This window comes from Salmo salar, chromosome 14 (assembly GCF_965601325.2).
Source record: "Salmo salar chromosome 14, fSalSal1, whole genome shotgun sequence".
Taxonomy (NCBI): domain Eukaryota; kingdom Metazoa; phylum Chordata; class Actinopteri; order Salmoniformes; family Salmonidae; genus Salmo; species Salmo salar.
In genome coordinates, this window is record NC_138304.1 from 100,184,681 (window position 1) to 100,256,769 (window position 72,089).

Here is a 72,089-nt window from a genome sequence, read left to right on the forward strand (position 1 = left end):
GTAAGAGCTTTCATTGTCTGCTCATATGCCCCCCATTATTTATCCTACGGTTCCGACTTGGTGTACAGGGAGAATACTGTAAGAACGCCAAATGTTCTGAATTCTGGCGCTGTACATTTCAAAAGTGCTGAACAAATAGTTATATTGACAACGTCCGTCCTAGCTCGCTCATGATTGGTTTAATCGAAATTACGGATTGCCTCTGATCCGCTCGTCGTTCCCTTGTGCCATAGTTTGTACATCTCAATTGTCAGTAGAAACCACATTTGTTAAAGCAAGTCAGCCATATCAGCTATGTTTTTTTTAAAAGGCAGTAAATGAGGCTGAATTAACTGTTTCGCTGCCAGACGAGGCTCCATTGATAGCCAGGTGTAGCAGTGGTAAGGTGTTGGGACTGCTGTTGGGACTCTGCTGTTGGTACAGCTTTATGTAGGCCCTAACAATTTGTGGGCACTGTTTGTTACCGTTATAGTGCAATTAAATTATTGTTTAGTGTTTTGTTGTGTAGTGGCTTTGCTGGCATGGAGATTATTTATAGTTTTTTTTTGTTTGCCCCACCAAGAATTACATGCTAAAATCACCACTGTTTACCGGTATTCACAGATGTCATCAGTAGGAGTCAGTATAATTATCATTTATCAGAAGGTATAACTGTAATGGTTTTTGGTAACCTGCAAAAAACGTGCCGACTTTTCATGCTGCTAAACATTTCGTGGAGGTAATTCATGAAGCGGATAAAAAATGAAAAAAAGTTTGGGTTTCGATGTCTTGCCAAGGCTGCACTGCAGCATCTACTCACAGGCACTATCCCACTACTGGACAGTACGGGGGATTTGACCTGCTTCGTTTCCGACCTGGGCCGGTACACCCCTCCTTAGACAACCTGGTGGTCTCGGGCTCCCCCAAGAACACCATATCGATACCGAACTTAGCACAGACACCCGTTCGACATAGCATGCTGCAGCTCAGAGCTCCTCAGCTCACTCGATCCACCAACCTCAGCCTCCCAGTGACTTGGATTACAGGCACGCGCCACCGCACACGGCAAGAAACTCAGCTGCAGGTAGAGGTGATAAATGTAGGAGTCTGTGATGTAAATTGGAATCACAAAGAAGTGCTGCTCACTAGGTTGTAACAAATATGCTTCACCATACATTGAATACAGTAAAAAAAAAAACACATACCTGTGACTGACAATCAGTCTGACATATTATTTTTTAGAAAATGTATTCAAAAACAGTTTCAGAAAAAACGGTTTTCTAATGAAGGTGTTTAACGACTAGCTGATTGATTTTGCAAATACGGGCACTTTTTGGATGTTAAATGTTTTTGAAAAATCTTGAAAGTTCTTTTTATCTATCTGAATATATTATTCACTCTGTCTGGAAACATGATCTAATAGTGGCTGAGAGCACACTATTTAAGAATATAAAGATTTTTATTGGTTTCCCCAAATACCTGAGGGGAAATGTCATTACCACCATGTCATAAAATTTGCTATTTTAGTTGAAAAGCTTTGATTGGACTGATCATGTCAACATCATACTTTCGAAATCTTAGCTAGCAGTCATCATCATGAATCAAGTCGAAAATCTACTGGCAAATCCTTTTCAATCCTTGTCATATGAAGAGAAATTAAGAAGAGAAATTACAGATTAAACATATCGGTGCTCATCGGCCATTGGACATAAACATTACACAACAAGATAGAAATGGCAAACTCAACAATGAGTGGTTTGGAAGGAAGTGAGCACAGCAGAACAACGTGAGTCTACAAATGTATTGTATGCTGCTGCATAAATGATGGAATATTACAGGGAGATATGTATACTGTAGCTTAGAAAGTAATAACGTTACTAAGTGTATGTTGTGTAGTAAGCTGTTAGTAGCCCATGTGCATCACGCTAATAATTTGGTCCCTTTTCCCCTCTTAATCAGCCTATAGCCTGTTTTAGAGATATGTAGTCATTGAATATTGTAAGAGCTTTCATTGTCTGCTCATATGCCCCCCATTATTTATCCTACGGTTCCGACTTGGTGTACAGGGAGAATACTGTAAGAACGCCAAATGTTCTGAATTCTGGCGCTGTACATTTCAAAAGTGCTGAACAAATAGTTATATTGACAACGTCCGTCCTAGCTCGCTCATGATTGGTTTAATCGAAATTACGGATTGCCTCTGATCCGCTCGTCGTTCCCTTGTGCCATAGTTTGTACATCTCAATTGTCAGTAGAAACCACATTTGTTAAAGCAAGTCAGCCATATCAGCTATGTTTTTTTTAAAAGGCAGTAAATGAGGCTGAATAAACTGTTTCGCTGCCAGACGAGGCTCCATTGATAGCCAGGTGTAGCAGTGGTAAGGTGTTGGGACTGCTGTTGGGACTCTGCTGTTGGTACAGCTTTATGTAGGCCCTAACAGTTTGTGGGCACTGTTTGTTACCGTTATAGTGCAATTAATGTATTGTTTAGTGTTTTGTTGTGTAGTGGCTTTGCTGGCATGGATATTATTTATATATTTTTTTGTTTGCCCCACCAAGATTTACATGCTAAAATCACCACTGTTTACCGGTATTCACAGATGTCATCAGTAGGAGTCAGTATAATTATCATTTATCAGAAGGTATAACTGTAATGGTTTTTGGTAACCTGCAAAAAACGTGCCGACTTTTCATGCTGCTAAACATTTCGTGGAGGTAATTCATGAAGCGGATAAAAAATGAAAAAAAGTTTGGGTTTCGATGTCTTGCCAAGGCTGCACTGCAGCATCTACTCACAGGCACTATCCCACTACTGGACAGTACGGGGGATTTGACCTGCTTCGTTTCCGACCTGGGCCGGTACACCCCTCCTTAGACAACCTGGTGGTCTCTGGCTCCCCCAAGAACACCATATCGATACCGAACTTAGCACGGACACCCGTTCGACATAGCATGCTGCAGCTCAGAGCTCCTCAGCTTACTCGATCCACCAACCTCAGCCTCCCAGTGACTTGGATTACAGGCACGCGCCACCGCACACGGCAAGAAACTCAGCTGCAGGTAGAGGTGATAAATGTAGGAGTCTGTGATGTAAATTGGAATCACAAAGAAGTGCTGCTCACTAGGTTGTAACAAATATGCTTCACCATACATTGAATACAGTAAAAAAAAAACACATACCTGTGACTGACAATCAGTCTGACATATTATTTTTTAGAAAATGTATTCAAAAACAGTTTCAGAAAAAACGGTTTTCTAATGAAGGTGTTTAACGACTAGCTGATTGATTTTGCAAATACGGGCACTTTTTGGATGTTAAATGTTTTTGAAAAATCTTGAAAGTGCTTTTTATCTATCTGAATATATTATTCACTCTGTCTGGAAACATGATCTAATAGTGGCTGAGAGCACACTATTTACATTTTACATTTTTTTTTTTTTTTTTTTACATTTTTAGTCATTTAGCAGACGCTCTTATCCAGAGCGACTTACAGTAGTGAATGCATACATTTCATTTCATAATTTTTTTTTCTGTGCTGGCCCCCCGTGGGAATCGAACCCACAACCCTGGCGTTGCAAACACCATGCTCTACCAACTGAGCTACAGGGAAGGCTATTTAAGAATATAAAGATTTTTATTGGTTTCCCCAAATACCTGAGGGGAAATGTCATTACCACCATGTCATAAAATTTGCTCTTTTAGTTGAAAAGCTTTGATTGGACTGATCATGTCAACATCATACTTTCGAAATCTTAGCTAGCAGTCATCATCATGAATCAAGTTGAAAATCTACTGGCAAATCCTTTTCCATCCTTGTCATATGAAGAGAAATTAAGAAGAGAAATGACAGATTAAACATATCGGTGCTCATCGGCCATTGGACATAAACATTACACAACAAGATAGAAATGGCAAACTCAACAATGAGTGGTTTGGAAGGAAGTGAGCACAGCAGAACAACGTGAGTCTACAAATGTATTGTATGCTGCTGCATAAATGATGGAATATTACAGGGAGATATGTATACTGTAGCTTAGAAAGTAATAACGTTACTAAGTGTATGTTGTGTAGTAAGCTGTTAGTAGCCCATGTGCATCACGCTAATAATTTGGTCCCTTTTCCCCTCTTAATTAGCCTATAGCCTGTTTTAGAGATATGTAGTCATTGAATATTGTAAGAGCTTTCATTGTCTGCTCATATGCCCCCCATTATTTATCCTACGGTTCCGACTTGGTGTACAGGGAGAATACTGTAAGAACGCCAAATGTTCTGAATTCTGGCGCTGTACATTTCAAAAGTGCTGAACAAATAGTTATATTGACAACGTCCGTCCTAGCTCGCTCATGATTTGTTTAATCGAAATTACGGATTGCCTCTGATCCGCTCGTCGTTCCCTTGTGCCATAGTTTGTACATCTCAATTGTCAGTAGAAACCACATTTGTTAAAGCAAGTCAGCCATATCAGCTATGTTTTTTTAAAAAGGCAGTAAATGAGGCTGAATTAACTGTTTCGCTGCCAGACGAGGCTCCATTGATAGCCAGGTGTAGCAGTGGTAAGGTGTTGGGACTGCTGTTGGGACTCTGCTGTTGGTACAGCTTTATGTAGGCCCTAACAGTTTGTGGGCACTGTTTGTTACCGTTATAGTGCAATTAAAGTATTGTTTAGTGTTTTGTTGTGTAGTGGCTTTGCTGGCATGGATATTATTTATAGTTTTTTTTGTTTGCCCCACCAAGATTTACATGCTAAAATCACCACTGTTTACCGGTATTCACAGATGTCATCAGTAGGAGTCAGTATAATTCTCATTTATCAGAAGGTATAACTGTCATGGTTTTTGGTAACCTGCAAAAAACGTGCCGACTTTCCATGCTGCTAAACATTTCGTGGAGGCAATTCATGAAGCGGATAAAAAATTTAAAAAAGATTGGGTTTCGATGTCTTGCCAAGGCTGCACTGCAGCATCTACTCACAGGCACTATCCCACTACTGGACAGTACGGGGGATTTGACCTGCTTCGTTTCCGACCTGGGCCGGTACACCCCTCCTTAGACAACCTGGTGGTCTCGGGCTCCCCCAAGAACACCATATCGATACCGAACTTAGCACGGACACCCGTTCGACATAGCATGCTGCAGCTCAGAGCTCCTCAGCTCACTCGATCCACCAACCTCAGCCTCCCAGTGACTTGGATTACAGGCACGCGCCACCGCACACGGCAAGAAATTCAGCTGCAGGTAGAGGTGATAAATGTAGGAGTCTGTGATGTAAATTGGAATCATAAAGAAGTGCTGCTCACTAGGTTGTAACAAATATGCTTCACCATACATTGAATACAGTAAAAAAAAAACACACATACCTGTGACTGACAATCAGTCTGACATATTATTTTTTTGAAAATGTATTCAAAAACAGTTTCAGAAAAAACGGTTTTCTAATGAAGGTGTTTAACGACTAGCTGATTGATTTTGCAAATACTGGCACTTTTTGGATGTTAAATGTTTTTGAAAAATCTTGAAAGTGCTTTTTATCTATCTGAATATATTATTCACTCTGTCTGGAAACATGATCTAATAGTGGCTGAGAGCACACTATTTAAGAATATAAAGATTTTTATTGGTTTCCCCAAATACCTGAGGGGAAATGTCACTAAAACCATGTCATAAAATTTGCTCTTTTAGTTGAAAAGCTTTGATTGGACTGATCATGTCAACATCATACTTTCGAAATCTTAGCTAGCAGTCATCATCATGAATCAAGTTGAAAATCTACTGGCAAATCCTTTTCCATCCTTGTCATATGAAGAGAAATTAAGAAGAGAAATTACAGATTAAACATATCGGTGCTCATCGGCCATTGGACATAAACATTACACAACAAGATAGAAATGGCAAACTCAACAATGAGTGGTTTGGAAGGAAGTGAGCACAGCAGAACAACGTGAGTCTACAAATGTATTGTATGCTGCTGCATAAATGATGGAATATTACAGGGAGATATGTATACTGTAGCTTAGAAAGTAATAACGTTACTAAGTGTATGTTGTGTAGTAAGCTGTTAGTAGCCCATGTGCATCACGCTAATAATTTGGTCCCTTTTCCCCTCTTAATTAGCCTATAGCCTGTTTTAGAGATATGTAGTCATTGAATATTGTAAGAGCTTTCATTGTCTGCTCATATGCCCCCCATTATTTATCCTACGGTTCCGACTTGGTGTACAGGGAGAATACTGTAAGAACGCCAAATGTTCTGAATTCTGGCGCTGTACATTTCAAAAGTGCTGAACAAATATTTATATTGACAACGTCCGTCCTAGCTCGCTCATGATTTGTTTAATCGAAATTACGGATTGCCTCTGATCCGCTCGTCGTTCCCTTGTGCCATAGTTTGTACATCTCAATTGTCAGTAGAAACCACATTTGTTAAAGCAAGTCAGCCATATCAGCTATGTTTTTTTAAAAAGGCAGTAAATGAGGCTGAATTAACTGTTTCGCTGCCAGACGAGGCTCCATTGATAGCCAGGTGTAGCAGTGGTAAGGTGTTGGGACTGCTGTTGGGACTCTGCTGTTGGTACAGCTTTATGTAGGCCCTAACAGTTTGTGGGCACTGTTTGTTACCGTTATAGTGCAATTAAAGTATTGTTTAGTGTTTTGTTGTGTAGTGGCTTTGCTGGCATGGATATTATTTATAGTTTTTTTTGTTTGCCCCACCAAGATTTACATGCTAAAATCACCACTGTTTACCGGTATTCACAGATGTCATCAGTAGGAGTCAGTATAATTCTCATTTATCAGAAGGTATAACTGTCATGGTTTTTGGTAACCTGCAAAAAACGTGCCGACTTTTCATGCTGCTAAACATTTCGTGGAGGCAATTCATGAAGCGGATAAAAAATTTAAAAAAGATTGGGTTTCGATGTCTTGCCAAGGCTGCACTGCAGCATCTACTCACAGGCACTATCCCACTACTGGACAGTACGGGGGATTTGACCTGCTTCGTTTCCGACCTGGGCCGGTACACCCCTCCTTAGACAACCTGGTGGTCTCGGGCTCCCCCAAGAACACCATATCGATACCGAACTTAGCACGGACACCCGTTCGACATAGCATGCTGCAGCTCAGAGCTCCTCAGCTCACTCGATCCACCAACCTCAGCCTCCCAGTGACTTGGATTACAGGCACGCGCCACCGCACACGGCAAGAAATTCAGCTGCAGGTAGAGGTGATAAATGTAGGAGTCTGTGATGTAAATTGGAATCATAAAGAAGTGCTGCTCACTAGGTTGTAACAAATATGCTTCACCATACATTGAATACAGTAAAAAAAAAAACACACATACCTGTGACTGACAATCAGTCTGACATATTATTTTTTTGAAAATGTATTCAAAAACAGTTTCAGAAAAAACGGTTTTCTAATGAAGGTGTTTAACGACTAGCTGATTGATTTTGCAAATACTGGCACTTTTTGGATGTTAAATGTTTTTGAAAAATCTTGAAAGTGCTTTTTATCTATCTGAATATATTATTCACTCTGTCTGGAAACATGATCTAATAGTGGCTGAGAGCACACTATTTAAGAATATAAAGATTTTTATTGGTTTCCCCAAATACCTGAGGGGAAATGTCACTAAAACCATGTCATAAAATTTGCTCTTTTAGTTGAAAAGCTTTGATTGGACTGATCATGTCAACATCATACTTTCGAAATCTTAGCTAGCAGTCATCATCATGAATCAAGTTGAAAATCTACTGGCAAATCCTTTTCCATCCTTGTCATATGAAGAGAAATTAAGAAGAGAAATTACAGATTAAACATATCGGTGCTCATCGGCCATTGGACATAAACATTACACAACAAGATAGAAATGGCAAACTCAACAATGAGTGGTTTGGAAGGAAGTGAGCACAGCAGAACAACGTGAGTCTACAAATGTATTGTATGCTGCTGCATAAATGATGGAATATTACAGGGAGATATGTATACTGTAGCTTAGAAAGTAATAACGTTACTAAGTGTATGTTGTGTAGTAAGCTGTTAGTAGCCCATGTGCATCACGCTAATAATTTGGTCCCTTTTCCCCTCTTAATTAGCCTATAGCCTGTTTTAGAGATATGTAGTCATTGAATATTGTAAGAGCTTTCATTGTCTGCTCATATGCCCCCCATTATTTATCCTACGGTTCCGACTTGGTGTACAGGGAGAATACTGTAAGAACGCCAAATGTTCTGAATTCTGGCGCTGTACATTTCAAAAGTGCTGAACAAATAGTTATATTGACAACGTCCGTCCTAGCTCGCTCATGATTGGTTTAATCGAAATTACGGATTGCCTCTGATCCGCTCGTCGTTCCCTTGTGCCATAGTTTGTACATCTCAATTGTCAGTAGAAACCACATTTGTTAAAGCAAGTCAGCCATATCAGCTATGTTTTTTTAAAAAAGGCAGTAAATGAGGCTGAATTAACTGTTTCGCTGCCAGACGAGGCTCCATTGATAAGGTAAGGTGTTGGGACTGCTGTTGGGACTCTGCTGTTGGTACAGCTTTATGTAGGCCCTAACAGTTTGTGGGCACTGTTTGTTACCGTTATAGTGCAATTAAAGTATTGTTTAGTGTTTTGTTGTGTAGTGGCTTTGCTGGCATGGATATTATTTATAGTTTTTTTTGTTTGCCCCACCAAGATTTACATGCTAAAATCACCACTGTTTACCGGTATTCACAGATGTCATCAGTAGGAGTCAGTATAATTCTCATTTATCAGAAGGTATAACTGTCATGGTTTTTGGTAACCTGCAAAAAACGTGCCGACTTTTCATGCTGCTAAACATTTCGTGGAGGCAATTCATGAAGCGGATAAAAAATTTAAAAAAGATTGGGTTTCGATGTCTTGCCAAGGCTGCACTGCAGCATCTACTCACAGGCACTATCCCACTACTGGACAGTACGGGGGATTTGACCTGCTTCGTTTCCGACCTGGGCCGGTACACCCCTCCTTAGACAACCTGGTGGTCTCGGGCTCCCCCAAGAACACCATATCGATACCGAACTTAGCACGGACACCCGTTCGACATAGCATGCTGCAGCTCAGAGCTCCTCAGCTCACTCGATCCACCAACCTCAGCCTCCCAGTGACTTGGATTACAGGCACGCGCCACCGCACACGGCAAGAAATTCAGCTGCAGGTAGAGGTGATAAATGTAGGAGTCTGTGATGTAAATTGGAATCATAAAGAAGTGCTGCTCACTAGGTTGTAACAAATATGCTTCACCATACATTGAATACAGTAAAAAAAAAAACACACATACCTGTGACTGACAATCAGTCTGACATATTATTTTTTTGAAAATGTATTCAAAAACAGTTTCAGAAAAAACGGTTTTCTAATGAAGGTGTTTAACGACTAGCTGATTGATTTTGCAAATACTGGCACTTTTTGGATGTTAAATGTTTTTGAAAAATCTTGAAAGTGCTTTTTATCTATCTGAATATATTATTCACTCTGTCTGGAAACATGATCTAATAGTGGCTGAGAGCACACTATTTAAGAATATAAAGATTTTTATTGGTTTCCCCAAATACCTGAGGGGAAATGTCACTAAAACCATGTCATAAAATTTGCTCTTTTAGTTGAAAAGCTTTGATTGGACTGATCATGTCAACATCATACTTTCGAAATCTTAGCTAGCAGTCATCATCATGAATCAAGTTGAAAATCTACTGGCAAATCCTTTTCCATCCTTGTCATATGAAGAGAAATTAAGAAGAGAAATTACAGATTAAACATATCGGTGCTCATCGGCCATTGGACATAAACATTACACAACAAGATAGAAATGGCAAACTCAACAATGAGTGGTTTGGAAGGAAGTGAGCACAGCAGAACAACGTGAGTCTACAAATGTATTGTATGCTGCTGCATAAATGATGGAATATTACAGGGAGATATGTATACTGTAGCTTAGAAAGTAATAACGTTACTAAGTGTATGTTGTGTAGTAAGCTGTTAGTAGCCCATGTGCATCACGCTAATAATTTGGTCCCTTTTCCCCTCTTAATTAGCCTATAGCCTGTTTTAGAGATATGTAGTCATTGAATATTGTAAGAGCTTTCATTGTCTGCTCATATGCCCCCCATTATTTATCCTACGGTTCCGACTTGGTGTACAGGGAGAATACTGTAAGAACGCCAAATGTTCTGAATTCTGGCGCTGTACATTTCAAAAGTGCTGAACAAATAGTTATATTGACAACGTCCGTCCTAGCTCGCTCATGATTGGTTTAATCGAAATTACGGATTGCCTCTGATCCGCTCGTCGTTCCCTTGTGCCATAGTTTGTACATCTCAATTGTCAGTAGAAACCACATTTGTTAAAGCAAGTCAGCCATATCAGCTATGTTTTTTTAAAAAAGGCAGTAAATGAGGCTGAATTAACTGTTTCGCTGCCAGACGAGGCTCCATTGATAGCCAGGTGTAGCAGTGGTAAGGTGTTGGGACTGCTGTTGGGACTCTGCTGTTGGTACAGCTTTATGTAGGCCCTAACAGTTTGTGGGCACTGTTTGTTACCGTTATAGTGCAATTAAAGTATTGTTTAGTGTTTTGTTGTGTAGTGGCTTTGCTGGCATGGATATTATTTATAGTTTTTTTTGTTTGCCCCACCAAGATTTACATGCTAAAATCACCACTGTTTACCGGTATTCACAGATGTCATCAGTAGGAGTCAGTATAATTCTCATTTATCAGAAGGTATAACTGTCATGGTTTTTGGTAACCTGCAAAAAACGTGCAGACTTTTCATGCTGCTAAACATTTCGTGGAGGCAATTCATGAAGCGGATAAAAAATTTAAAAAAGATTGGGTTTCGATGTCTTGCCAAGGCTGCACTGCAGCATCTACTCACAGGCACTATCCCACTACTGGACAGTACGGGGGATTTGACCTGCTTCGTTTCCGACCTGGGCCGGTACACCCCTCCTTAGACAACCTGGTGGTCTCGGGCTCCCCCAAGAACACCATATCGATACCGAACTTAGCACGGACACCCGTTCGACATAGCATGCTGCAGCTCAGAGCTCCTCAGCTCACTCGATCCACCAACCTCAGCCTCCCAGTGACTTGGATTACAGGCACGCGCCACCGCACACGGCAAGAAATTCAGCTGCAGGTAGAGGTGATAAATGTAGGAGTCTGTGATGTAAATTGGAATCATAAAGAAGTGCTGCTCACTAGGTTGTAACAAATATGCTTCACCATACATTGAATACAGTAAAAAAAAAACACACATACCTGTGACTGACAATCAGTCTGACATATTATTTTTTTGAAAATGTATTCAAAAACAGTTTCAGAAAAAAACGGTTTTCTAATGAAGGTGTTTAACGACTAGCTGATTGATTTTGCAAATACTGGCACTTTTTGGATGTTAAATGTTTTTGAAAAATCTTGAAAGTGCTTTTTATCTATCTGAATATATTATTCACTCTGTCTGGAAACATGATCTAATAGTGGCTGAGAGCACACTATTTAAGAATATAAAGATTTTTATTGGTTTCCCCAAATACCTGAGGGGAAATGTCACTAAAACCATGTCATAAAATTTGCTCTTTTAGTTGAAAAGCTTTGATTGGACTGATCATGTCAACATCATACTTTCGAAATCTTAGCTAGCAGTCATCATCATGAATCAAGTCGAAAATCTACTGGCAAATCCTTTTCAATCCTTGTCATATGAAGAGAAATTAAGAAGAGAAATTACAGATTAAACATATCGGTGCTCATCGGCCATTGGACATAAACATTACACAACAAGATAGAAATGGCAAACTCAACAATGAGTGGTTTGGAAGGAAGTGAGCACAGCAGAACAACGTGAGTCTACAAATGTATATTATGCTGCTGCATAAATGATGGAATATTACAGGGAGATATGTATACTGTAGCTTAGAAAGTAATAACGTTACTAAGTGTATGTTGTGTAGTAAGCTGTTAGTAGCCCATGTGCATCACGCTAATAATTTGGTCCCTTTTCCCCTCTTAATTAGCCTATAGCCTGTTTTAGAGATATGTAGTCATTGAATATTGTAAGAGCTTTCATTGTCTGCTCATATGCCCCCCATTATTTATCCTACGGTTCCGACTTGGTGTACAGGGAGAATACTGTAAGAACGCCAAATGTTCTGAATTCTGGCACTGTACATTTCAAAAGTGCTGAACAAATAGTTATATTGACAACGTCCGTCCTAGCTCGCTCATGATTGGTTTAATCGAAATTACGGATTGCCTCTGATCCGCTCGTCGTTCCCTTGTGCCACAGTTTGTACATCTCAATTGTCAGTAGAAACCACATTTGTTAAAGCAAGTCAGCCATATCAGCTATGTTTTTTTAAAAAGGCAGTAAATGAGGCTGAATTAACTGTTTCGCTGCCAGACGAGGCTCCATTGATAGCCAGGTGTGGCAGTGGTAAGGTGTTGGGACTGCTGTTGGGACTCTGCTGTTGGTACAGCTTTATGTAGGCCCTAACAGTTTGTGGGCACTGTTTGTTACCGTTATAGTGCAATTAAAGTATTGTTTAGTGTTTTGTTGTGTAGTGGCTTTGCTGGCATGGATATTATTTATAGTTTTTTTTGTTTGCCCCACCAAGATTTACATGCTAAAATCACCACTGTTTACCGGTATTCACAGATGTCATCAGTAGGAGTCAGTATAATTCTCATTTATCAGAAGGTATAACTGTCATGGTTTTTGGTAACCTGCAAAAAACGTGCCGACTTTTCATGCTGCTAAAAATTTCGTGGAGGCAATTCATGAAGCGGATAAAAAATGAAAAAAAGATTGGGTTTCAATGTCTTGCCAAGGCTGCACTGCAGCATCTACTCACAGGCACTATCCCACTACTGGACAGTACGGGGGATTTGACCTGCTTCGTTTCCGACCTGGGCCGGTACACCCCTCCTTAGACAACCTGGTGGTCTCGGGCTCCCCCAAGAACACCATATCGATACCGAACTTAGCACAGACACCCGTTTGACATAGCATGCTGCAGCTCAAAGCTCCTCAGCTCACTCGATCCACCAACCTCAGCCTCCCAGTGAATTGGATTACAGGCACGCGCCACCACACACGGCAAGAAATTCAGCTGCAGGTAGAGGTGATAAATGTAGGAGTCTGTGATATAAATTGGAATCATAAAGAAGTGCTGCTCACTAGGTTGTAACAAATATGCTTCACCATACATTGAATACAGTAAAAAAAAAAAAAACACACATACCTGTGACTGACTATCAGTCTGACATATTCTTTTTTAGAAAATATATTCAAAAACAGTTTCAGAAAAAAAGGTTTTTTAATGAAGGTGTTTAACGACTCGCTGATTGATTTTGCAAATACTGGCACTTTTTGGATGTTAAATGTTTTTGAAAAATCTTGAAAGTGCTTTTTATCTATCTGAATATATTATTCACTCTGTCTGGAAACATGATCTAATAGTGGCTGAGAGCACACTATTTAAGAAAATAAAGATTTTTATTGGTTTCCCAAAATACCTGAGGGGAAATGTCATTACCACCATGTAATAAAATTTGCTCTTTTAGTTGAAAAGCTTTGATTGAACTGATCATGTCAACATCATACTTTTGAAATCTGAGCTAGCAGTCATCATCATGAATCAAGTCGAAAATCTACTGGCAAATCCTTTTCAATCCTTGTCATATGAAGAGAAATTAAGAAGAGAAATTACAGATTAAACATATCGGTGCTCATCGGCAATTGGACATAAACATTACACAACAAGATAGAAATGGCAAACTCAACAATGAGTGGTTTGGAAGGAAGTGAGCACAGCAGAACAACGTGAGTCTACAAATGTATTGTATGCTGCTGCATAAATGATGGAATATTACAGGGAGATATGTATACTGTAGCTTAGAAAGTAATAACGTTACTAAGTGTATGTTGTGTAGTAAGCTGTTAGTAGCCCATGTGCATCATGCTAATAATTTGGTCCCTTTTCCCCTCTTAATTAGCCTATAGCCTGTTTTAGAGATATGTAGTCATTGAATATTGTAAGAGCTTTCATTGTCTGCTCATATGCCCCCCATTATTTATTCTACGGTTCCGACTTGGTGTACAGGGAGAATGCTGTAAGAAGGCCAAATGTTCTGAATTCTGGCGCTGTACATTTCAAAAGTGCTGAACAAATAGTTATATTGACAACGTCCGTCCTAGCTCGCTCATGATTGGTTTAATCGAAATTACGGATTGCCTCTGATCCGCTCGTCGTTCCCTTGTGCCATAGTTTGTACATCTCAATTGTCAGTAGAAACCACATTTGTTAAAGCAAGTCAGCCATATCAGCTATGTTTTTTTAAAAAGGCAGTAAATGAGGCTGAATTAACTGTTTCGCTGCCAGACGAGGCTCCATTGATAAGGTAAGGTGTTGGGACTGCTGTTGGGACTCTGCTGTTGGTACAGCTTTATGTAGGCCCTAACAGTTTGTGGGCACTGTTTGTTACCGTTATAGTGCAATTAAAGTATTGTTTAGTGTTTTGTTGTGTAGTGGCTTTGCTGGCATGGATATTATTTATAGTTTTTTTTGTTTGCCCCACCAAGATTTACATGCTAAAATCACCACTGTTTACCGGTATTCACAGATGTCATCAGTAGGAGTCAGTATAATTCTCATTTATCAGAAGGTATAACTGTAATGGTTTTTGGTAACCTGCAAAAAACGTGCCGACTTTTCATGCTGCTAAACATTTCGTGGAGGCAATTCATGAAGCGGATAAAAAATGAAAAAAATATTGGGTTTCGATGTCTCGCCAAGGCTGCACTGCAGCATCTACTCACCGGCACTATCCCACTACTGGACAGTACGGGGGATTTGACCTGCTTCGTTTCCGACCTGGGCCGGTACACCCCTCCTTAGACAACCCGGTGGTCTCGGGCTCCCCCAAGAACACCATATCGATACCGAACTTAGCACGGACACCCGTTCGACATAGCATGCTGCAGCTCAGAGCTCCTCAGCTCACTCGATCCACCAACCTCAGCCTCCCAGTGACTTGGATTACAGGCACGCGCCACCGCACACGGAAAGAAACTCAGCTGCAGGTAGAGGTGATAAATGTAGGAGTCTGTGATGTAAATTGGAATCACAAAGAAGTGCTGCTCACTAGGTTGTAACAAATATGCTTCACCATACATTGAATACAGTAAAAAAAAAACACACATACCTGTGACTGACAATCAGTCTGACATATTATTTTTTTGAAAATGTATTCAAAAACAGTTTCAGAAAAAACGGTTTTCTAATGAAGGTGTTTAACGACTAGCTGATTGATTATGCAAATACGGCACTTTTTGGATGTTAAATGGGTTTTTTTTTATCTTGAAAGTGCTTTTTATCTATCTGAATATATTATTCACTCTGTCTGGAAACATGATCTAATAGTGGCTGAGAGCAACACTATTTAAGAATATAAAGATTTTTATTGGTTTCCCCAAATACCTGATGGGAAATATCATTACAACCATGTCATAAAATTTGCTCTTTTAGTTGAAAAGCTTTGATTGGACTGATTATGTCAACATCATACTTTCGAAATCTTAGCTAGCAGTCATCATCATGAATCAAGTCGAAAATCTACTGGCAAATCCTTTTCAATCCTTGTCATATGAAGAGAAATTAAGAAGAGAAATGACAGATTAAACATATCGGTGCTCATCGGCCATTGGACATAAACATTACACAACAAGATAGAAATGGCAAACTCAACAATGAGTGGTTTGGAAGGAAGTGAGCACAGCAGAACAACGTGAGTCTACAAATGTATTGTATGCTGCTGCATAAATGATGGAATATTACAGGGAGATATGTATACTGTAGCTTAGAAAGTAATAACGTTACTAAGTGTATGTTGTGTAGTAAGCTGTTAGTAGCCCATGTGCATCACGCTAATAATTTGGTCCCTTTTCCCCTCTTAATTAGCCTATAGCCTGTTTTAGAGATATGTAGTCATTGAATATTGTAAGAGCTTTCATTGTCTGCTCATATGTCCCCCATTATTTATCCTACGGTTCCGACTTGGTGTACAGGGAGAATACTGTAAGAATGCCAAATGTTCTGAATTCTGGCGCTGTACATTTCAAAAGTGCTGAACAAATAGTTATATTGACAACGTCCGTCCTAGCTCGCTCATGATTGGTTTAATCGAAATTACGGATTGCCTCTGATCCGCTCGTCGTTCCCTTGTGCCATAGTTTGTACATCTCAATTGTCAGTAGAAACCACATTTGTTAAAGCAAGTCAGCCATATCAGCTATGTTTTTTTAAAAAGGCAGTAAATGAGGCTGAATTAACTGTTTCGCTGCCAGACGAGGCTCCATTGATAAGGTAAGGTGTTGGGACTGCTGTTGGGACTCTGCTGTTGGTACAGCTTTATGTAGGCCCTAACAGTTTGTGGGCACTGTTTGTTACCGTTATAGTGCAATTAAAGTATTGTTTAGTGTTTTGTTGTGTAGTGGCTTTGCTGGCATGGATATTATTTATATATTTTTTGTTTGCCCCACCAAGATTTACATGCTAAAATCACCACTGTTTACCGGTATTCACAGATGTCATCAGTAGGAGTCAGTATAATTGTCATTTATCAGAAGGTATAACTGTAATGGTTTTTGGTAACCTGCAAAAAACGTTCCGACTTTTCATGCTGCTAAACATTTCGTGGAGGCAATTCATGAAGCGGATAAAAAATGAAAAAAAGTTTGGGTTTCGATGTCTTGCCAAGGCTGCACTGCAGCATCTACTCACAGGCACTATCCCACTACTGGACAGTACGGGGGATTTGACCTGCTTCGTTTCTGACCTGGGCCGGTACACCCCTCCTTAGACAACCTGGTGGTCTCTGGCTCCCCCAAGAACACCATATCGATACCGAACTTAGCACGGACACCCGTTCGACATAGCATGCTGCAGCTCAGAGCTCCTCAGCTCACTCGATCCACCAACCTCAGCCTCCCAGTGACTTGGATTACAGGCACGCGCCACCGCACACAGCAAGAAACTCTGCTGCAGGTAGAGGTGATAAATGTAGGAGTCTGTGATGTAAATTGGAATCACAAAGAAGTGCTGCTCACTAGGTTGTAACAAATATGCTTCACCATACATTGAATACAGTAAAAAAAAAAACACACATACCTGTGACTGACAATCAGTCTGACATATTATTTTTTAGAAAATGTATTCAAAAACAGTTTCAGAAAAAACGGTTTTCTAATGAAGGTGTTTAACGACTAGCTGATTGATTTTGCAAATACTGGCACTTTTTGGATGTTAAATGTTTTTGAAAAATCTTGAAAGTGCTTTTTATCTATCTGAATATATTATTCACTCTGTCTGGTAACATGATCTAATAGTGGCTGAGAGCACACTATTTAAGAATATAAAGAGTTTTATTGGTTTCCCAAAATACCTGAGGGGAAATGTCATTACCACCATGTCATAAAATGTGCTATTTTAGTTGGAAAGCTTTGATTGGACTGATCATGTCAACATCATACTTTCGAAATCTTAGCTAGCAGTCATCATCATGAATCAAGTCGAATATCTACTGCCAAATCCTTTTCAATCCTTGTCATATGAAGAGAAATTAAGAAGAGAAATTACAGATTAAACATATCGGTGCTCATCGGCCATTGGACATAAACATTACACAACAAGATAGAAATGGCAAACTCAACAATGAGTGGTTTGGAAGGAAGTGAGCACAGCAGAACAACGTGAGTCTACAAATGTATTGTATGCTGCTGCATAAATGATGGAATATTACAGGGAGATATGTATACTGTAGCTTAGAAAGTAATAACGTTACTAAGTGTATGTTGTGTAGTAAGCTGTTAGGAGCCCATGTGCATCACGCTAATAATTTGGTCCCTTTTCCCCTCTTAATTAGCCTATAGCCTGTTTTAGAGATATGTAGTCATTGAATATTGTAAGAGCTTTCATTGTCTGCTCATATGCCCCCCATTATTTATCCTACGGTTCCGACTTGGTGTACAGGGAGAATACTGTAAGAACGCCAAATGTTCTGAATTCTGGCGCTGTACATTTCAAAAGTGCTGAACAAATAGTTATATTGACAACGTCCGTCCTAGCTCGCTCATGATTGGTTTAATCGAAATTACGGATTGCCTCTGATCCGCTCGTCGTTCCCTTGTGCCATAGTTTGTACATCTCAATTGTCAGTAGAAACCACATTTGTTAAATCAAGTCAGCCATATCAGCTATGTTTTTAAAAAAAGGCAGTAAATGAGGCTGAATTAACTGTTTCGTTGCCAGACGAGGCTCCATTGATAGCCAGGTGTAGCAGTGGTAAGGTGTTGGGACTGCTGTTGGGACTCTGCTGTTGGTACAGCTTTATGTAGGCCCTAACAGTTTGTGGGCACTGTTTGTTACCGTTATAGTGCAATTAAAGTATTGTTTAGTGTTTTGTTGTGTAGTGGCTTTGCTGGCATGGATATTATTTATATATTTTTTGTTTGCCCCACCAAGATTTACATGCTAAAATCACCACTGTTTACCGGTATTCACAGATGTCATCAGTAGGAGTCAGTATAATTGTCATTTATCAGAAGGTATAACTGTAATGGTTTTTGGTAACCTGCAAAAAACGTTCCGACTTTTCATGCTGCTAAACATTTCGTGGAGGCAATTCATGAAGCGGATAAAAAATGAAAAAAAGTTTGGGTTTCGATGTCTTGCCAAGGCTGCACTGCAGCATCTACTCACAGGCACTATCCCACTACTGGACAGTACGGGGGATTTGACCTGCTTCGTTTCTGACCTGGGCCGGTACACCCCTCCTTAGACAACCTGGTGGTCTCTGGCTCCCCCAAGAACACCATATCGATACCGAACTTAGCACGGACACCCGTTCGACATAGCATGCTGCAGCTCAGAGCTCCTCAGCTCACTCGATCCACCAACCTCAGCCTCCCAGTGACTTGGATTACAGGCACGCGCCACCGCACACGGCAAGAAACTCTGCTGCAGGTAGAGGTGATAAATCTAGGAGTCTGTGATGTAAATTGGAATCACAAAGAAGTGCGGCTCACTAGGTTGTAACAAATATGCTTCACCATACATTGAATACAGTAAAAAAAAAAACACACATACCTGTGACTGACAATCAGTCTGACATATTATTTTTTAGAAAATGTATTCAAAAACAGTTTCAGAAAAAACGGTTTTCTAATGAAGGTGTTTAACGACTAACTGATTGATTTTGCAAATACTGGCACTTTTTGGATGTTAAATGTTTTTGAAAAATCTTGAAAGTGCTTTTTATCTATCTGAATATATTATTCACTCTGTCTGGTAACATGATCTAATAGTGGCTGAGAGCACACTATTTAAGAATATAAAGAGTTTTATTGGTTTCCCAAAATACCTGAGGGGAAATGTCATTACCACCATGTCATAAAATGTGCTATTTTAGTTGGAAAGCTTTGATTGGACTGATCATGTCAACATCATACTTTCGAAATCTTAGCTAGCAGTCATCATGAATCAAGTCGAAAATCTACTGGCAAATCCTTTTCAATCCTTGTCATATGAAGAGAAATTAAGAAGAGAAATTACAGATTAAACATATCGGTGCTCATCGGCCATTGGACATAAACATTACACAACAAGATAGAAATGGCAAACTCAACAATGAGTGGTTTGGAAGGAAGTGAGCACAGCAGAACAACGTGAGTCTACAAATGTATTGTATGCTGCTGCATAAATGATGGAATATTACAGGGAGATATGTATACTATAGCTTAGAAAGTAATAACGTTACTAAGTGTATGTTGTGTAGTAAGCTGTTAGTAGCCCATGTGCATCACGCTAATAATTTGGTCCCTTTTCCCCTCTTAATCAGCCTATAGCCTGTTTTAGAGATATTTAGTCATTGAATATTGTAAGAGCTTTCATTGTCTGCTCATATGCCCCCCATTATTTATCCTACGGTTCCGACTTGGTGTACAGGGAGAATGCTGTAAGAACGCCAAATGTTCTGAATTCTGGCACTGTACATTTCAAAAGTGCTGAACAAATAGTTATATTGACAACGTCCGTCCTAGCTCGCTCATGATTGGTTTTATCGAAATTACGGATTGCCTCTGATCCGCACGTCGTTCCCTTGTGCCATAGTTTGTACATCTCAATTGTCAGTAGAAACCACATTTGTTAAAGCAAGTCAGCCATATCAGCTATGTTCTTTTAAAAAGGCAGTAAATGAGGCTGAATTAACTGTTTCGCTGCCAGACGAGGCTCCATTGATAGCCAGGTGTAGCAGTGGTAAGGTGTTGGGACTGCTGTTGGGACTCTGCTGTTGGTACAGCTTTATGTAGGCCCTAACAGTTTGTGGGCACTGTTTGTTACCGTTATAGTGCAATTAAAGTATTGTTTAGTGTTTTGTTGTGTAGTGGCTTTGCTGGCATGGATATTATTTATAGTTTTTTTTGTTTGCCCCACCAAGATTTACATGCTAAAATCACCACTGTTTACCGGTATTCACAGATGTCATCAGTAGGAGTCAGTATAATTCTCATTTATCAGAAGGTATAACTGTAATGGTTTTTGGTAGCCTGCAAAAAACGTGCCGACTTTTCATGCTGCTAAACATTTCGTGGAGGCAATTCATGAAGCGGATAAAAAATGAAAAAAAGATTGGGTTTCGATGTCTTGCCAAGGCTGCACTGCAGCATCTACTCACAGGCACTATCCCACTACTGGACAGTACGGGGGATTTGACCTGCTTCGTTTCCGACCTGGGCCGGTACACCCCTCCTTAGACAACCTGGTGGTCTCGGGCTCCCCCAAGAACACCATATCGATACCGAACTTAGCACACACACCCGTTCGACATAGCATGCTGCAGCTCAGAGCTCCTCAGCTCACTCGATCCACCAACCTCAGCCTCCCAGTGACTTGGATTACAGGCACGCGCCACCGCACACGGCAAGAAACTCAGCTGCAGGTAGAGGTGATAAATGTAGGAGTCTGTGATGTAAATTGGAATCACAAAGAAGTGCTGCTCACTAGGTTGTAACAAATATGCTTCACCATACATTGAATACAGTAAAAAAAAAAACACACATACCTGTGACTGACAATCAGTCTGACATATTATTTTTTAGGAAATTTATTCAAAAACAGTTTCAGAAAAAACAGTTTTCTAATGAAGGTGTTTAACGACTAGCTGATTGATTTTGCAAATACTGGCACTTTTTGGATGTTAAATGTTTTTGAAAAATCTTGAAAGTGCTTTTTATCTATCTGAATATATTATTCACTCTGTCTGGAAACATGATCTAATAGTGGCTGAGAGCACACTATTTAAGAATATAAAGATTTTTATTGGTTTCCCCAAATACCTGAGGGGAAATGTCATTACCACCATGTCATAAAATTTGCTCTTTTAGTTGAAAAGCTTTGATTGGACTGATCATGTCAACATCATACTTTCGAAATCTTAGCTAGCAGTCATCATGAATCAAGTCGAAAATCTACTGGCAAATCCTTTTCAATCCTTGTCATATGAAGAGAAATTAAGAAGAGAAATTACAGATTAAACATATCGGTGCTCATCGGCCATTGGACATAAACATTACACAACAAGATAGAAATGGCAAACTCAACAATGAGTGGTTTGGAAGGAAGTGAGCACAGCAGAACAACGTGAGTCTACAAATGTATTGTATGCTGCTGCATAAATGATGGAATATTACAGGGAGATATGTATACTGTAGCTTAGAAAGTAATAACGTTACTAAGTGTATGTTGTGTAGTAAGCTGTTTGTAGCCCATGTGCATCACGCTAATAATTTGGTCCCTTTTCCCCTCTTAATTAGCCTATAGCCTGTTTTAGAGATATGTAGTCATTGAATATTGTAAGAGCTTTCATTGTCTGCTCATATGCCCCCCATTATTTATCCTACGGTTCCGACTTGGTGTACAGGGAGAATACTGTAAGAACGCCAAATGTTCTGAATTCTGGCGCTGTACATTTCAAAAGTGCTGAACAAATAGTTATATTGACAACGTCCGTCCTAGCTCGCTCATGATTGGTTTAATCGAAATTACGGATTGCCTCTGATCCGCTCGTCGTTCCCTTGTGCCATAGTTTGTACATCTCAATTGTCAGTAGAAACCACATTTGTTAAATCAAGTCAGCCATATCAGCTATGTTTTTAAAAAAAGGCAGTAAATGAGGCTGAATTAACTGTTTCGTTGCCAGAAGAGGCTCCATTGATAGCCAGGTGTAGCAGTGGTAAGGTGTTGGGACTGCTGTTGGGACTCTGCTGTTGGTACAGCTTTATGTAGGCCCTAACAGTTTGTGGGCACTGTTTGTTACCGTTATAGTGCAATTAAAGTATTGTTTAGTGTTTTGTTGTGTAGTGGCTTTGCTGGCATGGATATTATTTATAGTTTTTTTTGTTTGCCCCACCAAGATTTACATGCTAAAATCACCACTGTTTACCGGTATTCACAGATGTCATCAGTAGGAGTCAGTATAATTCTCATTTATCAGAAGGTATAACTGTAATGGTTTTTGGTAGCCTGCAAAAAACGTGCCGACTTTTCATGCTGCTAAACATTTCGTGGAGGCAATTCATGAAGCGGATAAAAAATGAAAAAAAGATTGGGTTTCGATGTCTTGCCAAGGCTGCACTGCAGCATCTACTCACAGGCACTATCCCACTACTGGACAGTACGGGGGATTTGACCTGCTTCGTTTCCGACCTGGGCCGGTACACCTCTCCTTAGACAACCTGGTGGTCTCGGGCTCCCCCAAGAACACCATATCGATACCGAACTTAGCACACACACCCGTTCGACATAGCATGCTGCAGCTCAGAGCTCCTCAGCTCACTCGATCCACCAACTTCAGCCTCCCAGTGAATTGGATTACAGGCACGCGCCACCGCACACGGCAAGAAACTCAGCTGCAGGTAGAGGTGATAAATGTAGGAGTCTGTGATGTAAATTGGAATCACAAAGAAGTGCTGCTCACTAGGTTGTAACAAATATGCTTCACCATACATTGAATACAGTAAAAAAAAAAACACACATACCTGTGACTGACAATCAGTCTGACATATTATTTTTTAGAAAATTTATTCAAAAACAGTTTCAGAAAAAACAGTTTTCTAATGAAGGTGTTTAACGACTAGCTGATTGATTTTGCAAATACTGGCACTTTTTGGATGTTAAATGTTTTTGAAAAATCTTGAAAGTGCTTTTTATCTATCTGAATATATTATTCACTCTGTCTGGAAACATGATCTAATAGTGGCTGAGAGCACACTATTTAAGAATATAAAGATTTTTATTGGTTTCCCCAAATACCTGAGGGGAAATGTCATTACCACCATGTCATAAAATTTGCTCTTTTAGTTGAAAAGCTTTGATTGGACTGATCATGTCAACATCATACTTTCGAAATCTTAGCTAGCAGTCATCATGAATCAAGTCGAAAATCTACTGGCAAATCCTTTTCAATCCTTGTCATATGAAGAGAAATTAAGAAGAGAAATTACAGATTAAACATATCGGTGCTCATCGGCCATTGGACATAAACATTACACAACAAGATAGAAATGGCAAACTCAACAATGAGTGGTTTGGAAGGAAGTGAGCACAGCAGAACAACGTGAGTCTACAAATGTATTGTATGCTGCTGCATAAATGATGGAATATTACAGGGAGATATGTATACTGTAGCTTAGAAAGTAATAACGTTACTAAGTGTATGTTGTGTAGTAAGCTGTTTGTAGCCCATGTGCATCACGCTAATAATTTGGTCCCTTTTCCCCTCTTAATTAGCCTATAGCCTGTTTTAGAGATATGTAGTCATTGAATATTGTAAGAGCTTTCATTGTCTGCTCATATGCCCCCCATTATTTATCCTACGGTTCCGACTTGGTGTACAGGGAGAATACTGTAAGAACGCCAAATGTTCTGAATTCTGGCGCTGTACATTTCAAAAGTGCTGAACAAATAGTTATATTGACAACGTCCGTCCTAGCTCGCTCATGATTGGTTTAATCGAAATTACGGATTGCCTCTGATCCGCTCGTCGTTCCCTTGTGCCATAGTTTGTACATCTCAATTGTCAGTAGAAACCACATTTGTTAAATCAAGTCAGCCATATCAGCTATGTTTTTAAAAAAAGGCAGTAAATGAGGCTGAATTAACTGTTTCGTTGCCAGACGAGGCTCCATTGATAGCCAGGTGTAGCAGTGGTAAGGTGTTGGGACTGCTGTTGGGACTCTGCTGTTGGTACAGCTTTATGTAGGCCCTAACAATTTGTGGGCACTGTTTGTTACCGTTATAGTGCAATTAAAGTATTGTTTAGTGTTTTGTTGTGTAGTGGCTTTGCTGGCATGGAGATTATTTATAGTTTTTTTTTGTTTGCCCCACCAAGAATTACATGCTAAAATCACCACTGTTTACCGGTATTCAGAGATGTCATCAGTAGGAGTCAGTATAATTATCATTTATCAGAAGGTATAACTGTAATGGTTTTTGGTAGCCTGCAAAAAACGTGCCGACTTTTCATGCTGCTAAACATTTCGTGGAGGCAATTCATGAAGCGGATAAAAAATGAAAAAAAAATTGGGTTTCGATGTCTTGCCAAGGCTGCACTGCAGCATCTACTCACAGGCACTATCCCACTACTGGACAGTACGGGGGATTTGACCTGCTTCGTTTCCGACCTGGGCCGGTACACCCCTCCTTAGACAACCCGGTGGTCTCGGGCTCCCCCAAGAACACCATATCGATACCGAACTTAGCACGGACACCCGTTCGACATAGCATGCTGCAGCTCAGAGCTCCTCAGCTCACTCGATCCACCAACCTCAGCCTCCCAGTGACTTGGATTACAGGCACGCGCCACCGCACACGGCAAGAAACTCAGCTGCAGGTAGAGGTGATAAATGTAGGAGTCTGTGATGTAAATTGGAATCACAAAGAAGTGCTGCTCACTCGGTTGTAACAAATATGCTTCACCATACATTGAATACAGTAAAAAAAAAAACACACATACCTGTGACTGACAATCAGTCTGACATATTATTTTTTAGAAAATTTATTCAAAAACAGTTTCAGAAAAAACAGTTTTCTAATGAAGGTGTTTAACGACTAGCTGATTGATTTTGCAAATACTGGCACTTTTTGGATGTTAAATGTTTTTGAAAAATCTTGAAAGTGCTTTTTATCTATCTGAATATATTATTCACTCTGTCTGGAAACATGATCTAATAGTGGCTGAGAGCACACTATTTAAGAATATAAAGATTTTTATTGGTTTCCCCAAATACCTGAGGGGAAATGTCATTACCACCATGTCATAAAATTTGCTCTTTTAGTTGAAAAGCTTTGATTGGACTGATCATGTCAACATCATACTTTCGAAATCTTAGCTAGCAGTCATCATGAATCAAGTCGAAAATCTACTGGCATATCCTTTTCAATCCGTGTCATATGAAGAGAAATTAAGAAGAGAAATTACAGATTAAACATATCGGTGCTCATCGGCCATTGGACATAAACATTACACAACAAGATAGAAATGGCAAACTCAACAATGAGTGGTTTGGAAGGAAGTGAGCACAGCAGAACAACGTGAGTCTACAAATGTATTGTATGCTGCTGCATAAATGATGGAATATTACAGGGAGATATGTATACTGTAGCTTAGAAAGTAATAACGTTACTAAGTGTATGTTGTGTAGTAAGCTGTTAGTAGCCCATGTGCATCACGCTAATAATTTGGTCCCTTTTCCCCTCTTAATTAGCCTATAGCCTGTTTTAGAGATATGTAGTCATTGAATATTGTAAGAGCTTTCATTGTCTGCTCATATGCCCCCCATTATTTATCCTACGGTTCCGACTTGGTGTACAGGGAGAATACTGTAAGAACGCCAAATGTTCTGAATTCTGGCGCTGTACATTTCAAAAGTGCTGAACAAATAGTTATATTGACAACGTCCGTCCTAGCTCGCTCATGATTGGTTTAATCGAAATTACGGATTGCCTCTGATCCGCTTGTCGTTCCCTTGTGCCATAGTTTGTACATCTCAATTGTCAGTAGAAACCACATTTGTTAAAGCAAGTCAGCCATATCAGCTATGTTTTTTTTTAAAAGGCAGTAAATGAGGCTGAATTAACTGTTTCGCTGCCAGACGAGGCTCCATTGATAGCCAGGTTTAGCAGTGGTAAGGTGTTGGGACTGCTGTTGGGACTCTGCTGTTGGTACAGCTTTATGTAGGCCCTAACAGTTTGTGGGCACTGTTTGTTACCGTTATAGTGCAATTAAAGTATTGTTTAGTGTTTTGTTGTGTAGTGGCTTTGCTGGCATGGATATTATTTATAGTTTTTTTTGTTTGCCCCACCAAGATTTACATGCTAAAATCACCACTGTTTACCGGTATTCACAGATGTCATCAGTAGGAGTCAGTATAATTCTCATTTATCAGAAGGTATAACTGTCATGGTTTTTGGTAACCTGCAAAAAACGTGCCGACTTTTCATGCTGCTAAACATTTCGTGGAGGCAATTCATGAAGCGGATAATTTTTTTTAAAAAAGATTGGGTTTCGATGTCTTGCAAGGCTGCACTGCAGCATCTACTCACAGGCACTATCCCACTACTGGACAGTACGGGGGATTTGACCTGCTTCGTTTCCGACCTGGGCCGGTACACCCCTCCTTAGACAACCTGGTGGTCTCGGGCTCCCCCAAGAACACCATATCGATACCGAACTTAGCACGGACACCCGTTCGACATAGCATGCTGCAGCTCAGAGCTCCTCAGCTCACTCGATCCACCAACCTCAGCCTCCCAGTGACTTGGATTACAGGCACGCGCCACCGCACACGGCAAGAAACTCAGTTGCAGGTAGAGGTGATAAATGTAGGAGTCTGTGATGTAAATTGGAATCACAAAGAAGTGCTGCTCACTAGGTTGTAACAAATATGCTTCACCATACATTGAATACAGTAAAAAAAAAAACACACATACCTGTGACTGACAATCAGTCTGACATATTATTTTTTAGAAAATGTATTCAAAAACAGTTTCAGAAAAAACGGTTTTCTAATGAAGGTGTTTAACGACTAGCTGATTGATTTTGCAAATACGGGCACTTTTTGGATGTTAAATGTTTTTGAAAAATCTTGAAAGTGCTTTTTATCTATCTGAATATAATATTCACTCTGTCTGGAAACATGATCTAATAGTGGCTTAGAGCACACTATTTAAGAATATAAAGATTTTTATTGGTTTCCCCAAATACATGAGGGGAAATGTCATTACCACCATGTCATAAAATTTGCTCTTTTAGTTGGAAAGCTTTGATTGGACTGATCATGTCAACATCATACTTTCGAAATCTTAGCTAGCAGTCATCATCATGAATCAAGTCGAAAATCTACTGGCAAATCCTTTTCAATCCTTGTCATATGAAGAGAAATTAAGAAGAGAAATGACAGATTAAACATATCGGTGCTCATCGGCCATTGGACATAAACATTACACAACAAGATAGAAATGGCAAACTCAACAATGAGTGGTTTGGAAGGAAGTGAGCACAGCAGAACAACGTGAGTCTACAAATGTATTGTAAGCTGCTGCATAAATGATGGAATATTACAGGGAGATGTGTATACTGTAGCTTAGAAAGTAATAACGTTACTAAGTGTATGTTGTGTAGTAAGCTGTTAGTAGCCCATGTGCATCACGCTAATAATTTGGTCCCTTTTCCCCTCTTAATTAGCCTATAGCCTGTTTTAGAGATATGTAGTCATTGAATATTGTAAGAGCTTTCATTGTCTGCTCATATGCCCCCCATTATTTATCCTACGGTTCCGACTTGGTGTACAGGGAGAATGCTGTAAGAACGCCAAATGTTCTGAATTCTGGCGCTGTACATTTCAAAAGTGCTGAACAAATAGTTATATTGAACACGTCCGTCCTAGCTCGCTCATGATTGGTTTAATCGAAATTACGGATTGCCTCTGATCCGCTCGTCGTTCCCTTGTGCCATAGTTTGTACATCTCAATTGTCAGTAGAAACCACATTTGTTAAAGCAAGTCAGCCATATCAGCTATGTTTTTTTAAAAAGGCAGTAAATGAGGCTGAATTAACTGTTTCGCTGCCAGACGAGGCTCCATTGATAGCCAGGTGTAGCAGTGGTAAGGTGTTGGGACTGCTGTTGGGACTCTGCTGTTGGTTCAGGTTTATGTAGGCCCTAACAGTTTGTGGGCACTGTTTGTTACCGTTATAGTGCAATTAAAGTATTGTTTAGTGTTTTGTTGTGTAGTGGCTTTGCTGGCATGGAGATTATTTATAGTTTTTTTTGTTTGCCCCACCAAGATTTACATGCTAAAATCACCACTGTTTACCGGTATTCACAGATGTCATCAGTAGGAGTCAGTATAATTCTCATTTATCAGAAGGTATAACTGTAATGGTTTTTGGTAACCTGCAAAAAACGTGGCAGACTTTTCATGCTGCTAAACATTTCGTGGAGGCAATTCATGAAGCGGATAAAAAAAGAAAAAAAGATTGGGTTTCGATGTCTTGCCAAGGCTGCACTGCAGCATCTACTCACGGCACTATCCCACTACTGGACAGTACGGGGGATTTGACCTGCTTCGTTTCCAACCTGGGCCGGTACACCCCTCCTTAGACAACCATGCGGTCTCGGGCTCCCCCAAGAACACCATATCGATACCGAACTTAGCACGGACACCCGTTCGACATAGCATGCTGCAGCTCAGAGCTCCTCAGCTCACTCGATCCACCAACCTCAGCCTCCCAGTGACTTGGATTACAGGAACGCGCCACCGCACACAGCAAGAAACTCAGCTGCAGGTAGAGGTGATACATGTTGGAGTCTGTGATGTAAATTGGAATCACTAAGAAGTGCTGCTCAATAGGTTGTAACAAATATGCTTCACCATACATTGAATACAGTAAAAAAAAAAACACACATACCTGTGACTGACAATCAGTCTGACATATTATTTTTTAGAAAATGTATTCAAAAACAGTTTCAGAAAAAACGGTTTTCTCATGAAGGTGTTTAACGACTAGCTGATTGATTTTGCAAATACGGGCACTTTTTGGATGTTAAATGTTTTTAAAAAATCTTGAAAGTGCTTTTTATCTATCTGAATATATTATTCACTCTGTCTGGAAACATGATCTAATAGTGGCTGAGAGCACACTATTTAAGAATATAAAGATTTTTATTGGTTTCCCCAAATACCTGAGGGGAAATGTCATTACCACCATGTCATAAAATTTGCTCTTTTAGTTGAAAAGCTTTGATTGGACTGATCATGTCAACATCATTCTTTCAAAATCTTAGCTAGCAGTCATCATCATGAATCAAGTCGAAAATCTACTGGCAAATCCTTTTCAATCCTTGTCATATGAAGAGAAATTAAGAAGAGAAATTACAGATTAAACATATCGGTGCTCATCGGCCATTGGACATAAACATTACACAACAAGATAGAAATGGCAAACTCAACAATGAGTGGTTTGGAAGGAAGTGAGCACAGCAGAACAACGTGAGTCTACAAATGTATTGTATGCTGCTGCATAAATGATGGAATATTACAGGGAGATATGTATACTGTAGCTTAGAATGTAATAATATTACTAAGTGTATGTTGTGTAGTAAGCTGTTAGTAGCCCATGTGCATCATGCTAATAATTTGGTCCCTTTTCCCCTCTTAATTAGCCTATAGCCTGTTTTAGAGATATGTAGTCATTGAATATTGTAAGAGCTTTCATTGTCTGCTCATATGCCCCCCATTATTTATCCTACGGTTCCGACTTGGTGTACAGGGAGAATACTGTAAGAACGCCAAATGTTCTGAATTCTGGCGCTGTACATTTCAAAAGTGCTGAACAAATAGTTATATTGACAACGTGCGTCCTAGCTCGCTCATGATTGGTTTAATCGAAATTACGGATTGCCTCTGATCCGCTCGTCGTTCCCTTGTGCCATAGTTTGTACATCTCAATTGTCAGTAGAAACCACATTTGTTAAAGCAAGTCAGCCATATCAGCTATGTTTTTTTAAAAAGGCAGTAAATGAGGCTGAATTAACTGTTTCGCTGCCAGACGAGGCTCCATTGATAGCCAGGTGTAGCAGTGGTAAGGTGTTGGGACTGCTGTTGGGACTCTGCTGTTGGTTCAGGTTTATGTAGGCCCTAACAGTTTGTGGGCACTGTTTGTTACCGTTATAGTGCAATTAAAGTATTGTTTAGTGTTTTGTTGTGTAGTGGCTTTGCTGACATGGATATTATTTATAGTTTTTTTTGTTTGCCCCACCAAGATTTACATGCTAAAATCACCACTGTTTACCGGTATTCACAGATGTCATCAGTAGGAGTCAGTATAATTCTCATTTATCAGAAGGTATAACTGTCATGGTTTTTGGTAACCTGCAAAAAATGTGCCTACTTTTCATGCTGCTAAACGTTTCGTGGTGGCAATTCATGAAGCGGATAAAAAATGAAAAAAAGATTGGGTTTCGATGTCTTGCCAAGGCTGCACTGCAGCATCTACTCACAGGCACTATCCCACTACTGGACAGTACGGGGGATTTGACCTGCTTCGTTTCCGACCTGGGCCGGTACACCCCTCCTTAGACAACCTGGTGGTCTCAGGCTCCCCCAAGAACACCATATTGATACCGAACTTAGCAAGGACACTCGTTCGACATAGCATGCTGCAGCTCAGAGCTCCTCAGCTCACTCGATCCACCAACCTCAGCCTCCCAGTGACTTGGATTACAGGCACGCGCCACCGCACACGGCAAGAAACTCAGTTGCAGGTAGAGGTGATAAATGTAGGAGTCTGTGATGTAAATTGGAATCACTAAGAAGTGCTGCTCACTAGGTTGTAACAAATATGCTTCACCATACATTGAATACAGTAAAAAAAAAAACACATACCTGTGACTGACAATCAGTCTGACATATTATTTTTTAGAAAATGTATTCAAAAACAGTTTCAGAAAAAACGGTTTTCTAATGAAGGTGTTTAACGACTAGCTGATTGATTTTGCAAATACGGCACTTTTTGGATGTTAAATGTTTTTTTTTTTTATCTTGAAAGTGCTTTTTATCTGAATATATTATTCACTCTGTCTGGAAACATGATCTAATAGTGGCTGAGAGCAACACTATTTAAGAATATAAAGATTTGTATTGGTTTCCCCAAATACCTGAGGGAAAATGTCATTACCACCATGTCATAAAATATGCTCTTTTAGTTGAAAAGCTTTGATTGGACTGATCATGTCAACATCATACTTTTGAAATCTTAGCTAGCAGTCATCATGAATCAAGTCGAAAATCTACTGGCAAATCCTTTTCAATCCTTGTCATATGAAGAGAAATTAAGAAGAGAAATTACAGATTAAACATATCGGTGCTCATCGGCCATTGGACATAAACATTACACAACAAGATAGAAATGGCAAACTCAACAATGAGTGGTTTGGAAGGAAGTGAGCACAGCAGAACAACGTGATTCTACAAATGTATTGTATGCTGCTGCATAAATGATGGAATATTACAGGGAGATATGTATACTGTAGCTTAGAAAGTAATAACGTTACTAAGTGTATGTTGTGTAGTAAGCTGTTAGTAGCCCATGTGCATCACGCTAATATTTTGGTCCCTTTTCCCCTCTTAATTAGCCTATAGCCTGTTTTAGAGATATGTAGTCATTGAATATTGTAAGAGCTTTCATTGTCTGCTCATATGCCCCCCATTATTTATCCTACGGTTCCGACTTGGTGTACAGGGAGAATACTGTAAGAACGCCAAATGTTCTGAATTCTGGCGCTGTACATTTCAAAAGTGCTGAACAAATAGTTATATTGACAACGTGCGTCCTAGCTCGCTCATGATTGGTTTAATCGAAATGACGGATTGCCTCTGATCCGCTCGTCGTTCCCTTGTGCCATAGTTTGTACATCTCAATTGTCAGTAGAAACCACATTTGTTAAAGCAAGTCAGCCATATCAGCTATGTTTTTTTAAAAAGGCAGTAAATGAGGCTGAATTAACTGTTTCGCTGCCAGACGAGGCTCCATTGATAGCCAGGTGTAGCAGTGGTAAGGTGTTGGGACTGCTGTTGGGACTCTGCTGTTGGGACAGCTTTGTGTTGGCCCTTACAGTTTGTAGACACCGTTTGTCAACATTAAAGTGCAATTAATGTATTGTTTAGTGTTTTGTGTAGTGGCTTTGCTGACATGCATCTATAAAAACATATTTTTTTGCCACATCAAGATTTAAAGTTGAAGTCGGAAGTTTACATACACTTAGGTTGTTAAAATGTATTGTTAACAAACTATAGTTTTGGCAAGTCGGTTAGGACATCTACTTTGTGCATGACACAAGTCATTTTTCCAATAGTTGTTTACAGATAGATTATTTCACTTATAATTAATTGTATCACAATTCCAGTGGGTCAGAAGTTTACACACCAGCTGTGTGTACTAAGTTGACTGTGCCTTTAAACAGGTTGGAAAATTCCAGAAAATGATGTCATGGCTTTAGAAACTTCTAATAGGCTAATTGACATAATTTTAGTGGAAGGCTACCTGAAACATTTGACTCAAGTTCAACAATTTAAAGGCAATGCTACCAAATACAAATTGAGTGTATGTAAACTTCTGACGCACTGGGAATGTGATGAAAGAAATAAAGCTGAAATAATCATTCTCTCTACTATTATTCTGACATTTCACATTCTTAAAATATAGTGGTGATCCTAACTGACCTGAGACAGGGAATATTTGCTAGGATGAAATGTCAAGAATTGTGAAAAACTAAGTCTAAATGTATTTGGCTATGGTGTATGTAAACTTCCGACTTTAACTGTACATGCTAAAATCAGCACTGCTCATACATAGGCCTAAATATTTATGATACTGGTTTTTCATCCTTGCCTTTTAATCAGAGACTGATTCAGACCTGGGAAACCAGCTGTGTGTACTCTCTGACCAATCAATGGCCTTAATAAATTAATCAATTAAAGTAATTGGTTAATTGAGAGAACTGAAAAGCAGCAGGACTGTGGTCCTAGAGGAGTAGAGCTGTGTATTCTACCAACTTGATGTACTATAATGGGCCACTGCTCACTATTTTAATGTCTAGTGTAAAGTCTTGAGGTTATACCATGAGTATATTATGTGGTTGACGCGTGTGTAAGTTGTTATCTGTGCGTCCATACTTGTGTGTGTGTGTGTTTGTGTGTATCTTTGGGAACTTCTGTTGAAATACTGTACATTCTCAACTTTTATTGATCCAGGTTCATCTCACTGAGAACTATGAATCTCTTTCCATCCACACCTGACCTTTTTATATTCCATACAATTCCCTCCAAAACCATAAACAGACAAAAAGCCAGGACAGAAAACGAGAACATTAAATAGCCTTTCTGCTAAATGTGGCATATGTACAGTGGCAAGAAAAATGATGTGAACCCTTTGGAATTACCTGGATTTCTGCATAAATTTGTCATAACATTTGATCTGATCATCATCTAAGTCACAACAATAGACAAACAGTCTGCTTAAACTAATAACACACAAACAATGATACGTTTTCATGTCTTTATTGAACACATCATGTAAACATTCACAGTGCAGGGTGGGAAAGTATGTGAACCCTTGGATTTAATAACTGGTTGACCCTCCTTTGGCAGCAATAACCTCAACCAAACATTTTCTGTAGTTGTGGATCAGACCTGCACAACAGTCAGGAGGAATTTTGGACAATTCCTCTTTACAAAACTGTTTCAGTTCAGCAATATTCTTGGGATGTCTGGTGTGAACTTCTCTCTTGAGGTCATGCCACAACATCTCAAATTGGGTTGAGGTCAGGACTCTGACTGGGCCACTCCAGAAGGTGTATTTTCTGCTGTTGAAGCCATTCTGTTGTTGATTTACTTCTGTGTTTTGGGTCGTTGTCCTGTTACATCACCCAACTTCTGTTGAGCTTAGATTGACGGACAGATAGCCTTACATTCTCCTGCAAAATGTATTGATAAACTTGGGAATTCATTTTCCCGTCAATGATAGCAAGCTGTCCAGGCCCTGAGGCAGCAAAGCAGCCCCAAACCATGATGCTCCCTCCACCATACTTTACAGTGAGGATGAGGTTTTGATGTTGGTGTTGTGTGCCTATTCTTTCTCCGCACATAGTGTAGTGTGTTCCTTCCAAACTACTCAACTGTAGTTTCATCTGTCCACAGAATATTTTCCCAGTAGCGCTGTGGAACATCCAGGTGCTCTTTAGTAAACTTCAGACCTGCAGCAATGTTTTTTTTGGACAGCAGTGGCTTCTTCCGTGGTGTCCTCCCATGAACACCATTCTTGTTTAGTGTTTTACGTATCATAGACTTCTCAGCAGAGATGTTAACATGTTCCAGAGATGTCTGTAAGTCTTTAGCTGACACTCTAGGATTCTTCTTAACCTCATTGAGCATTCTGAGCTGTGCTCTTGCAGTCATCTTTGCAGGATGGCCACTCCTAGGGAGAGTAGCAACAGTGCTGAACTTTCTCCATTTATAGACAATTTGTCTTACCGTGGACTGATGAACATCATGGCTTTTAGAGATACTTTTATAACCCTTTCCAGCTTAATGCAAGTAAACAATTCTTAATATTATGTCTTCTGAGATCTCTTTTGTTCAAGGCACATCAGGCAATGCTCCTTGTGAATAGAAAACAAAACATGTTTTTTTTTTTTTTGGGCAGGGCAGCTCTAACCAACATCTCTAATTTCGTCTCATTGATTGGACTCCAGATTAGCAGACTCTTGACTCCAACAAGCTTTTGGAGAAGTCATTAGCATACTTTTTCCAACCTTCACTGTGAAAGTTTAAATGATGTATTCAATATAGACAAGAAAAATACAATTATTTGCATGTTATTAGTTTAAGCACGCTGTGTCAGATCAAATTTGATGACCAATTTATGCAGAAATCCAGGTAATTCCAAGGGGTTCACATACTTTTTCTTGTCACTGTAGATACTGTATATTGCATCATATAGTGTTTACAAACAAATGTACATCAAATACAGAATAAATATACTCTCATGAGCAGACAGTGACTTGTTGTTCTTTTCTTGTAGAGAGGGACTACTTTTCTACGAGGAGTGCTCGTTTTCTTCTGCGCTGCGGCGGCCAAAGTCCATCCACCCGGTGTAGTCTCGGTTTTTTATCAGGTGGTTAGCACTGAGACCACTGGCTCTGCTGTTCACTGTTGAGTTCTCACTTATGTAACCTAGAGGGAGGGAGGGAGGGAGGGAGAGAGGGAGGGAGCAGGGAGGGAGGAGGGGAGGAGTGGAGGAAGGGAGGGGGGAGAGCGAAAGAGGGAGAGCTATAACACCGGTTTTTATCTTTTACTGGTGTGATGGTAATATAGGACGAGGCTGACACTGGAAAAATCTGACCGTGGTGGTTTGACTGGCGTGTGATGGTAATATCCATGGTGTTAGTGTCACTGTGGAGCTTTTATCACTCCCCTCACTACCTCACACACACACACACACACACACACACACACACACACACACACACACACACACACACACACACACACACACAGTCAGTCAGTCAGTCAGTGTAGGAGGTGTAACTGTCAAGCATGTTACATCTAGTCCTCTCACATGCTCCCTTTGAGCCAAGGCACTTCACAGGCCTCAGAAGGATCTCTCTCTCTCTCTCTGTGTGTGTGTGTGTGTGTGTGTGTGTGTGTGTGTGTGTGTGTGTGTGTGTGTGTGTGTGTGTGTGTGTGTGTGTGTGTGTGTGTGTGTGTGTGTGTGTGTGTGTGTGTGTGTGTGTGTGTGTGTGTGTGTGTGTTTGTGTCAGAGGCCAGTGTTCTAAGCCCAACCCTCTGTCTGGTTATAGAATTAATAACAGCTTTTACTAATGAGGTTCAGAGGCACAATTACACCACTCCCTCTCTCTCTCCATCGCTTTCAATGACCCATCTTTATCTCTCCCTCTCTCTCCATCTCTTTCAATGACCCGTCTTTATCTCTCCATCTCTTTCAATGACCCGTCTTTATCTCTCCCTCTCTCTCTCTCCATCTCTTTCAATGAACCGTCTTCATCTCTCCCTCTCTTTCTCCATCTCTTTCAATGACCCGTCTTTATCTCTCCCTCTCTCTCTCTCCATCTCTTTCAATGAACCGTCTTCATCTCTCCCTCTCTTTCTCCATCTCTTTCAATGACCCGTCTTTATCTCTCCCTCTCTCTCTCTCCATCTCTTTCAATGAACCGTCTTCATCTCTCCCTCTCTTTCTCCATCTCTTTCAATGACCCGTCTTTATCTCTCCATCTCTTTCAATGACCCATCTTTATCTCTCCCTCCATCTCTTTCAATGACCCATCTTTATCTCTCCCTCCATCTCTTTCAATGACCCATCTTTATCTCTCCCTCCATCTCTTTCAATGACCCATCTTTATCTCTCCCTCCATCTCTTTCAATGACCCGTCTTTATCTCTCCCTCCATCTCTTTCAATGACCCGTCTTTATCTCTCCCTCCATCTCTTTCAATGACCCATCTTTATCTCTCCATCTCTTTCAATGACCCCTCTTTATCTCTCTCCCTCTCTCTCTCTCTCTCTCTCTCTCTCTCTCTCTCTCTCTCTTTTGTGCTCCAGCTCTTTATCTGACCCTTCACCCTCTTTCTTTCTCCCCCCATGTCTCTGTCTCATTTACAAAGTAGAGGTATTTACATAATAACAGACTATATGTATAGCTATGATTTCATGGTACAAAGTGTAAACAGGAACTTTTGAAACATTGAAGTTGGAATCTCTGGCTTGTTGAGTTTGACACTTGAACTCAGCACATGAATATTTATCTCACATGGAAGTGGTTGATGTTAAAGGACTGTGAATCTTCTAGAGCTTGAGTGTAACGGCACCTCTTATAGAGTACAGCTCTAATACTAACTTCAGTAAAGTAAAATAAAGTTATTGCCTGCTACTTTTTGTAACCCAATTCAAGAACATGCTATCTGAGAGCACCATAAGATCATCTTTAAACTGTCTGTCTTCAGTAGCCCCATGCTACTGTCTGTCTGTTTTCTGTCTGTTCTCTGTCTGTTCTCTGTCTGTATGTGTGTCTATAGAGATACTATCACTGACAAAGCAGATACATTTAAGAAGATAGAAGGAAAGACCAGAAAAGATATACACACTCACACGTGTACAAACTACAGATTTCTTTTCACAACCACCAGCCATCTGGATCAACAACTCACTCTCACTGTCATAGCAACCAGAGAAATAGAGACAGGTTCTAAAGGGACTTCAACTCACTCTCGCTGTCATAGCAACCAGAGAAATAGAGGCAGGTTCTAAAGGGACTTCAACTCACTCTCGCTGTCATAGCAACCAGAGAAATAGAGACAGGTTCTAAAGGGACTTCAACTCACTCTCGCTGTCATAGCAACCAGAGAAATAGAGGCAGGTTCTAAAGGGACTTCAACTCACTCTCGCTGTCATAGCAACCAGAGAAATAGAGACAGGTTCTAAAGGGACTTCAACTCACTCTCGCTGTCATAGCAACCAGAGAAATAGAGACAGGTTCTAAAGGGACTTCAACTCACTCTCACTGTCATAGCAACCAGAGAAATAGAGACAGGTTCTAAAGGGACTTCAACTCACTCTCGCTGTCATAGCAACCAGAGAAATAGAGACAGGTTCTAAAGGGACTTCAACTCACTCTCGCTGTCATAGCAACCAGAGAAATAGAGACAGGTTCTAAAGGGACTTCAACTCACTCTCGCTGTCATAGCAACCAGAGAAATAGAGACAGGTTCTAAAGGGACTTCAACTCACTCTCGCTGTCATAGCAACCAGAGAAATAGAGACAGGTTCTAAAGGGACTTCAACTCACTCTCGCTGTCATAGCAACCAGAGAAATAGAGGCAGGTTCTAAAGGGACTTCAACTCACTCTCGCTGTCATAGCAACCAGAGAAATAGAGGCAGGTTCTAAAGGGACTTCAACTCACTCTCGCTGTCATAGCAACCAGAGAAATGAGAGACAGGTTCTAAAGGGACTTCAGAAAATATTCTCTTGAAGAGAACAATGTGAGCTCTTTCATCTCTCTCTACACACACACGCTCACACTCACACACACACGCTCACACTCACACTCTCGTCTTAGGTCTCTCTTTATGTAGTGTTGTGTTGTCTCTCTTGTCATGATGTGTGTTTTGTCCTATATTTTTATAGGACAAAATTGTATTATTAATATTTTTATTTTGAATCCCAGGCCCCGTCCCCGCAGAAGGCCTTTTGCCTTTTGGTAGGCCGTCATTGACATGCCTAGTTATATAAAAGGTAAAATATTTTTTATAAAAAAAATGTAATTCACCTTTCTGTGAGGAGATGAGTCTAGCCAACAGTTCACTGAGTTTGGCTCTGGAGTCTCTGCCTTCTCCCATATATGGGTTGGTATTGACCAAAGGAGAGGAGTGAGTATGTCTGAGGCATGGCTCGGAGAGGAAGTGGGCTTTGGTTTCGAGACGTGCTATGAAAGGAAATACAAACCACCTTGTTAGCATTTGTAAACTGTCTTGGGTTGTTTTGATGAAACTAAATGACATAAACAAATAATGATAATATCATGAATTAAATCTTTTATTGCTATAGCATCTTTCTAGAGCCCATGGATTGCCATAAAAAAGCGTAAACATTCATATCATCAGGGTACCGGTTTCAACAAAAACATATCCATCGTTCCTTTGTACCGGGAAAGCTAAATCAAGCGCAGCTCAGGTATTTTAACGTACTTGATAGAAATGTATTCAACATCCGGATGTGGCACCTCTCCCTGTTCTTACCTTCAGAGGGAGGGGGCAGGGCAGGGCTGCTCTCTTGGAGGGGGGGAGAGAAGTGGGGGCGTCCCGAACAGCTAGTGCACAGGACCACCAGCAGAACAAACACACACAACCCTGCAGTCATCTAGGGGAGAGAGTGGAAGAGAGAGCGGGGAAGAGAAAGAGGGGAAGAGAGAGAGAAAGCGGGGAAGCGGGAGAGGGGGAGAGAGAAGGGAAGAGAGAGGGAGAGAAGGGGAGAGAGGGGAAGGAGAGAGCGGGGAAGAGAAAGAGGGGAAGAGAGAGAGAGCGGGGAAGAGGGAGAGAGAGAGGGGGAGAGAGAAGGGAAGAGAGAGGGAGAGAAGGGGAGAGAGGGGAAGAGAGAGAGAGAGCGGGGAAGAGGGAGAGAGAGAAGGGAAGAGAGTGGGAGAGAGTTGGGGAGAGAGGGGAAGAGAGAGCGGGTGAAGAGAAAGAGGGGAAGAGGGAGAGAGAGAAGGGAAGAGAGAGGGAGAGAAGGGGAGAGAGGGGAAGAGAGAGCGGGGAAAAGAAAGAGGGGAAGAGAGAGAGAGAGCGGGGAAGAGGGAGAGAGAGAAGGGAAGAGAGGGAGAGAAGGGGAGAGAGGGGAGGAGAGAGCGGGGAAGAGAACGAGGGGAAGAGAGAGAGAGAGCGGGGAAGAGGGAGAGAGAGAAGGGAAGAGAGGGAGAGAAGGGGAGAGAGGGGAAGAGAGAGCGGGGAAGAGAAAGAGGTGAAGAGAGAGAGAGCGGGGAAGAGGGAGAGAGGGAGAGAAGGGGAGAGGGGGAAGAGAGAGCGGGGAAGAGAAAGAGGGGAAGAGCGAGAGAGAGCGGGGAAGAGGGAGAGAGAGAAGAGAAGAGAGAGGGAGAGAAGGGGAGAGAGGGGAAGAGAAAGGGGAGAGGTGTAGTGGGAAGGAGAGGGGAGAGGTGTAGTGGGAAGGAGAGGGGAGAGGTGTAGTGGGAAGGAGAGGGGAGAGGTGTAGTGGGAAGGAGAGGGGAGGAATTGCAAGATAAAGGTGGAAATGGTTAAACTGCTTCTTTCTACTTTTTACTCTTTCTCTCTCTCTTTCTCTCTCCTTTCTCTCTCTCCTTTCACCTTTCTCTCTCTTTCTCTCTCCTTTCTCGCTCTCTTTCTCTCTCCTTTCTCTCTCTCTTTCTCTCTCCTTTCTCTCTCCTTTCTTTCTCTCTCATTTCTCTCCTCCCACATCCTACAGTACCATGAGGATGTGGTTGGATGTTCCAACATGTAGAGAGCCACTCAAACCAAACCACATTTCATCTGTCTGTTGGTTTCAGCGCTGCTCCATTAGAAACCAAGCTACGTTACAACTCCATTAAAAACCAAAGCGTTGTTACAACTCCATTAAAAACCAAGCTACATTACCACTCAACTGATTTACTGAAAGTATATCCCACAGAGGCATTAGTGGTGTAATATTGTTATTGAATGTTCTGGAGGCACTTAGCCCCAAATGTCCCTCCCTTCCCCTTCACAGCTTCTTTCACGCATTCAGTAAAATTATTAATGAATTACCAAACTTCTTTCCAGATGAATATCAAAATATCAAAATAAAATATGCTACTCAAGAATAGAATAGAAACACTAAAGTTGATCTATTGACTTATTTTTACCATGAAAGATCAAATGAAACAAAGGTAAGTATGGCACGGTAAATGTTGTGATTTCTGATAGCAGTCTGTGAAGAGGTCTATGTGGAAGATTAGTGAGATCGCTGGCAGTTGATACAATCAATAAAGCTGCACTTCAGCCGATCATTCGCACACACTTCAACAGATCAATCATTATAGACACAGCAGTCCAAGCTACTTCAATTACCTACTTGATAAAACTCAACTTAACAAGAAAATATTGCATTTGGATTCATTAAAAAAAATATATATATTAAAAGATTGTTCTCCAAAGTTCTTGTTCTCATACCTGACTCAAGAACTACTATTTACATACAATTAGGTAATTAATTTGTTCTTAATTACATTTACGAATAAGAAAAACAAAGAAAAACTAACAGAGCGAGAGAGAGAGAGAGCATAAGTAATGTTCTTACCTTCATTAAAGAGATGGAGAGAGAGAAAAAGAGTGTTGGAGGAGTGTGTGTGAGAGAAGGATGAAGGAACTTCTCCGCTCAGAGAGACACCCCTTATATACACCCCTGCTCTCCACACTGTGTGTATGTGTGTGTGCGTTTTGTGTAAGCTTTTACCTCAATGATGACGCAGTTTGTGTGTGTGTGCGTGTGTGTGTGTGTGTGTGTGTGTGTGTGTGTGTGTGTGTGTGTGTGTGTGTGTGTGTGTGAGCTTGGTGATGCCCAGTAGAACCTCTAGGGGGTATTATTTATATGTTATACCAGACCAGCGAACCTCTTGGACTGCAATCAGTTGTACATAATTTGATCTACTGCTCCACAGCCATTTTTATACAGTCGTGTTCTCTATCTCTCTGACCATCCCTCTTTCTCTCTCTCTCTTTCTCTCTCCTTTCTTTCTTTCTTTCTTTCTTTCTTTCTTTCTTTCTTTCTTTCTTTCTTTCTTTCTTTCTTTCTCTCTCTCCCTCTCTCCCTCTCCCTCTCTCTCTCTCCCTCTCTCCCTCTCCCTCTCCCTCTCCCTCTCTCTCTCTCTCTCCCTCCCTCGCTCTCTCTCTCTCTCTCTCTCAGGTGATTGGATGGGAATCTGAGGGGTTAACGTATCGATCAGTTCTAATCAATAGTAATTGATCAGCTGTCTCAGGTTAATATCTTAATTAAGGGAACAGTATCCTAACAATCTAACAGAGGGTTTACAATGCTGTCACAGAGAGAAACTCTTCACCTGTTGTCTCCTCAAGCACCAAGTACCTTTTCAAGTCACCTGTTAAACATTATATAGTATATATCATTACCACAAATGAAGCTTGTAAGCATGTCTTTCTCTTATACTTTCTCCCTCTTTCTATACTATTCCTCTTACTCTTTTGCTAAAAAACTCTCCTCTCTCTCTCTCTCTCTCTCTCTCTCTCTCGTTATTTCTCTCTCCTTCTCTCTTTCTCTCTCAATTCAAGGGCTTTATTGGCATGGGGAAACATATGTTTACATTACCAAAGCAAGTGAAATAGATAATAAACAAAAGTGAAATAAATGATCAGAAATGAAGAGTAAATATTACACTCACAAAAGTTTCTAAGAATAGAGTCATTTCAAATGTTATATTAAGGCCATGAACAGTGCCTTCGGAAAGTATTCAGGCCCCTCCACTTTTTCTAAATTTTCTTACGTTACAGCCTTATTCTAAAATGGATTGTTTTTTCCACCTCATCAATCCACACACAATACCCCATAATGCTGCGGCAGGTAAAAATGACAAACAAGAACAGGTTTTTGGACATTTTTGCAAAAAAAAAAGGTATTCAGACCCTTTACTCAGAACTTCGTTGAAGCACTTTGGCAGTGATTACATCCTCGAGTCTTATTGGGTATGATGCTACAAGCTTGGCACACCTGTGTTTCTCCCATTCTTCTCTGCAGATCCCCTCAAGCTCTATCAGGTTGGATGGGGAGCGTCGCTGCACAGCTATTTTCAGGTCTCTCCAGAGTTGTTAGATCGGGTTCAAGTCCAGGCTCTGGCTGGGCCACTCAAGGACATTCAGAGACTTATCCCGAAGCCACTCCTGCATTGTCTTGGCTGTGTGCTTAGGGTCATTGTCCTGTTGGAAGGTGAACCTTCGCCCCAGTCTGAGTTCCTGAGTGCTCTGGAGCAGGTTTTCATCAAGTATCCCTCTGTACTTTGCTCCATTCATCTTTCCCTTTTCTTGTGTCAACAGGTCACAAATCTTGCTGCTGTGATGGTACATTGTGATATTTCACCCAATAGATATGGGAGTTTTTCAAAATTGGATTTATTTTCAAATTCTTTGTGGGTCTGTGTAATCTGAGGGAAATATGTGTCTCTAATATGGTCATACATTTGGCAGGAGGTTAGGAGGTACAGCTCAGTTTCCACCTAATTTTGTGGGCAGTGTGCCCATAGCCTGTCTTCTCTTGAGAGCCAGATCTGCCTACGGCGGCCTGTTTCAATAGCAAGGCTATGCTCACTGAGTCTGTACATAGTCAAAGCTTTCCTTAATTTTGAGTCAGTGACAGTGGTCAGGTATTCTGCCACTGTGTACTCTCTGTTTAGGGCCAAATAGCATTCTAGTCTGCTCTGTTTTTTTGTTATTTCTTTCCAATGTGTCAAGTAATTATCTTTTTGTTTTCTCATTATTTGGTTGGGTCTAATTGTGTTGCTGTCCTGGGGCTCTGTGGGGTCTGTTTGTGTTTGTGAACAGAGCCTCAGGACCAGCTTGCTTAGGGAACTCTTCTCCAGGTTCATCTCTCTGTAGGTGATGGCTTTGTTATGGAAGGTTAGGGAATTACTTCCTGTTAGGTGGTTGTAGAATTTAACGGCTCTTGATTTTGATAATTAGCGGGTGTCGGCCTAATTCTGCTCTGCATGCATTATTTGGTGTTTAACGTTGTACACGGAGGACAGTTTTGCAGAATTCTGCATGCAGAGTCTCAATTTGGTGTTTGTCCCATTTTGTGAATTATTGGTTGGTGAGAGGACCCCAGACTTCACAACCAAAGAGGTCAATGGGTTCTATAACTGATTCAAGTGTTTTTAGTCAGATCCTAATTGGGATGTTACATTTTGTGTTACTTTTGATGGCAAATGAGGCCCTTCTCGTCTTGTCGCTCCGTCACAGCTTTGTGGAAGTTACCTGTGGCGCTGATGTTTAGGCCGAGGTATGTATAGGTTTTTTGTGTGCTCTAGGACGACGGTGTCTAGATGGAATTTCTATTTGTTGTCCTGGCAACTGGACCTTTTTTGGAACAACATTATTTTTGTCTTACTGAGATTTACTGTCAGGGCCCAGGTCTGACAGAATCTATCTCTCTCTCTCACACCCACACCCTCACACTGTGTCTCTCTCTTTCACACAGTTTAGATGGAGGTGGTGCAACATTGGCTGTAGCCACACCGTGTGGGAGGTGCAGCCAAGCCTGTTCCAATCAGAATTGATTAGCCCTGCTGGTAGGTTTGTATGTGTATGTGTGTGTGTGTGTGTGTGAGTGTGTGTGTGTGTTTGGCCTTATACTCTGCACTCCCTGAAACGTTTTTTGCAAGTTTACAACCTGTAAGAAATGCACAGGTCTTAAAACAAGGTGATCCAGTACTTCATTAACCTGATGTATGGTAGAAAATGTACTTTCCCACTGGGCAAACCTGGGCAAATCCTGGTTGAATCAATGTTGTTTCTATGTCATTTCAATGAAATTACGCTGAAGCAACGTGGAATAGATGTTGAATTGACACCTGTGCCCAGTGGGTTGCTCTGACGTTGAGACATTCTGTAGGAGAAGACAGTTTGATCCATAGTTGAGAAATTCTTTAGGTGAGCCCTAGGACCATGCATCAGGATTACCTTGCCTGATTACTCCTGGCTGTCCCCAGTCCACCTGGTCGTGCTGCTGCTCCAGTTTCAACTGTTCTGCCTGCGGCTATGGAACCCTGACCTGTTCACCGGACAGGTTGTTTTCGACTCTCTCTACCACACCTGCTGTCTCGACCTCTGAATGTTCCGCTGTGAAAAGCCAACTGACATTTACTCCTGAGGTGCTGCCCTGTTGCACCCTCTACAACCACTGTGATTATTATTATCTGACCCTGCTGGTCATCTATGAACGTTTGAACATCTTGAAGAATGATCTGGACTTAATGACCATGTACTGTTATAATCTTCAACAGGACAGCCAGAAGAGGACTGACCACTCCTCAGAGCTTGGTTCCTTTCTAGGTTTCTTCCTAGGTTCATGCCTTTCTAGGGAGTTTTTCCTAGCCACCGTGCTTCTACATCTGCATTGCTTGTTGTTTGGGGTTTTAGGCTGGGTTTTTGTATAGCACGTTGCGACATCTACTGATGTAAAAAGGGCTTTTTAAATAAATGTGATTAATTGATTGAAAAAGGCATAGAGAGAGAGCGAGAGAGAGACCCTTGCCCAGGGCATTTCAATAACAGATTATAGACAGAGCCTCCATTTCGGTAAACACACTCAATAATTCATCCAACACGTTCTGTCTGTGTGTCTGCCTCTGTATGCTGGTGTTGTAGAGATAGTTTACTATGTTCCTCTAGTCATCTGGAGACTGGTGTTGTAGAGATGGTTTACTATGTTCCTCTAGTCATCTGGAGACTGGTGTTGTAGAGATGGTTTACTATGTTCCTCTGTCATCTGGAGACTGGTGTTGTAGAGATGGTTTACTATGTTCCTCTAGTCATCTGGAGACTGGTGTTGTAGAGATGGTTTACTATGTTCCTCTAGTCATCTGGAGACTGGTGTTGTAGAGATGGTTTACTATGTTCCTCGAGTCATCTGGAGACTGGTGTTGTAGAGATCGTTTACTATGTTCCTCTAGTCATCTGGAGACTGGTGTTGTAGAGATGGTTTACTATGTTCCTCTAGTCATCTGGAGACTGGTGTTGTAGAGATTGTTTACTATGTTCCTCTAGTCATCTGGAGACTGGTGTTGTAGAGATGGTTTACTATGTTCCTCTGTCATCTGGAGACTGGTGTTGTAGAGATGGTTTACTATGTTCCTCTAGTCATCTGGAGACTGGTGTTGTAGAGATGGTTTACTATGTTCCTCTAGTCATCTGGAGACTGGTGTTGTAGAGATGGTTTACTATGTTCCTATGGTGGAGACTGGTGTTGTAGAGATGATTTACTATGTTCCTCTAGTCATCTGGAGACTGGTGTTGTAGAGATGGTTTACTATGTTCCTCTAGTCATCTGGAGACTGGTGTTGTAGAGATGGTTTACTATGTTCCTATAGTGGAGACTGGTGTTGTAGAGATGGTTTACTATGTTCCTCTAGTCATCTGGAGACTGGTGTTGTAGAGATGGTTTACTATGTTCCTCTAGTCATCTGGAGACTGGTGTTGTAGAGATGGTTTACTATGTTCCTCTAGGCATCTGGAGACTGGTGTTGTAGAGATGGTTTACTATGTTCCTCTAGTCATCTGGAGACTGGTGTTGTAGAGATGGTTTACTATGTTCCTATAGTCATCTGGAGGACAGAGGAGGAAACAGGGATGAGAGGAGAGGGATGAGAGGAGAGAGGGATGAGAGGAGAGGGATGAGAGGAGAGGGATGAGGGATGAGAGGAGTTGAGAGGAGAGATGGATGAGAGGAGTTGATATGCAGGAGAGAGTGCTAGAATCACACAGTAATTAAAACAGTCGTCGTCAGACCACACATGTCAATCAGATCGATTAGTACAAACAACCTGCTAATGAAAACATTGTTTCACCTGGTTCTTTTAACGAAGCGTGTATGTGTGAATTTCACCTGATTCAGATTTTTAAATGGTTACATTTTTGCAAGGCAGTTTAGACTGCTAACCAAGGTTTATTCTCACATACATTACTATTCATTGGAATTACATTTATTTTCCAATTACTTCGTTTTTTTACAATCACTTTGGCACTAATTTCAGATTCCTTGTGGTCATTTTTCAAAACTCGAAACTCAAAACGATCATCGCTTGTAACACAAGCAGTCCAATGTTCAAACATTGCATTGTTCATTCATATCTTTAAAGAAACCTTGAACTTGCAGAATCATTGGTTAAAATAACTAATTTATCATTAAATACCATAGGAACATTAATTTAGATCAACCACACACAAGATACCGATAGTTTCACTCTGTAGTTGTTCGTACAATCATTAAATATTGTAGTACAAAATATGTGATACATGTTTCATTATGGTACTATGCGTAAATACATCACTGTAAAAGGACTAGTAGAGAGACAAAATCTAACAAAATCTGAAATGTATTGATGAAATACAATAAAATCACAACATAGGTTTCTTTGAATCAAAGCAAAAAATAATTAGCTACAAAAAGAAAAAACTACAGTAAAACATCAACTGCAGTGTTCCTCACCTGGCTTACAGTACTTCTATATTTCCATCAACCCTGTCTTGTGGATTTGGCCACAGGTTCTCATCCACATCACAATGGATGTTTTCATTAGCCAAACATCTTGGAAAGAATCTTCGGGCGAATCCAGACCTGGCACTGATCTGCCGTGGTGTCATTGCATGCGGCATCCATGGCCTGGAGAAGGGTGGCTTGTTCGTGAGGGCGCCTATCATATACCTTCCACCTCCATGTGGAGAAGAATTCCTCAATCGGGTTAAAGAAAGGAGAGTATGGGGGTAAGTACAGGGTGGTAAATTGTGGATGGGCCTGAAACCATGCTTGCACCGTTTGAGCATGGTGGAACCTGACATTATCCCACACAATGACATAGGTCACACCATCAACTCTACAGACCTGATTTAGCTCATCAAGGAAGGTTACAAGGAGAGCTGAATATGACATGGTGATGTTGGCCCCACGTTGTCCGGGTACTTGGATGGTTGGCCGCTGGCCAATGAAATTCCGACCTCTCTTCCTTGTCTTGCCAGGTTGAAACCTGCCTCATCCAAAAAAGAGGAATTTGTGATGGTTTTTCATCAGCATCCAGCTCCATCACCCTCTAAAAATACATTTTGGAAAGAGGATTACTGATTACGATGATGTAGAATTTTGGGGGAATTTTTCACAACAGGCATCTTTAAACTGAACACACCTGAACATTCTCAGTCCTCAGTTGCTTCACTCTGTCTGCATTTCTTTCAAAAGGCACATGGTAAAGCTGTTTTAGACACCTGGTGCCTTTTCAGCATGCGTGCAATATTCGGCAAACTTATGGCTTCCACATTGTTTAACATGTTGTCATTGTCCAAGACGTGCTGCTGAAATTCTGTAAGACGAATATCATTTCTGTCCCGAACCAAATTGACCACAGCCCGCTCTTGTTGGTCAGTCAGAATATTGCCTCTACCTCCCCTATTTGGCCTAGTCTCAATTCTGTGCATGCTGAAGACTTACCGGTTCTCATTGCGGAAAGTTCTGATGATTGAGGCCAAGGTTGATTTTCTGAGGTTTGGTTGAATCATTGTAGCTGCCTCAGTCATTGTCATGCCATGATTTACGACATGGTTAACAACTATTGCTCATATTTCATTGGACACTCTTTGCTGTTTGTGCCGCTGTCTTGGTCCGTGGCCTTGTCCTCTACCACGTTCCCCCACACCTCTCAAACGAGGCCCACGACCACCTCTCAGAAGGGTTGCTTGTCCCCTGTCATTTCTTTGACAACCAAGTCTTCCTCCTCTTCCTCATCCCGCTGTCACACCCTGATCTGTTTCACCTGTCTTTGTGATTGTCTCCACCCCCCTCCAGGTGTCGCCCATCTTCCCCATTATCCCCAGTGTATTTATACCTGTGTTATCTGTTTGTCTGTTGCCAGTTCATCTTGTTTGTGAAGTCAACCAGCGTTTTTGAATTCAGCTCCTGCTTTCCCCCAGTCTCTCTTTTCTCATCCTCCTGGTTTTTGACTCTTGCCTGTTCAGACCCTGTATCCGCCCTCCTGACCACTCTGCCTGCCCCTGACCCTGAGCCTGCCTGCCGTCCTGTACCTTTGCCCCAGCTCTGGATTACTGACCTCTGCCTGGCCTGACCATGAGCCTGCCAGCCGTCCTGTACCTTTTCCCCTGTTGCTGTAATAAACATAGTTACTTCGACACAGTCTGCATCTGGGTCTTACCTTGATTCCTGATATCAACTGCTTGACCTCTATTGTGACCTGGATCACCTGCCGGCTCCATGTTATCGCTATGTTGTTGTAGGTGGATACTACTCAATTCACTATATACTCGTACCACAATGTGAAATCAATCATCAGCAATGAATTGGCAGTATTGGAAAAGCAATTACAAGTGCCTGCATACATACACTCATCTTGCTCGTTCTAATGTTTGGTCAAATAATAACTAAAGCTCTCTACAGTTGAAGTCGGAAGTTTACATACACCCTAGCCAAATACATTTAAACTCAGTTTTTCACAATTCCTGACGTTTAATCCCAGTAAAAATCCCTGTCTTAGGTCAGTTAGGATCACCACTTTATTTTAAGAATGTGAAATGTCAGAATAGTAGTAGAGAGGAGGATTTATTTCAACTTTTATTTCTTCCATCTCATTCCCAGTGGGTCAGAAGATTACATACACTCAATTAGTATTTGGTAGCATTGCCTTTAAATGGGTTAACTTGGGTCAAATGTTTCAGGTAGCCTTCCACAAGCTTCCCACAATAAGTTAGGTGAATTTTGTCCCATTCCTCCTGACAAAGCTGGTGTAACTGAGTCAGGTTTGTAGGCCTCCTTGCTCACACACACTTTTCAGTTATGCCCACAGATGTTCTATGGGATTGAGGTCAGGGCTTTGTGATGGCCACTCCAATACCTTGACTTTGTTGTCCTTAAGCCTTTTTGCCACAACTTTGGAAGTATGCTTGGGGTCATTGTCCATTTTGAAGACCCATTTACGACCAAGCTTTAACTTCCTGACTGATGTCTTGAGATGTTTCTTCAATATATCCACATCATTTTCCTCCCTCATGATGCCATCTATTTTGTGAAGTGCACCAGTCCCTCCTGCAGCAAAGCACCCTCACAACATGATGCTGCCACTCCCGAGCTTCACGGTTGGTATGGTGTTCTTCGGCTTGCAAGCCTCCCCCTTTTTCCTCCAAACATAACGATGGTCATTAAGGCCAAACAGTTCTATTTTTGTTTCATCAGACCAGAGGACATTTCTCCAAAAAGTATGATCTTTGTCCACATGTTCAGTTGCAAACCGTAGTCTGGCTTTTTTATGGCGGTTTTGGAGCAGTGCGGTCTTTCAGGTTATGTCGATATAGGACTTGTTTTACTGTGGATATAAATACTTTTGTACCTGTACTTCCTCCAGCATCTTCAAAGTCCTTTGCTGTTGTTCTGGGATTGATTTGCACTTTTCGCACCAAAGTCCGCACCAAAATAGCATAACCTGACTTGGCCCATCCTCATTTACACCATCATCCATGATATGACAAAACCCAGCCTCATCTACACCACCATCTATAGCCTGACTAGTCCCAGCCTCATCTACACCACCATCCATAGCATGCCTCGACCCAGCCTCATCTACACCACAATTTGTAGCATGACGAGGCCCAGCCTCTACTGCCTGCGTCTCATGACCCCTGCACGTTGACCTCGATTTCCCCCACTGGCGCTTGTACCCTTACCTTGTCTATGACCTTTATGTGGGCACGCAAAGCTCTTATGCCCTAAATCCCCACACTCAAAGCACCGTAGACTATCTGTTCTGGCAAACCCAGCATAGAGCACCGTAGAGCCCCTCCCCATGCCTCATTGTTATTCAGAAACATAAACACTTGCCTCCGGAACGAAACAACATGCTTGACGGCATCTGCCTGAAAACCTGCAGACAGTACACGAAACCCACTAGCAAACTTACCAAAGCGACTCAGCTCTTTCCTGATTTGATAATCCATAATAAACGGATCGAGGGAGTAGAAGAAGGAGAAATTGGCACCAACACACCCCTTACAAATATTCTACTAGCAATCAGCCTACCCACCAAATTTGCTCGGCGACAGGGAGCAGAATCTCCTCCACCTTAATTCCATTCTCAGAAACGTCCCTTTTGTTTATCCATTTCACTTGCTCTGGCAATGTAAACATATGTTTCCCATGTCAATAAATCCCCTTGGAGGGAGGGAGCGAGGGAGAGAGGGAGAGAGGGAGGGAGCGAGGGAGGGAGGGAGGGAGGGAGAGAGGTCGACGTCACCGACATCACCGACCTTCTAGCCATCGCCGATCCACTTTTCATTTTCCATTGGTTTTGTCTTGTCTTCCATCACACTTGGTTCCAATTCCATCAATTACATGTTGTGTATTTAACCCTCTGTTCCCCCCCATGTCCTTGTCCGTAATTGTTTGTTGTCAGTGCTTGTGCACGTTATGTTCTGGTGTGCGTCGGGTTATGTACCCATTTCTTTTATTGTTAGGTATCCGGTGGGTTTTGATGATTAAACTGAGCCGTTGGAAACAGTTTTGCTCTTCTGCGTCTGACTTCTCTGCCGCCAGTACGCATCCCTGACACAGACCTGGCTCTCAAGAGAAGACAGGCAATGTGCACACTGCCCACAAAATGAGGTGGAAACTGAGCCGCACTTCCTAACCTCCTGCCAAATGTATGACCATATTACAAAGAATTCAAAAACAAATCCAATTTTGATTAACTCCCATATCTACTGGGTGAAATACCACAGTGTGCCATCACAGCAGCAAGATTTGTGACCTGTTGCCACAAGAAAAGGGCAACCAGTGAAGGACAAACACCATTGTAAATACAACCCATATTTATGTTTATTTATTTTCCCTTTTGTACTTTAACTATTTGCACAAAGAGAGAGAGGGGGCAGTGTACAGGTGCACATTGCCAAGGCGGTGGGAACCTCTCCATCTGCTCAGCAAGCCCTGGCATGTCAGATATGAAATACTGGAGCTTAAACACTGAGATACCCAGCGCACGCACACATGCATACACACACATATATATATATACACACACACACACCATACACACACACACACTTAACATGTACTGTAGATGCTTCACAGATGGACTGTCAGTCAGTCTGGGTGGAACACTGAATCCATCCAATTATCACTGACTGGGACGTGTGATGTCATAACAGAACACACACACATTTAAACACACACTCACAGTTCTACAGAATGAAGAGCTAATACTGTGTGTTAATCTTTGATGTGCCGTGTCTGGTAACACACTATATATATATATATACACCGTGGATAACGCTCACCTTAGTTATACACAACACACACCATTCATCTTACTATTATAATTCCTATTGTGTAATGTTGCTACTTCTGTATTCCTTCATGTAGAATTATAGATCACAGGAGCTGTTTAGGAGACAAAATAGCTTCAGATGGCTTGGTAATATTATTATTAATGAAAGTCAGTATAGGCCTAGCTCTCCTGAATCAATTTCTCTGTTTTCACCATTCACATTTCTCTGACACTGTGTCTGCATCGAAATACATTTTTATTTGAAACAAGTTTCAGAATGAAATATAATTTACGCTTATAAATGTACATGAAAATGCTTCTCATCCACCCACATATCCACACACACATATCCACACACACACACACATATCCACACACACACATATCCACACACACACACACACACACACACACACACACACACACACCACACACACACACATATCCACACACACACACACACACACACACACACACACACATATCCACACACACACACACACACACACACACACACACACACACACACACACACACACACACACACACACACACACACACACACACACACACACACACACACACACACACACACACACACACACACACACACACACACACACACACAATGAATGTGGTTGGTTCAGATGCGGTGGTAATTAATCACACTGTCGTGGCAATTGTTCAAGGGATTTTATTATCTAACTATTACCTATTACAGTTTTTTACAATCACTTTGGCACTAATTTCAGAACCTTGATGTCATTTTTCAAAACTCTAGACACAAAACTCACAACTGATGATCAAAATGTATATTTTTCAAAACTCTGGACAATTTTTTACAATTGCTTGGATATTGGACACATAAAGCTAAGATCATTGGTTCATTGAACTAAAATCACCTGTTCAAAACGACACAACTTAACATCAAAGTATTACCATTTCAAAATGCAATTCACACATTACATCTGAGATGACTGTCTATTAATTTCATTACAATGATCTAACTATCAATTGATACAACTGCTCAAAATGATAAGTAACTATTGCATTACTCTTAATGCATAGTTTTATGGAAACTGACTAACAATATTCCATGTTTAGATCATGAAAGTTTCAGGATAACGAGATCCATTGACACCAGTTACCGTGGAACATGAACCAATTGGACTACATTATCTATGGATGTAATACTTCATCATCATTCTTTATCAGACACTGTTTCTATGGTCCCACATAACACTTTTCCAGACCGTGTTTTCAGATTTGACAATACTGTACACCCACTTCATTAGGTACACCTGCGTGCTAATGCAAATACACTGCTCCTTCGAGCAGCGAATCATGTGGCTGCCTGCCACTCAATAAGAGTATATACAGTTGAAGTCAGAAGTTTACATACACTTAGGTTGGAGTCATTAAAACTTGTTTTTCAACCACTCCACAAATTTCTTGTTAACAAACTATAGTTTTGGCAAGTCAGTTTGGACATCTACTTTGTGCATGCCACAAGTGCATTCCAACAATTGTTTACAGACAGATTATTAAATGTATAATTCACTGTATCCCAATTCCAGTGGGTCAGAAGTTTACATAGACAAAGTTGACTGTACCGTTAAACAGGTTGGAAAATTCCAGAAAATGATGTCATGGCTTTAGAAGCTTCTGATAGGTTAATTGACATCATTTGAGTCAATTGGAGGTGTACCTGTGGATGTATTTCAAGGCCTACCTTCAAACTCAGTGCCTCCTTGCTTGACATCATGGGAAAATCTAAATAAATCAGCCCAGACCTCAGAAATAAAATTGTATACCTCCACAAGTCTGGTTCATCCTTGGGAGCAATTTCCAAATGCCCTGAAGGTACCACGTTCATCTGTACAAACAATTGTACGCAAGTATAAACACCATGGGACCACGCAGCTGTCATACCGCTCAGGAAGGAGACGCGTTCTGTCTCCGAGAGATTAACGTACTTTGGTGTGAAAAGTGCAAATCAATCCCAGAACAACAGCAAAGGACCTTGTGAAGATGCTGGAGGAAACGGGTACAAAAGTATCTATATCCACAGTAATTTGGGGCATAAGAGCTTTGCGTGCCCACATAAAGGCCGTAGACAAGGTAAGGGTACAAGCACCAGTGGGGGAAAGAGGTCAACGTGCAGGGGGTCATGAGACGCAGGCAGCAGAGGCTGGGCCCCGTCATGCTACAAATTGTGGTGTAAATGAGGCTGGGACTAGTCAGGCTATAGATGGTGGTGTAGATGAGGCTGGGACTAGTCAGGCTATAGATGGTGGTGTAGATGAGGCTGGGACTAGTCAGGCTATAGATGGTGGTGTAGATGAGGCTGGGTCTAGTCATATCATGGATGATGGTGTAAATGAGGCTGGGCCAAGTCAGGTTATGCTATTTTGGTGCGTACTTTGGTGCGAAAAGTGCAAATCAATCCCAGAACAACAGCAAAGGACCTTGTGAAGATGATTGAGGAAACAGGTACAAAAGTATCTATATCCACTGTAAAACGAGTCCTATATCGACATAACCTGACAGGCCGCTCAGCAAGGAAGAAGCCACTGCTTCAAAACCGCCATAAAAAAAACAGACTACGGTTTGCAACTGCACATGGGGACAAAGATCGTACTTTTTGGAGAAATGTCCTCTGGTCTGATGAAACAAAAATAGAACTGTTTGGCCATAATGGCCATTGTTATGTTTGGAGGGAAAAGGGGGGATGCTTGCAAGCCGAAGAACACCATCCCAACCGTGAAGCACAGGGGTGGCAGCATCATGTTGTGTGGGTGCTTTGCTGCAGGAGGGACTGGTGCACTTCCCAAAATAGATGGCATCATGAGGCAGGAAAATTATGTGGATATACTGAAGCAACATCTCAAGACATCAGTCAGGAAGTTAAAGCTTGGTCGCAAATGGGTCTTCCAAATGGACAATGACCCCAAGCATACAGTACATCCAAAGTTGTGGCAAAATGGCTTAAGGACAACAAAGTCAAGGTATTGGAGTGGCCATCACAAAGCCCTGACCTCAATCCTATAGAAAATGTGTGGGCAGAACTGAAAAAGCGTGTTTGAGCAAGGAGGCCTACAATCCTGACTCAGTTACACCAGCTCTGTCAGGAGGAATGGAACAAAATTATCCTAACCTATTGTGGAAGGCTACCTGAAACGTTTGACCCAAGTTAAACAATTTAAAGGCAATGCTACCAAATACTAATTGAGTGTATGTAAACTTCTGTCCCACTGGGAATGTGATGAAAGAAATAAAAGCTGAAATAAATCTTTCTCTCTACTATTATTCTGACATTTCACATTCTTAAAATAAAGTGGTGATCTAACTGACCTAAGACAAGGATTTTTTACTAGGATTAAATGTCAAGAATTGTGAAAACTGAGTTTAAATGTTTTTGGCAAAGATGTTTGTAAACTTCCGACTTCAACTGTACCTTTCTTTTTCATCTCTCTCTCCTTTTCATCCATCTCTCTCCTTTTCATCCGTTTCTCTGTATTTCCAACCAGCTGGCCCCATAACCCCCTACGGCAGGGGTTCCAACCAGCTGGCCCCATAATTCCCTACGACAGGGGTTCCAACCAGCTGGCCCCATAAGCCCCTACGACAGGGGTTCCATCCAGCTGGCCCCATAATTCCCTACGACAGGGGTTCCAACCAGCTGGCCCCATAACCCCTTATGACAGGGGTTCCAACCAGCTAGCACCATAACGCCCTATGACAACGGTTCCAACCAGCTGGCCCCATAAGCCCTTACGACAGGGGTTACAACCAGCTAGCACCCTAACCCTTTACGACCAGCTGGCACCATAATCCCTTACGACAGGGGTTCCAAACAGCTGGCACCATAACCCCTTGCGACAGGGGTTCCAACCAGCTGGCACCATAACGCCCTATGACAGGGGTTCCATCCAGCTGGCCCCATAACCCCCTACGACAGGGGTTCCAACCAGCTGGCACCATAACCCCTTATGACAGGGGTTCCAACCAGCTAGCACCATAACGCCCTATGACAACGGTTCCAACCAGCTGGCCCCATAAGCCCCTATGACAGGGGTTCCAACCAACTGGCCCCATAACCCCTTACGACAGGGGTTACAACCAGCTAGCACCCTAACCCTTTACGACAGGGGTTCCAACCAGCTGGCACCCTAACCCCTTACGACAGGGGTTCCAACCAACTGGCCCCATAACCCCTTACGACAGGGGTTCCAACCAACTGGACCCATAACCCCTTACGACAGGGGTTCCAACCAACTGGCCCCAAAACCCTTTACGACAGGGGAAAAAGAGACAAGAAGCTGTGAAATGTCATATATAACGAGAGGTTACTCTGGCAATGGTTTCAAAGGAGAGAAACTAGATGCTTTGACCCAGTTGATTGCTCCGTTTCCTCTCTGGGACGAACCGCTACATCCCCTGAAATGTTGTAATTCACATGTAGTCCTAATGGTCTCTGCTCTGTGGAATATCTGAATATGTGAAGACATATGCACGGCTTACTACTAACGTTCTATAAATCCGATATGACTTATGTAATTCATTATGATGTCATAAAGGTTACAGGGAAGAGTGAAAAACATAATATTCATACAACGTCTGCATCCAGGGGGGGATTTCAGGTCAATGAGAAGTGTGTGTTTTCTGAGGAAAAGAAAAGCTGTAAGTTGTCCCCATATTTACTGTTAGCAGCTGGGAAGGAGTCTGTGTGTGTGTGTGTGTGTGTGTGCGTGCTCAACATGAGATGCAAAGTACTTGAAATGTAAAAAAAAATGTTTTAATTGTCCTACTTATCTGTGCCCAACTTTGGTATCTTCTCCCTGGTCATGATAATCAACAACAGCTTCATGATATCTCCATTTAGAGCTTCATGTTCTGGATGAAGAACAGCAGCCATTTTGTGCCAGACAGCACACCATTCATCTCCGTAATGGACACTTAGACACGATCGTGGCTCAGTCATTCCTACAATGCAGTGTGACGTCCTCCGCTCGTCTCTGACTCAAAGTTCTGGAATACTTCCTGTAATGGGATAATGTCAGACATTTAACAGACATACGAGCGCGCAAGCAGGCATGCACACACGGAAAACATATATAGACATGCCTCATTATTCTGCTTGGGGGAATCTCCAAGTACCTCTCCAGATTAATTGCCTGTGTGTGTGTGTGTGAGAGAGTCTGAGTAGGTCTATCTAAGGCCAGGATCTAAGTCGTTGTTGACAAGCGTAATGCACTTTACTTCTGAAGGTAATTCACATTTGAGCCGGCATCTGCAGTGTTTACCATGAATGTTTTAGCAAACATCAAGGATGTTTTACAACGTGCCTACGATTGAATCTCTGCCTAAGTTGTGAAAACGAAATTCCCCTAGTGACATCATAGTCACGACACACCCCCCCATTTTGACTAATGATGGCTTTAAACCAAGAATCTTGTGACGACTCGGTGGGCGGAGCTGGGAGGGTCGTCAGCGAATTGGGACACACCTGGGCTCGGGTGTGTTCCGGGGATGAATACATCTTTCCTCCATACATCAAGGAGAATCTACGCAGACACACTGTTGGATTTTGGTTGTGGCATTTGTGGCTTGTTTGTTTGTTTTTGGCACCTCTCACCACCCCTCATCATTTATGCACGCAACAACTCACTTACACTACCGACTACACACACCATTGTTACTTGTATATCATTTACTTTAGTTAATAATTAAACATCTAACATTGAGCTAATAGTTGAAGCGCACTACACTGGGGATCCACGTCCAGCAATTCATTACATTTGATTAATAAAACAGATGACTAAAGTAACAGATAAAATAACAATATGTATGCAAACTAATATAGATAATACTAATTCATATATTTAAAAAAATGTAACGTATACAGTGGCCTCCGACATTATTCACACCCTTGATAAAGATGAGCAAAAATGACTGTATAAAATAAATAACTGTATACCAATACTCAGAAAATGTAGGGATACATTTTTTGGGGACAACCCTGTTTTCAATACCTCACCTGGCGAGGAAAACGGGACTGAATGTGTTGTGTGGTGTCAGGGAAATAACCTCTCACCCAACGTCAACAAAACAAAGGAGCTGATCGTGGACTTCAGGAAGCAGCAGAGGGAGAACCCCCCCCACCCCCAATCCACATCGATGGGACCTCAAAGAAATTGTTAAATGACCACTGAATCAACATTTTGCAATGGCCATCTCAGTCTCTTGACTTGAACACCTTTGAAAACCTGTGGTTTGAATTAAAGAGGGCAGTCCATAAGAGCAGACGAAGGATATTGAGGTTCTGGGAAGATTCTGTATGGAGGAATGGTCTAAGAACACTCCCAATGTGTTCTCCAATAATTTTACCACATTGTATCCTCAATTTCGTAATATCCAATTAATAGTTCCGACCTTGTCTCATCGCTGCAATTCGGGAGAGGCGAATGTGGAGACATGCGTCCTTCGAAACATAACCCGCCAGGCCGCACTGCTTGTTAAGCAACAATGTGTCGGAGGAAACACTGTTCGATAGTCAGCTTGCAGGTGCCCGGCCCTCCACAAGGAGTCGCTACAGCGTGATGAGCCAAGGAAAACCCGGACAGCGCTGGGCCAATTGTGTGCCACCCAGTCACGGCCGGCTGTGACTGTAGTGGCGCCTCAGCACTGCGATACAGTGCCTTTAGACCGATGCGCCACTCGGGAGTCACGACCCCATACATTTAATATATATATACATTTAATATATATACACACATACATACACACATACACACACACACACACACACACACACACACACACACACACACACACACACACACACACACACATTAAATGTATGGAGTCGTGACTCCCGAGTATACATATTACTTGTTAAACAAAATATATTTATCTGAGCAATTGTATTAATATAATAGAATTTCCCCATTATATTATGGTATTACAATGTAGCTCTGTTTTTTAATGATTTCTTTTATACAGCCATTTTTGCTCATCTTTATGAATGGTGTCAATCATTTTGGCCCCCCTGCTTTTAGGTCAAAAATGATTTACTGTTTACAGCAGATAAAGGAAACAATATAAATGTAGGTCACACTTTATTTGGATAGTCCAGATTTTCATGCTATCAACAAACTATCTGTTGATTAGCAACTGCTTGCCAAGAGTGTGCAAAGCTGTCATCAAGGCAAAAGGTGGCTATTTGAAGAATCTCAAATATAAATTAGATTTTGATTTGTTTAACACTTTTTTGGTTACTACATGATTCCATATGTGTTATTTCATAGTTTTGATGTCTTCACTATTATTCTACAATGTAGAAAATAGTAAAAATAAAGAAAACCCCTTCAATAAGTAGGTGTTGTAAAACTTTTGACCGGTAGTGTATATCAACTAATTGTCGAGGTCACTTGGGCCTCACCCTACTAGAATCTGAAGTCAAATGTTTGCTGATGATCTGGTGCTTCTGTCCCCAACCAAGGAGGGCCTACAGCAGCACCTAGATCTTCTGCACAGATTCTGTCAGACCTGGGCCCTGACAGTAAATCTCAGTAAGACAAAGATTCTGTAAAAATATCCCCAGTGTACAACGTAAAACACCAAATAATGCATGCAGAGCAGAATTAGGCCGATACCCGCTAATTATCAAAATCCAGAAAAGAGCCGTTAAATTCTACAGCCACCTAAAAGGAAGCGATTCCCAAACCTTCCATAACAAAGCCATCACCTACAGAGAGATGATCCTGGAGAAGAGCCCCCTAAGCAAGCTGGTCCTGGGGCTCTGTTCACAAACACAAACAGACCCCACAGAGCCCCAGGACAGCAACACAATTAGACCCAACCAAATCATGAGAAAACAAAAAGATAATTACTTGACTCACTGGAAGGAATTTACTAAAAAAACTGAGCAAAATAGAATGCTATTTGGCACTAAACAGAGAGTTCACAGCTCTCTATAACTAGATGACAACCAGTGGGTCCATCTCTCTCGTTGTCTCTCTCTCTCTGTGACAATTCAAGAGGCTTTATTGGCATGGGAAACATATGTTTACATTGCCAAAGCATGTGCGTGCATGCGTATGAGTGTGTTTGTGTGTTTGTGTATGTGTGCACACGCGGTTGTGTGGCTGGGTATCTTAGTGTTTAAGCTCCAGTATTTCATATTTGGCATGCCGAGCAGATGGAGAGACTCCCACTGCCTTGGTAATGTGCACCTGCTCTCTCTCCCTCTCTCTCTCCCTCTCTCCCTCCCTCCAAGGGGCTTTGTTGGCATGGGAAACATATGTTTACATTGCCAGAGCAAGTGAAATGGATAAACAAAAGGGAAGTTTCTGAGAATGGAATTAAGGTGGAGGAGATTCTGCTCCCTGTCGGCGAGCAAATTTGGTGGGTAGGCTGATTGCAAGTAGAATATTTGTAAGGGGTGTGTTGGTGCCAATTTCTCCTTTTTCTACCCCCTTGGTCCGTTTATTAGGGATTATCAAATCAGGAAAGAGCTGAGTCGCTTTGGTAAGTTTCCTAGCCTCTCTGGGCTAGGCGGGATGAATTCGTCCCACCTACGCAACAGCCAGTTGAATCCCGTGGCGCGATTTTCAAATACCTTAGAAATGCTATTACTTCAATTTCTCAAACATATGACTATTTTACAGCATTTTAAAGACAAGACTCTCGTTAATCTAACCACACTGTCCGATTTCAAAAAGGCTTTACAACGAAAGCAAAACATTAGATTATGTCAGCAGAGTACCCAGCCAGAAATAATCATTTTTCAAGCTAGCATATAATGTCACAAAAACCCAGAAGACAGCTAAATGCAGCACTAACCTTTGATGATCTTCATCAGATGACACACCTAGGACATTATGTTATACAATACATGCATGTTTTGTTCAATCAAGTTCATATTTATATCAAAAACCAGCTTTTTACATTAGCATGTGACGTTCAGAACTAGCATACTTCCGGGGAATTTACTAACAATTTACTAAATTACTCACGATAAACGTTCACAAAAAACATAACAATTATTTTAAGAATTATAGATACAGAACTCCTTTGTGCAATCGAGGTGTCCGATTTTAAAATAGCTTTTCGGTGAAAGCACATTTTGCAATATTCTCAGTAGATAGCCCAGCCATCACGGCTAGCCATTTAGACACCGACCAAGTTTAGCCCTGACCAAAGTCAGATTTACTATTACAAAAGTTTGATTACCTTTGTTGTCTTCGTCAGAATGCACTCCCAGGACTGCTACTTCAATAACAAATGTTGGTTTGGTCCAAAATAATCCATCGTTATATCCAAATAGCGGCGTTTTGTTTGTGCGTTCCAGACACTATCCGAAATGGTAAATCAGGGTTACGAGCATGGCGCAATTCATGACAAAAAAAATCTAAATATTCCATTACCGTACTTCGAAGCATGTCAACCGCTGTTTAAAATCCATTTTTATGCCATTTTTCTCGTAAAAAAGCGATAATATTCCCACCGGGAATCTCCGTTTAGGTAAACAGAGGAAAGAAAACAAAGCATTCGGTCGACGCGGGCACGAGCCTGAGTCTCACAGTACTGTAACCAGCCACTACCCAAACGCGCTACTTTTTTTTCAGCCAGAGCCTGCAAAGCCACGATTCAGCTTTTTGCCGCCTTCTGAGAGTCCATGGCAGCCGTAGGAAGTGTCACGTAACAGCAGAGATCCTTTGTAATGGATAGAGATGGCAAAGAAGGCCAAGAAATGGTCAGACAGGGTACTTCCTGTACAGAATCTTCTCAGGTTTTGACCTGCCATTTGAGTTCTGTTATACTCACAGACACCATTCAAACAGTTTTAGAAACTTTGGAGTGTTTTCTATCAAAAGCCAATAATTATATGCATATTCTAGTTACTGGGCAGGAGTAGTAACCAGATTAAATCGGGTACGTTTTTTATCCAGCCGTGTCAATACTGCCCCCTAGCCCTAACAGGCTAGTGGGTTTCGTGTACTGTCTGCAGGTTTTCAGGCAGATGCCGTCAAGCATGTTGTTTCGTTCCGGAGGCAAGTGTTTATGTTTCTGAATAACAATGAGGCATGGGGAGGGGCTCTACGGGGCTCTATGCAGGGTTTGCCAGAACAGATAGTCTATGGTGCTTTGAGTATGGGGATTTGGGCCATAAGAGCTTTGCGTGCCCACATAAAGGCCGTAGACAAGGTAAGGGTACAAGCGCCAGTGGGGGAAATCGAGTTCAACGTGCAGGGTCATGAGACGCAGGCAGCAGAGGCTGGGCCTCGTCATGCTACAAATTGTGGTGTAGATGAGGCTGGGTCTAGGCATGCTATGGATGGTGGTGTAGATGAGGCTGGGACTAGTCAGGCTATAGATGGTGGTGTAGATGAGGCTGGTTTAGTCATATCATGGATGATGGTGTAAATGAGGCTGGGACTAGTCAGGCTATAGATGGTGGTGTAGATGAGGCTGGGTTTAGTCATATCATGGATGATGGTGTAAATGAGGCTGGGACTAGTCAGGCTATAGATGGTGGTGTAGATGAGGCTGGGTTTAGTCATATCATGGATGGTGGTGTAAATGAGGCTGGGCCAAGTCAGGTTATAGATGGTGGTGTAGATGAGGCTGGGACTAGTCAGGCTATAGATGGTGGTGTAGATGAGGCTGGGTTTAGTCATATCATGGATGATGGTGTAAATGAGGCTGGGACTAGTCAGGCTATAGATGGTGGTGTAGATGAGGCTGGGACTAGTCAGGCTATAGATGGTGGTGTAGATGAGGCTGGGTTTAGTCATATCATGGATGATGGTGTAAATGAGGCTGGGACTAGTCAGGTTATGCTATTTTGGTGCGTACTTTGGTGCGGAAAGTGCAAATCAATCCCAGAACAACAGCAAAGGACTTTGAAGATGCTGTAGGAAACAGGTTCAAAAGTATCTATATCCACAGTAAAACAAGTCCTATATCAATATAACCTGAAAGGCCGCTCAGCAAGGAAGAAGCCACTGCTTCAAAACCGCCATAAAAAAGCCAGACTACGGTTTGCAACTGCACATGGGGACAAAGATCGTACTTTTTGGATAAATGTCCTCTGGTCTGATGAAACAAGAATAGAACTGTTTGGCCATAATTGACCATCGTTATGTTTGGAGGAAAAAGGGGGAGGCTTGCAAGCCGAAGAACACCATCCCAACCGTGAAGCATGGGGGTGGCAGCATCATGTTGTGGGGGTGCTTTGCTGCAGGAGGGACTGGTGCACTTCACAAAATAGATGGCATCATGAGGCAGGAAAATTATGTGGATATATTGAAGCAACATCTCAAGACATCAGTCAGGAAGTTAAAGCTTGGTCGCAAATGGGTCTTCCAAATGGACAATGACCCCAAGCATACAGTACTTCCAAAGTTGTGGCAAAATGGCTTAAGGACAACAAAGTCAAGGTATTGGAGTGGCCATCACAAAGCCCTGACGTCAATCCTAGAGAAAATTTGTGGGCAGAACTGAAAAAGCGTGTGCGAGCAAGGAGCCCTACAAACCTGACTCAGTTACACCAGCTCTGTCAGGAGGAATGGGACAAAATTCACCTAACTTATTGTGGAAGGCTACCCGAAACGTTTCACCCAAGTTAAACAATTTAAAGGCAATGCTACCAAATACTAATTGAGAGTATGTAAACTTCTGACCCACTGGGAATGTGATGAAAGAAATAAAAGCTGAAATAAATCTTTCTCTCTACTATTATTCTGACATTTCACATTCTTAAAATAAAGTGGTGACTCTAACTGACCTAAGACAGGGAATTTTTATTAGGATTAAATGTCAGGAATTGATGAACTATTGTAAAGTGGTTGTTCCACTGGATATCATAAGGTGAATGCACCAATTTGTAAGTCGCTCTGGATAAGAGTGTCTGCTAAATGACGTAAATGTAATGTAAATGTAAAGAATTGTGAAAACTGAGTTTTTGGCTAAGATGTTTGTAAACTTCCGACTTCAACTGTACCTTTCTTTTTCATCCGTCTCGCTCCTTTTCATCCGTCTCTCTCCTTTTCATCCGTCTCTCTGTATTTCCATCATCTATCCTTTTTGGGGTTAGAATGTCCTCTCTCTCTCTCGCTCTCATTTCCTCTCGCTATGCAATAACCTACAATAACAACCCTACAGTGTTATGTGACCAGAAGAAACTGTTTCATAGCAGAAACTCTCATCTATCCTCCATAGCAGTAAATAGTGACAATGATTCAATTAACCTTTCATAAGTCATGGAAAGTCTCCATCTTTTAGTTTCTCTATTTCCTCTTGGGGATTGATAGAGGTCAAAGTTCAATTTAGGTCGACCATTGAATGGTTACATCAGAGAGGTAATAATTTCTAGACTAAGGAAATATTCTTGGCCCGAAGTAATATATATAAAATTTCTCTCTCTGGCTGTTTTCCTTGGAAATAGTTTTTGATTGTGCTGTATTTTACAGTCCACTATTTGCTTGGTATTTCCTTATTACACATGAACATTGTAACAACTATGTAATAAATACTATTTGGTTTATTTTAGATCCATCAACACAATCACCATGATGTACCATGTGGTACCATGAGCCCCAGGACAGCAAAACAATGAGACCCAACCAAATCATGAGAAAACAAAAAGATAATTACTTGACTCACTGGAAAGAATTTACTAAAAAAACTGAGCAAAATAGAATGCTATTTGGCACTAAACAGAGAGTACACAGTGGCAGAATACCTGACCAGTGTGACTGACCCAAAATGAAGGAAAGCTTTCACTATGAACAGACTCCTTGAGCATAGCCTTGCTATTGACAAAGACCGCCGAAGGCAGACCTGGCTCTCAAGAGAAGACAGGCTATGGGCACACTGCCCACAAAATGAGGTGGAAACTGAGCTGCACTTCCTAAACTCCTGCCAAATGTATGACAATTATAGAGACACATATTTCCCTCAGATTACACAGACTCACAAAGAATTTGAAAGCAAATCCAATTTTGATAAACTCACATATCTATTGGGTGAAATACCAGAGTGTGCCATCACAGCAGCAAGATGTGTGACCTGATGCCACAAGAAAAGGGCAACCTGGGCCTCCTGAGTGGCACAGTGGTCTAAGGCACTGCGTCGCAGTTGCTAGCTGAGCCACTAGAGATCCTGGTTTGAGTCCATGGGGTGGTGCACAATTGGCCCAGCGTTGGAAATGTTTATTTATTTTCCCTTTTGTACTTTAACTATTTGCACGTCATTATAACACTGCATATAGACATAATATGACATTTGAAATGTGTACTGTTCATTTTTTATTGTTTATTTCACTTCTGTTTTATCTATTTCACTTGCTTTGGCAATGTAAACATATGTTTCCCATGCTAGTAAAGCCCTTAATTTGAATTGAGAGAGAAAGAGAGAGAGAGGGAGAAAGAGTGTATTAGCAACATTGGTGACAAGGGTCAGGGTGCTAGAGACCTGACATCTGCTAGTTACAGTGAGCTCCAAAAGTATTGGGACAGTGACCAATTTTTGTTTTTGTTATGGCTCTTTGCTCCAGCACTTTGGATTTCAAATGATACAGTGACTGATGAGGTGAAAGTGCAGACTGACAGCTTTAATTTTAGTTAGGTAAGGGTTCAGGTTGTTAAAACAGAAAAAAACTTGACAATTAAGTTTAGGCATCAATTCTGACTGGTTAAGGTAAGGGTTAAGTTTTGGGATAAGGTTGAAACAGAAAACAATTAAAACAAGTCCCTAGCATTGGGATTGAACCCACAAACCTCTCAGCCAAAGCCTGCGGTTTAAGCTTTTCCTCTATCTCAATCCACAACACCCTAGCAAGCTGTGCGTCTACTAGATGGTATTACGTGTTCATGTTGCCCCTAGTGGACAGTATTGAAGACATCTGACGTCCTGGGGACCTGGACAAACGTTGAATACTGAAGTGTATCTGGTGTGACCTAGCTGTTTATACGGCAGTCACACACACACACACGCACGCACACACACACACACACATCTGTTTAGACCAATCTACTCTCCAGACAGAGGTGTCAACAGACAATTCAACAGTCAACATACCTGATGAATAATGGGGAATATGAGAATATGTGCCTCTTTGTGAACTTTAAGCTGTTACAGTCATTATGTTTGGACCAGAAAGATTGTAATTGCCTGGAAAATTAGTAGAGAAAAGGAGAAAGTCCACACTTTGAATTAGAGTAGAAGAAAAAAAATTATTCAGACAAACATGTCCTATTTGCTAATGAGTCGTATGGAATGTAGATGATATAGCAGGATAATTATACAATGCTTTATAATGATAATGCCCCCTCAGGTAGGAACGGTGTAGGTAAGGGTCAGGTCCCCCTCAGGTAGAAACTGAGCAGGTCAGGAGGTTGGTGGCATCTTAATTGGGAAGGACGAGCTTGTGTTAATGGCTGTTGTGGAATGGATTCAAAAACATCAAATAGCATTCCATTCATATGTGCCATCCTCCCCTCAGCAGTCTCCACTGTCGTGCAGGTCAGGGTTCCCCTCAGGTAGAAACTGTGCAGGTCAGAGTGAGGGCCTCCCAGGTAGGAACTGTGCAGGTCAGAGTGAGGGCCCCTCTCAGGTAGGAACTGTGCAGGTCAGAGTGAGGGCCCTCCTCAGGTAGGAACTGTGCAGGTCAGAGTGAGGGCCTCCCAGGTAGGAACTGTGCAGGTCAGAGTGAGGGCCCCCCTCAGGTAGGAACTGTGCAGGTCAGAGTGAGGGCCCCTCTCAGGTAGGAACTATGCAGGTCAGAGTGAGGGCCTCCCAGGTAGGAACTGTGCAGGTCAGAGTGAGGGCCCCCCTCAGGTAGGAACTGTGCAGGTCAGAGTGAGGGCCCCTCTCAGGTAGGAACTGTGCAGGTCAGGGCCCATTTCATTACAATTCCATCAATTTGGAATGAATTAAAATGCCAATCGATTAATTAAATGAATGCTATTTTGTCTTCCATTTTTTTATTAAATAAAATATCCCACATAGCAATAGGAGCTCAATCCTATTTGAAATGTCAAGTCTCAATATCATCAGATGTTTAGAGTGAGTTTAGAAGTTACATTTACTCAAATGAATCCCCCGACCTCAACCAAATTGAGATAGTTTGGGATAAGTCGGACCGCAGAGTGAAGGAAAAGCAGTGCTCAGCATATGTGGAAACTCCTTCAAGACTGTTAGAAAGCATTCCAGGTGAAGCTGGTTGAGAGAATGCCAAGTGTGTGCAAAGCTGTCAAGGCAAAGGGTGGCTATTTGAAGAACCTCAAATGTAAAATATATTTTGATTTGTTTGTTTAACACTTTTTTTGCTTACTACATATGTGTTATTTCATAGTTTTGATGTCTTCCCTAATATTCTACAATGTAGAAAATTGTTTTAAAAAAATAAAGAAAAAACTTGAATGAGTAGGTGGGTCCAAACTTTTGACTGGTACTGTATATATTTTTACAATACAAAACATCCACATACGAACAACAACTTACAGACAAACACAAACATCCACAACATCACTCCTGCTCAGACCCACCTGCTCACACCATCTCCAGAGCCCACAGTACTCTCCGCCAAATGCCCTCAAACTGCACCATTTTGTGGGAGAACCTAGACATTCATCAGCCTTACATCATGGGGGATGAAGTAGAGAACCTAGACATTCATCAGCCTTACATCATGGGGGATGAAGTAGAGAACCTAGACATTCATCAGCCTTACATCATGGGGGATGAAGTAGAGAACCTAGACATTCATCAGCCTTACATCATGGGGGATGAAGTAGAGAACCTAGACATTCATCAGCCTTACATCATGGGGGATGAAGTAGAGAACCTAGACATTCATCAGCCTTACATCATGGGGGATGAAGTAGAGAACCTAGACATTCATCAGCCTTACATCATGGGGGATGACGTAGAGAACCTAGACATTCATCAGCCTTACATCATGGGGGATGAAGTAGAGAACCTAGACATTCATCAGCCTTACATCATGGGGGATGAAGTAGAGAACCTAGACATTCATCAGCCTTACATCATGGGGGATGAAGTAGAGAACCTAGACATTCATCAGCCTTACATCATGGGGGATGAAGTAGAGAACCTAGACATTCATCAGCCTTACATCATGGGGGATGAAGTAGAGAACCTAGACATTCATCAGCCTTACATCATGGGGGATGAAGTAGAGAACCTAGACATTCATCAGCCTTACATCATGGGGGATGACGTAGAGAACCTAGACATTCATCAGCCTTACATCATGGGGGATGAAGTAGAGAACCTAGACATTCATCAGCCTTACATCATGGGGGATGAAGTAGAGAACCTAGACATTCATCAGCCTTACATCATAGGGATGAAGTAGAGAACCTAGACATTCATCAGCCTTACATCATGGGGGATGACGTAGAGAACCTAGACATTCATCAGCCTTACATCATGGGGGATGAAGTAGAGAACCTAGACATTCATCAGCCTTACATCATGTGGGATGACGTAGAGAACCTAGACATTCATCAGCCTTACATCATGGGGGATGAAGTAGAGAACCTAGACATTCATCAGCCTTACATCATGGGGGATGACGTAGAGAACCTAGACATTCATCAGCCTTACATCATGGGGGATGAAGTAGAGAACCTAGACATTCATCAGCCTTACATCATGGGGGATGAAGTAGAGAACCTAGACATTCATCAGCCTTACATCATGGGGGATGAAGTAGAGAACCTAGACATTCATCAGCCTTACATCATGGGGGATGAAGTAGAGAACCTAGACATTCATCAGCCTTACATCATGGGGGATGAAGTAGAGAACCTAGACATTCATCAGCCTTACATCATGGGGGATGAAGTAGAGAACCTAGACATTCATCAGCCTTACATCATGGGGGATGACGTAGAGGTGGGTCTCTCTTTATGTAGTGTTGTCTCTCTTGTCGTGATGTGTGTTTTGTCCTATATTTATTTATATATATTTTATAATCCCAGCCCCCGTTCCCGCAGGAGGTCTTTTGCCTTTTGGTAGGCCGTCATTGTAAATAAGAATTTGTTCTTAACTGACTTGCCTAGTTAAATTAAGGTTAAATAAAAAATAAATAAAAAAACCTAGACGCAGCTGTCTGGTATCATCATCACTTGACACGGTAAAACATGAATAAAGATAAAAATACACCTTATGGAACAGCGGGGACTGTGAAGAGACACACACACACACACACACACACACACATGATAAGACATGGACTCTACACACACATGTACATAGTTTGTATTGTAGATATGTGATAGTAGAATACTGGCCCGAGGGAACACACTTAATGTGTTGTGAAAAGTATTATAAAATGTAATGTCATATTAATAAACATTAAAATTGTATATAACTGCTATAATGTTGCTTGACCCCATAAAGAGTAGCTGCTGCCTAGGCAGGAACGAATGGGGATCCATAATTACAATTCACCCTCAGTGTCCTATGTAAGAATGAGCTAGGGTTAGGATTGAGTCAGGAAGTAAATCTGAAACTAGGATTAGAGTTGAGCAAGGAAGTAGATGGGAAGGTAGGGTTCAGATTGGGCGGACAGGAAGCAGGACCTGGGTAAGGGTAAGGGCACATCCCTGACCTAAATGTAGCACAGGGCATAGTTTCCCAAATGCATCTTAAGGCTAAATTCATCGTTAAATCTCCAAGCTGTTTCCTAAAGCCATCGTTATTAACTTTGCACATAAAAAAGCTTGTAATCTAACGCCTGCATCTGACCACGTCGTAGAACAGCTTGTAATCTAAACGCCTGCTCTGACCACTCGTAGAACAGCTTGTAATCTAACGCCTGCTCTGACCACTCGTAGAAAAGCTTGTAATCTAACGCCTGCTCTGACCACTCGTAGAACAGCTTGTAATCTAAGGCCTGCTCTGACCACCTCGTAGAACAGCTTATAATCTAACGCCTGCTCTGACCACTCGTAGAAAAGCTTGTAATCTAACACCTGCATCTGACCACTCGTAGAACAGCTTGTAATCTAACGCCTGCATCTGACCACTCGTAGAACAGCTTGTAATCTAACGCCTGCTCTGACCACTCGTAGAACAGCTTGTAATCTAACGCCTGCTCTGACCACTCGTAGAACAGCTTGTAATCTAACGCCTGCTCTGACCACTCGTAGAAAAGCTTGTAATCTAACGCCTGCTCTGACCACTCATAGAACAGCTTGCCCTTCTGCGTCACTTTATAAATCAAATCAAATTGTATTTGTCACATGCGCCGAACACAACCTTACAGTGAAATGCTTACTTACAAGGCCTTAACCAACAATGCAGTAAGAATAACACATTAAAGAGCAGCTGTAAATAACAATAGCGCCGCTATATACAGGGGGTACCGATACAGAGTCCGATGTGGAGACTATATACAGGGGGTACCGATACAGAGTCAAGGTGGAGACTATATACAGGGGGTACCGATACAGAGTCAATGTGGAGACTATATACAGGGGGTACCGATACTGAGTCAATGTGGAGACTATATACAGGGGGTACCGATACAGAGTCAATGTGGAGACTATATACAGGGGGTACCGATACTGAGTCAATGTGGAGACTATATACAGGGGGTACCGATACAGAGTCAATGTGGAGACTATATACAGGGGGTACCGGTACAGAGTCAATGTGGAGACTATATACAGGGGGTACCGGTACAGAGTCAATGTGGAGGCTATATACAGGGGGTACCGGTACAGAGTCAATGTGGAGACTATATACAGGGGGTACCGATACAGAGTCAATGTGGAGACTATATACAGGGGGTACCGATACAGAGTCCGATGTGCAGACTATATACAGGGGGTACCGATACAGAGTCAATGTGGAGACTATATACAGGGGGTACCGGTACAGAGTCAATGTGGAGACTATATACAGGGGGTACCGGTACAGAGTCAATGTGGAGGCTATATACAGGGGGTACCGGTACAGAGTCAATGTGGAGACTATATACAGGGGGTACCGATACAGAGTCAATGTGGAGACTATATACAGGGGGTACCGATACAGAGTCCGATGTGCAGACTATATACAGGGGGTACCGATACAGAGTCAATGTGGAGACTATATACAGGGGGTACCGGTACAGAGTCAATGTGGAGACTATATACAGGGGGTACCGGTACAGAGTCAATGTGGAGGCTATATACAGGGGGTACCGGTACAGAGTCAATGTGGAGACTATATACAGGGGGTACCGATACAGAGTCAATGTGGAGACTATATACAGGGGGTACCGGTACAGAGTCAATGTGGAGACTATATACAGGGGGTACCGATACAGAGTCCGATGTGCAGTGGCACCGGCGTTGAACTAGTTGAGCTATGCGACTATGCATAGATAATAACAGTGATAACAATAACAATAAAACAATAACAATAGTGACTATGCATAGATAATAACAGTGATAACAATAACAATAACACAATAACAATAGTGACTATGCATAGATAATAACAGTGATATCAATAACAATAATAACAATAAAACAATAATAATAGTGACTATGCATAGATAATAACAGTGATATCAATAACAATAACACAATAATAATAGTGACTATGTATAGATAATAACAGTGATATCAATAACAATAATAACAATAAAACAATAATAATAGTGACTATGCATAGATAATAACAGTGATATCAATAACAATAACACAATAATAATAGTGACTATGTATAGATAATAACAGTGATATCAATAACAATAATAACAATAAAACAATAATAATAGTGACTATGCATAGATAATAACAGTGATATCAATAACAATAACACAATAATAATAGTGACTATGTATAGATAATAACAGTGATAACAATAACAATAATAACAATAATAATAGTGACTATGTATAGATAATAACAGTGATATCAATAACAATAATAACAATAACACAATAATAATAGTGACTATGTATAGATAATAACAGAGAGTTGCAGAGTAGAAGTGGAGGGGGGGGGGGCAATGCAAATAGTCTGGGTAGCTATTGGATTAGATGTTCAGGAGTCTTATGGCTTAGGGGGTAGAAGCTGTTTAGAAGCCTCTTGGACCGAGACTTGGCGCTCCGGTAGAGTTTACCGTGCAGTAGCAGAGAGAATTACCTAGTCCCTTTAACCGCTATCTACATGTACATATTACCTCAAGTACCTCGTACTCCTCCCTGCACATTGACTCGGTACCGGTACACCTTGTATATAGTCTCTTTATTGTTATTTTATTGTGTTAGTATTTTATTTTTTTATTGTCTCTGCATTGTTTGGAAAGGGCAAGTAAATAAGCATTTCAGG

The 72,089-nt window shown here is 41.4% G+C and overlaps 1 protein-coding gene across 1 annotated transcript; it reads right to left on the reverse strand.

The window, feature by feature from the left end:
- Positions 1-33,657: 33,657 nt before the first annotated feature.
- LOC106570651 (cholecystokinin) lies at positions 33,658-41,101 on the reverse strand. The gene is made up of 4 exons (XM_014143121.3): positions 40,977-41,101; positions 38,927-39,047; positions 38,458-38,613; positions 33,658-35,347 (listed from the first exon to the last, which is right to left on the reverse strand). The coding sequence occupies exons 1-4, from the start codon at positions 40,980-40,982 to the stop codon at positions 35,211-35,213; spliced, it is 420 nt and encodes a 139-aa protein (XP_013998596.3). The 5' UTR covers positions 40,983-41,101; the 3' UTR covers positions 33,658-35,210.
- Positions 41,102-72,089: the final 30,988 nt, after the last annotated feature.

Excerpts from the sequence above, each read along its gene's own strand:
- LOC106570651 (XM_014143121.3), bottom strand. Across the intron at positions 38,614-38,926 it reads CCTGCCCCCTCCCTCTGAAG|CACGTCTCGAAACCAAAGCC; the intron begins GTAAGAACAGGG and ends TTCCTTTCATAG. Across the intron at positions 35,348-38,457 it reads ACTCATCTCCTCACAGAAAG|GTTACATAAGTGAGAACTCA; the intron begins GTGAATTACATT and ends CCCTCCCTCTAG.